Source organism: Ambystoma mexicanum, chromosome 1p, assembly GCF_040938575.1.
Source record: "Ambystoma mexicanum isolate Mex_15411 chromosome 1p, UKY_AmexF1_1, whole genome shotgun sequence".
Classification (NCBI taxonomy): domain Eukaryota; kingdom Metazoa; phylum Chordata; class Amphibia; order Caudata; family Ambystomatidae; genus Ambystoma; species Ambystoma mexicanum.
Genome location: NC_090921.1, coordinates 1320282592 through 1320354680, shown reverse-complemented (window position 1 = coordinate 1320354680; position 72089 = coordinate 1320282592).

Genomic DNA, 72089 nt, shown 5'->3' with positions numbered 1-72089 from the left:
CATGAACGGGGCATGAGCGGGGGGTGGGGGAGGACACGGGCACAACAAGGAGCCTGAGCGGGGGTGAGGGGGACACGAGCACAACACGGGACATGAGCGGGGCTGGGGGGACACAAGCATAAAATGGGGCATGAGCGGGGGGAGGACACGGGCACAACAAAGGGCATGAGCGGGGGTGGGGAGGACACGAGCACAACAAGCGGCATGAGCGGGGGGTGGGGGGGACATGAGCACAACACGGGGCATGAGCGGGGGGGTGGGTTAGGACACGGGCACAACAAGGGGCATGAGTGGGGAGTGGCGGGACACGAGCAGAAAACGGGGCATGAGGAGGAGTGGGGGGACATGAGCACAACACGGGGCATGAGCGGGGGTGGGAAGGACACGAGCAAAACATGGGGCATGAGCGGGGGGGTGGGGGAGGACACAGGCACAACACGGGGCATGAGCAGGGGGTGGGGAGGACACGGGCACAACACAGGGCATGAGCAGGGGGTGGGGGAGGACACGGGCACAACACAGGGCATAAGCAGTGGGTGGGGGACGACACGGGTACAACAGGGGCATGAGCAGGGGGGTGGGGGGGACACGGGCACAGCACAGGGCATGAGTGGGGGGTGGGGGGTTCCACAAGCACAACAAGGGGCAAGAGCAGGGAGTGGGGGAGGACATGGGCAAAACACGGGGCATGAGCGGGGGGTGGGAGGGACACAAGCACAACAAGGGGCATGAGCGGGGAGTGGGGGGACACGAGCAGAACACGGGGCATGAGGGGAGGTGGGGGGGACATTAGCACAACACGGGGCATGAGCGGGGGGTGGGAGGGACATGGGCACAACACGGGGCATGAGCGGGGGTGGGGGAGGACACGAGCACAACACGGGGCATGAGCGGGGGTGGGGGGCACGAGCACAACAAGGGGCATGAGTGGAGGGTGGGGGGGACACGAGCACAACAAGGGGCATGAGCGGGGGGTGGGGGGACATGAGCGTAAATGGGGCATGAGCAGGGGGTGAGGGGGACACGAGCACAACACGGGGCATGAGCGGGGGGTGGGGGAGGACATGGGCACAACACGGGGCATGAGCGGGGGTGGGGGAGGACACAGGCACAACACGGGGCATGAGCGGGGGGTGGGGGAGGACACAAGCACAACAAGGGGCATGAGCGGGGGGTGGGGGAGGACACGGACACAACACGGGGCATGAACAGAGGGTTGGGGGGACACGAGCACAACACGGGGCATGAGCGGGGGGTGGGGGAGGACACGGACACAACAAGGGGCATGAGCCGGGGGTCGGGGGGACACAAGCACAACAAGGGGCATGAGCGGGGGTGGGGGAGGACACAGGCACGCCACTGGGCATGAGCGGGGGTTGCGGGAGGACACGGCCACAACGCGGGGCATGAGCGGGGGGTGGGGGGGACACGAGCACAACACGGGGAATGAGCGGGGTGGTGGGGGAGGACACGGGCACAACAAGGGGCATGAGCGGGGAGTGGGGGGGACACAAGCAGAACACGGGGCATGAGGGGGAGTGGGGGGTCTCATGAGCACAACACTGCGCATGAGCGGGGGGTGGGAGGGACACGAGCACAACACGGGGCATGAGCGGGGGTGGGGGTGAACACGGGAACAACACGGGGCATGGGCGGGGGTGGCGAGGACATGGGCAGAACACGGGGCATGAGCGGGGGGTGGGGGAGGACACAGGCACAACATGGGGCATGAGCGGGGGTGGGGGGGACACAAGCACAACACAGGGCATGAGCGGGGGGTGGGGGAGGACACAAGCATAACAAGGGGCATGAGTGGGGGGTGTGGGGACACGAGCACAAACGGGGCATGAGCGGGGGGGTGGGAGGGACACGAGCACAACACGGGGCATGAGCGGGGGGGTGGGGGACGACACGGGCACAACAAGGGGCATGAGGAGGAGGGGGGACACGAGCAGAACACGGGGCATGAGCCGGGGTGGGAGGGACACGAGCACAACAAGGGGCATGAGCGGGGGGTGGGGAGGACACGGGCACAAAACGGGGCATGAGCGGGGGCTGGGGGAGGACACGGGCACAACACGGGGCATGAGCGGGGGGTGGGGGGGACACGAGCACAACAGGGGGCATGAGTGGGGGGTGGGGGGGACACGAGCACAACACGGCCCATGAGCGGGGGTGGTGGGGGCACGGGCACAACAAAGGGCATGAGCGGGGGTGGGGGACACGAGCACAACAAGGGGCATGAGCAGGGGGTGGAGGGGACACGAGCACAACACAGGCCATGAGCGGGGGGTCGGGGGGACACGAGCACAACAAGGGGCATGAGCGGGGGTGGGGGAGGACACAGGCACAACACGGGGCAAGAGGCAAGAGCAGGGGATGGGGAGGACACGGGCACAACACGGGGCATGAGCGGGGTGTGGGGGGACACGAGCACAATGCGCATGAGCGCGGGGTGGGGGGGTACAAGCATAAAACGGGGCATGAGCGGGGGTGGGGGAGGACGCAGGCACAACACGGGGCATGAGCGGGGGTGGGGGGGACACGAGCACAAACAGGGCATGAGCGGGGGGTGGGGGGACAGGAGGGAGACACGCAAGGCTGCTGGTGTCTTACTGTGCAGGCCGCAGATCCCGCTCTACGGCCCTCCGCAGGCCTGATGCAAAGATAAACTAAGATGGAGGGCGTCTCTGAAGATAGACTCACAGCACGCTTCACCGCAGCCAATGGAAGAGCACGTCAGATGTCCGCAGACATCACGCAAGCCGCTTGCCCAATCCCCGTCCTGTCCGCGGAGCAAACAGGGAAGTGTGTCCGCGAAGCGGACACAGATATCACTCATTTTTTTCACTTACATTTTTGTCATTTTAAAAAAAAACTACTGGACGGATTTACACCAAATAAAAAAGCACGCTTTCGGGACCAAGCCGCCGCTCCTGCTGCAAATTTGGTGTAAATCCGTCCAGCTGTTTGGGCTGTAGGCGTGAGCAAAGTTTTTTCCCATTATGTCTATGGGAAAAAGAAAAGTTTTGGGACCCCCCCTATAACTTTGCCCCCCCTGGACCAAACCCCACCAAACTTTGCAAACAAATTCAGAGTGGCCCATATACTTTCTTTGCAAAGTTTGGTGAGGATTCGTCCAGGGGAGCGAAGTTATAAGCCGCCCAAAAAGTACTCTTCTTATGGAAACAGCAACTTAACCATAACTAGATGGCCACTAAAGTGGCCATGTAATATATTTATATTTCAATTTATAATTAACACACATATAACGTTATGGTGAGGTTAAATAGGCTTGAAAAAAAACTTTCACCTGAAATTTGAAAGTAGGATAACCCATTTGAGCCAAGTCACACATTCCACAACTTCCACACATGCAAATTGTCTTGTCTTAGAGAGCAGTGCTACTTTATGCATTGCTTAATCAATCCAAGACAGAGGGCCTCATTACGAGAATGGCACTAAAAATCTCTCATTACCGGCATGCCGGTAATAACATGTCTGTATAGGCTTGATCCCGCAAACAGTGGTTGATCACAAGTGTTCGAGCACGCACACTCCTGCATGCCGGTAACTCCAAGCACACCATGGACAAAATGTCAAAGGCTACCCAGAAAGGCACTGCCCGCCTGCGGAAACCACGATTTAAGGAAGAGGAGCTGAACATGCAAGCCGATACCCTTGTAGAGAATGCAGATGTGGTTTTCTGCAGTGACCTCAGGCATCCAGCAGAGCTCAGAAAGAAGGCTATCTGGGAGGAAGTGTCAAGGAAAGTAAATGCAGTCGGCACTACAGCATGCACAGTGCGCGATTGCAAAAAGCGCTGGGATGACCTGAAGCTGAGAGTGAGGATTATCTTGTCGGCCAATCGGAGGCAGGGGCTGGCAACAGGTGGCAGACCTCACTCACCTTTCAAATTGGCTAGATAGGAGGAAAGTTGCAGCACATTGATAGATGTGTAGTCCATTGAAGGAGTCGGTGGAGCGGAGTTTGGAGTGCTGTCATCGGCAAATGAAGGTGAGTGTCCCTACAAACACCTGACAACCAATCATCACAGTTGACCACCAAATGTGACAGCGATGAAAGCCAAGACATGGCCCATCATACACACATACACATATCCCTGTCCACATGCTGGCCCCACCACTATCACATCCAAAAGCATGCTGCATGCCGCTCCCATACACAAATACACACCTGACACACAGATGACCTGCACGTGTCATCCAGCATGCAAGACACAACACACCTGTTGGCCCCACAGCAGACACCATGGTGAACAAGTGAACACCTGAGGGATTGTAATACTAACCCCCAACCTTGCACATACCCAGCCCGCCGCAAAACCAGGCATGCAACTGATCACATGGCGCCAACTGCGCAAAGACCAATGCATGCATGATGCAAGCACCACCATCACTGATGCCCTGCCACTCTCTGTCCCCCACAGGTACGGATGCAGACACCGAAGAACCTGATCGAAGTGCACAAGCCACAACACCAGCCAAAGGGCCCAGGGGCCAAGATGATGGCACCAGGCCATCTACGTCGAGGGGAGCAAAGATGGTCCAATCGGCACACAAGACAGCAACCAGTGCCCAACCAGCCACGCAGCCACCTACAAAGGACCAGCAGACACCTGCCCCTGCACCCCTGGAGACACAACCCACACAGGGTGTGGCCACATATGCTGATATCGAGAATGAGGGCACACAGTCCGCTGCCACAAGCTCAATAGGGGAGAGGCTGCATCGGCACAGCATAGTGGCGACGAGGATGGGGTCCCTGACGAAAACACCAATGCAGTAGTCCTCCACTCAGAGGTTGTAGGTCGAACCCCAAGCCCACAGGTCACCCCACAGGGCACCCCTCACCAGGATTCAGTAGGACAGGGCAGCCATGGAGAGTGGTCTTCAACATTGCACAGCCCCATATTGGCTGCAGACACACCACCAAACCCACAATCCACCACCACCAATGCAATACAGGACCTGGAAGAACTTCTGTCCAGGATGGAGGGCCAACAGGAGGAGATGCATGGCTATGTAAAACCGTACCTTGCAGAAGGCGAGGCAACACACTGTGTAATCCATGACAGCACTGCAGACGTTATCAAGGACATCAACTGTAACGCTAAGCAAGTCCATGATGGATTCACTGCTGTGGGCCAGATCCTCACCAGGATTGCAGACAGTGTGGAGCAGCGGCAAACAGCGGCTTCGGGGACACAACCATCTACCTCATCTGCATCTACCATGCCAGCAGGTTCCACACAGACCAGCCATGTGTGCAGGTCCCTGTGAAGCGAGCGGCGCTCAGAGAGGCAACCCCCACCTCTGAAGGGGGGTCCACAGTAGCAGGGTCACCCTGCACATTTTGATTTGCACTGCATTCGGACACATGTGCCATTGATGTCTTGGTGTGTTAGGGGGAGGGTGGAGGGTTGAGGGGGGGTGTAGTACTGGGGGTGTGTGGGGGTGTGTGGGGGATCTTAGGGGGAGGGTGGAGGGGTGTGTAGTACTGTGGGTGTGTGGGGGGTGGTGGTGGGTGTGTGGGGGTGTGTGGGGGGTGTTAGGGGGAGGGTGGAGGGTGGAGGGGTGTGTAGTACTGGGGGTGTGTGGGGGTGATGGTGGGTGTGTGGGGGTGTGTGGTGGGTGTTAGGAGGAGGGTGGAGGGTGGAGGGGGGTGTAGTACTGGGAGTGTGTGGGAGGTGGTGGTGGGTGTCTGGCAGGGGGAGGGGGGTGGGGTGTTTGGGGGCGTGGAGTGTTATATATCATATTGTACAATCCATCACTTGAATACACCCGTTTTGTAAAAAACCTCACATGAGTGGACATTGCTTCTTTGGTGTGTGTCAATTTATTGCTTTATAGTGCACTGTGCCCATATACCCCCACACCCAGTGCCCAGAGTCCCACATACATGGCAGCCTCTGCATCCTAGTACATCAGAATGATTGGTCTATGACCGATTGCTGCACTGCGCGTCCCTCAAGTGTATCACGTCCTGGCCGATGTCCAACATCTACTCCTTCCTCTCCTTCTACTTCACCGGGTGGTGGCAGCTCCATGTCAGGTGGCAGGGGTACATTCCGCCGGATGCATATGTTATGCAGCATAGCACATACCATTATGATCTTGCCCACCTTCTCAGGCATGTAAATGAGGGTGCTACCCGACCTGCTGAGGCAGCAAAACCGTGCCTTCAACAGGCCAAAGGTCTGCTCAATGACCACATGCGTGCGTGTATGTGCACGATTGAAATCGTCTTCGTGCCTGCTCTGCGGATTCCTGACAGGGGTGAGGAGCCACACCTTCAGGGTATAGCCAGCCTTACCTGCATGGGAGCAGAAGGAAGTATGTGTAAGGATAATGCTCAGTTATCATATGTGCTCAGCCTGTATATCGTTCATGTTCACATGCACTATCCCGTCAATGGCAGCCACATCTACACAACTATCTGCCCTATACAGTACTTGCCAATCCATGGTGCTAGCCTTGGGTGACGTACATGACTTAGGGGCCTTGACATTGGAACCATCAGCCACCCCGAAGCATTGACAAGGTCCATTATGTACGCACATGTGAGAGCTGTGTGGCAGGGGATTACTCCAAATGCATGTAGGCCCCCCCACAACCCTCTCCTCCCATGGCCCAGGGGGCATTCCCCTTGCGTATGCATGTAGGCCCCCCAACCTTCTCCTCCCATGGCCCAGAGGGCATTCTCCTTGCGTATGCATGTAGGCCCCTCCCTAACCCTCTCCTCCCATGGCCCAGAGGGCATTCCCCTTGCATATGCATGTAGGCCCCCCCAACCCTCTCCTCCCACGGCCCAGAGGGCATTCTCCTTGCGTATGCATGTAGGGCCCCCCAACCCTCTCCTCCCATGGGCCAGAGGGCAGACTCACCCAACAGCCAGCCACGTCGTACGACGTCTCCTTCTATGTAGCGGGGTAGTGAGGAGTTCCGCAGCACCATGGCATCATGCATGGATCCTGGGTATCTGGCACATCAATGTGTTATAATATGGCTGGCATCACACACCATCTGCACATTGTAGGGAGTGGTATAGCTTTCGATTGCGGTACACCACCTCCACGGCATGTGGGACTACCAACTCTACGTGGGTGCAGTCAAGGGCACCAATTACATTGGGCATGCCTGCCAGTGCATGAAATGCTATTTTGGTGGCATTCACCTCCTGTGGTGTCCGTGGTAGGGATATGCAGGCCCTTGCATGCTTTAGTAGTGCATCCAGCACTTGGTTTAGCACAACAGAGAAGCATGGTTGCGACATGCCATGCATTTGGCCCACTGCGTGCTGGTAGGTGCCTGTGGCCAGGAAGTGGAGCACAGATGCCACCTTCAGCAGAGGGGGGGTGGCTCTGCGGATGTTGATAAGGCTGACCAAGTCTTCCTGTATTAATTCCACTATGGTGATGATGGTGTCCCTGTCCAGGCGGTACAGGGTGTGGATCTGTGCTGGGGTTAAGTCGAATTGATTGGCCCTTGTACGTGGAATTGATGGCTGTCTGCGGGGAACAACTGCCTGCACTGGTGGGATTTGCTGGGCCGGTCTCACCCTCCTTCTCCTCCTGTGTCTCCTCTGTGTTGCCTGTTGTACTGCCTGTTCAAGGAGTAGCAGCACAGGCATGTCCTCCAGCTCCAGTATGGCAAGTGCAAGTGGTATCATTTTGGTCTTGGAAGGGGTGTGGTGTGTGGGTGTGCTCCTTTTTTGCAGGGCCTGGCTCCATTGCCTCCACCTTTGCTGATTGTGTGCACCTGTGGCAGTTGGGTGCACAGCAGTTTCCTATTAACGGGTGATCCGTGATGGTATTGGCGGCATCATGGTGGCCCTTCTTACCAGCATCTGGATGCCGGTATGTGCATGACCGTGCGACTCGTGATGTCCTTTTTCCTTGCGGTATTACGGTCATGCGTGCAAGCCGGTACGGTGGTGCATGGCCACAGCGGGTCCTTGTCGATGCTGGTAAGACCAGCATCTAGGGTCGGAATACTACGGCACGGTAATGGATGTCGGTATTGCCTTACCGGCTCCATTATTACCGGACCGCCAACCTTCTAATGAGGCCCAGACATTTTTCAAGGCTGAAAGACAATTACATACATGGGTTTGCCCTTATTACAGAACATCAGGGATATGGGCCTCATTACAAGTTTGTTGGTAGCCTTGCCAGTAAAACCGGCAGTCTGCTGCCAAATTTGCAATTTTTTACGGCACCCACGATTGGGCAATTACTGGGTCATTACAGCCCTGCCAGACCCGGTATTTGCCCATTCGCGGGTGCCGGAATAAAATGCTCCCCATTCCCATTTGAGCGGAATGGGGAGGCCGGATGCACTGCTACCGTAACGATGCCGGTGCATCTGACATGGTCTGCTTGCGCGTGCCGGTCCACCTGCCAGGTCAGACCTGGCGGGCGAAATGGCACCCGTCCGAAGAACTCATAGTTTGCCTGTTCGGAAACAACAGTACCGGCAAGCTTACCGGTACCATTGTTTCCGGACCGGCAACCTTGTAATGTGGCCCATAGTCTTTCCTGCACTGTGGGTGGACCATTGGGTATGTCTCCAAAACGCCAATGAAACTGCAGTGGGTTTAAAAAGGCTTGAAATAAAACCTTTCACCTTAAATGTGAAAGTATGATTATACATCGGAGCCAAGTCAGACATTCCACGACACCACCTAGTAGCCATCGACGGAAGTTCACCTGCAGTTCAGAGCCACAACAGGAAGGATTGTGGGTATGCAACGTAGCCCAAATGCAAGACTTTTGCTCCGGGAAATAGGGGTAGTATTGTGGAATGTGTGACTTGTCTTATATATGGAAAATAATGTTTAATAATACCAAAACCAGAGACTATTGCTCATTCTGATGAAGCTTTGGCATGTTGGATGGATCAGCCACCTGCCACTGCTGCGCTGAAATGACAGCCCTCCAGCCTCTAAGAGTGTGGGAGGTGGAGAGAGAGAGGTGGGGGGAGCGAGAGAGAGCGCAGCGGTAAGTGCATGTGAAATCCTATCTGTAGCACAGGGTGATAATTGCCAATTCCAACCTTCAATCGAGGGCAGGCAGGCAATGGCAATTCTACCCCACCCCCTTCCTACCACAAATATCTCTCCAACAAGCTGACAAAATCTGTCAGTCGTCATTGAAATACTAACTGCTGCCCCACATTTAAACCTGTGATATTCTGCCGCTGGAGGGGTGTCCAAGGATGCGCAAGAGTATTTTTACACAGGTATTTGTTAAGGTTGCTAATTAGTTATTTAAACAAAGAGGTGGGATATGTTGCCAGGAAGCAAAGGGGATAGAGGGTTCAATTAAAGACGCTGGCCATTTTCCACAGCTGGGATACTCATGCCAGTGAGCAATGTAGCTTGGCCTCTGCTTTTCCTAGCAGCTGCTGCCTTGGCTCCGCGCGCTCTCCTCGTGTCCCCGCCCAGGGAGAGCTCGTTTGAATCATGCCAAAGAAGCACAATGTATGCAGTGCTGCCAGTGGTCAAAGTGGGCGGGAGCGGTCGGGAGCGGTGCTCCGTTTTACCGTTCCTATACTTTTATTTTAAAAAGAAACCGTTCCGGAACGGCTTCGTTTTAAAATAAAAGTGTAGGAAGAAGTTGAAACTTGCACTTTTAGTGCACTGCACAGGACGTTTCCTTAAAGAGCAGGAACATGTTTTTGGGGTTTTTTATTGTGCATGAGAGGGGCCGCGGCGATGGGGTCTGTGGGGACCGGTGCAGGCCAGTAGGGAACATAGTTCCACTACTTCTTTTCGTACACTTCGACCACTGAGTGCTACAGATGATCAACTACCTAATGACAGAATATCAAAGATTTGCACTGGTGCAAAAAAAGTGGAACACATTAATTTAGCACCAATTTGCTGCTCTGATAATATAGAATGGAGCAAACAAGTTTCACCCCAATCGGTATTATCTCAAAAGGTTTTCACCAGGGCAAATTGGAGCAGGCTGTTTTATTTGCTGTGTTTGCTGTGTAATCCGAAAAGAAATGTAGTGGACACATTTTGCGGTTTGCTATGCAGCCAATATAGTGCAAAATGCAGCCTGATTAATTTGTGCCCTCGTGCAAACGTTTTTAGATAATATGGATAGTGAAAACATCTGTTTGCTCCGTTTTGCATTATTAAAGCATTTGGTCCCTTTTTAACACCAGTGCACATCTTTGATAATCTGGCCCCTGGACAACAAAGGGATGGGATGGTCTAGCATGGACAGGATAACCTAAGAATTCTGCTTTGAGTAATCATTTGTTTTTTATATGGCACTTTAATCCAAAGCGCATTCCATAGAACATATTTACATATATCACGATTATTTCCCAATCGAAATTGGTACTCTTTTATGACAATGGAAGGATGAGTTTGTCCTTGCCAGGATTTGAACCTGCGACTTGCAGATCAAACACAGATCATAGCAACCCCCTGAGCCATCTTACAGGGCACATTTGTTACCAACCCAGCCCTAAAGCATCAAAGAGCTGGAAATGGTACAGTGTGAAACATCTCTCTGAAAAATGTTTTTGGCAATAAGGTCGGATGAATAAGGGCGTTTTCTGCTCGTTTTTCTTCTCATTGAATTTGATGGCAGAAAAGGGACAATCCCGCAAGCCCTCTTCGCCTTCTAACTGTTCCCAATAGTGTTGAACCCTGTTTACCCTTCTTTTCAGCTTAATATGCTTTTTTAGGTGAACCTTACTCACACAGACATTTTTCAAACGTCTCGGGAGGATAGCTTAGAGGCAAAGTGCTCGCCTCTGAAGCAAGACGACACAGAGCAAAACAGGTTCGATCTCCGTGTCCGAGCTTAGAAACCTCTGGGTATTAAGAGCGTTATAAATAACCAATCATATCATATAATATATGTTGCACTGCATTTGTGGGGCGTGAGTCCTGAAAGCACATAATCATATCTCTCGGCTTCAACTGACACACAATAAAGTCCTTAGCCAGTTCAAATGGCAAACTATACTGTGGCCCTGATTGACAGGAATCGGAGCATGACCAGTAAACGATCTAGTGAGGACACCATCATAGAACAAAAACCATACACAAGTAAAAAACTTGGTAGGTCAGCATTCTCGTGCTTAGCTGTAAAACCTTGGAACTCTCTCCCGAGTGAAATACAAAAAATGCAGGACCATATAAAATTCAGAAAACATCTAAAAATGTGGCTCTTCAGTTCTGAAAGGGATGCAAACATCTGAACAACATCCACACAACATGAAATGAGCATGCAACTGAAAAGGAGTTGGGAATAGGCTGGTCCGGAATGGACGATAGAGGAGTATGGAGGCCTCTGCATGGGAAGGGGGTTTGAGACCTATAGGTACCCATCCTGACAGAGAGCTGAAGATGAAAACAGAGGAGGGAGAGGTCTTGACTTTACCTGACTGCTGATAGAGGGCCTGAGGTGGAAACAGAGGAGGGAGAACTGCCCCCCTCAATCAAGCCACAGAGGGAGTAAAACATGCCACTCATAAAGGAATAGAGCTAGACAATGAACCCAGGCAACCCATGGGCGGATCACAGGGCGAAGGGAGTACACTTGCGCTGGAGGAAAATGTGGGGGCGGTAATTGTCATACTCAAGAAATATTCAACAAGGGGTAGGAATCGCACTTAGTCAATATAGCAGGGATAGGTAATGTACTAACAAGTCACCCTTCTGGATTCACCTCTCAAACTCTGAACTAAACACAACCATACCTCTGCAGCACTACAAACCGCACATACTTCACACCACAACAATGAAACAAACCACACATAATCTCGCCTAACAAGGCATGGCGGCGACCAACCAAAAACCATACCTACGCTCAGTGAATGGTGTAAACCGAAATGAAGCTGCCAACAGCAGATCACAGCTCTCCTGCTCTTTTCCCATTCAATCCTACTAATCAACCTCACCCTACACATTTCCATTAAAGATGCGCCAGAGCGCCAACATACCACATCAGTGGCAATAGTGCACAGCACAATAACCTTTAACAAAATATAACATAAAGGTAAAGCATTACATACAGGCAGGGCTTCAAGTGGGACAAGACTAGTCGGGGCCAAGTCTCGCCAGTCTTCAGAAAGGGCCCTCAGGCTGCGGCCCTGCCGGGGTCCCACCCCCAACAAGCCCCAGCCATTCTAACACCTCGGGCAGCCTGTGTAGCTGAAGCATTGCAGTTACACTGGCTGCCTGCAGGTATCAACACTTCACCTTTTCTTTTTTTCTAAACCAAAGTAATGAAAACTGCAGATAGGCGGAGGGCTGCAGGGTCAAGCTCTCCTATTGTTTCTGAGTAAAGAGTCATCACACATCATGAAATCCCTTTGACTGCACGGTTATAGGGATTTCATGCTGCAGGATCAAACTTCACTCAGAAACAGGAGAACTGGACCCTCTGGCCCTCCTCCTGTTTCTAAGTAAAGAAAAGTCATGCAGCAAAATGACCTTTAGCTCAAGTAGCACATGGTTTTTAGCCATACAGCTCCTTCAATAAAAGGGCTGTCTGCTTGTTGAATCAGAAAATACAATATTAAGCCTTTTACACCATGCAAAGAGAAATACACCAACACGGGCTTGTAAAGATTCCCAGAATCTTTATTGCAATACTGTACAGTTTACAAAACAAAGTATACAAATAGCTATTTGGCCGTCAGTACATCACAGAGACCACCAGCAGGTTCAATGTGAGCAGTGAACAGGAATTGCTAGCTGGACATCAGCGTATTTATACAGTTTCTTCATAACGATGTCCAGCCTCCTACAAGTTAATCATGTACTGGGCTAGGGTCGCGCCAGGTTCATTCCTGATTTACATATCTCATGCATGCGGTTTACTTCTTAATACATTTACTAACAAGCACTATTATTCTCTGGGTTTAACTTTACACTCTTTACACATTTGTTTCAATGCAGGTCAAACAGATGTTTCACATGTCATGTTAAAATAGCGTTATTGTTCTTATAAACTTGTAGGTTAACATCGCTGATTCAAGTAATCCCCTGATCCCGAGGTCATCAAAGGACAAGGTCTACATGACCCTAACATGCAGCCTGCAGGCAGGTTAGACATTAAATCGCCTACAGAGGTTGAAGAGGTTAAGTAAGAACAAGAGAACGCAGGTCGGCGATTTTAGGCCACAGGGTGACTTTGCACGATAAACCAAAATGGCGGCTTTAACCTAAAATGGAGGCTCGATTAACTTAAGGTTACGACCTTGCGATGCGGATTTCCTCGCAGAGCGACTGGGCATAGGCCAACATATACAATGAGGACGAAACAATATTATATCAGTTTTAACAAACCCTCCTTTTGGCCTATGCCAAGCGCTAAACTACTTCCAATCACTTTACGACTAACTCCACATTTCAACGTCTATACACCCCGAATCATTATCAGACATATCTATTGCCATCAGATCAGACACTAGAGTTTCTTTCAACACATACTCCTTGGAAACCTTATCTGGGGCGTATATTTTATGCCCTAATACACTTGTTGCTTGCGCGCAACACCCCCCTAATACCGAACATATACCAGGGAGACACTGTATACAACAACAAAGGAATAGAAAACTACCCAAGATAATCCGCAGGGCCGAAAACAACTTCCATCCACATGACCGTAGGAGGTCCCAAAACCATGCACTAAGTTCCCAATTTCCCTCAGGAACATGTACTTCCGAACTAAGAACATGTAGATTTTGGATAGCCCTAAAGATCGTTGGAGAGGAGTCTGGTACGTAAACGCAGCAAGCGGACCCCACTAATTTACATACTCCTCCACGCTCTTCCAGAATGACATCTAATGCCATCCAGTTCTGAAGAGCTACTAATCTTATCGCTTTCTGTTCTAACGTCATATTTTAGAGTATGTCAGTGGTCCGGTTGATGGTTCTCTCCAGTACTCTCGCTAGTCCCCTGATATCTTCTGAATTCGTAATTTGCCCAAAAAATGGCAGAAAGGATTTCATGATGTCTCCTAGAGTTTGTGCTGGAGTATCCCCCTTCACATCTCGTCGTGGACGAGCCTTCGAAATTTCTGCAGTACTGGCAATAAATACCCCAGGTAATAGAATCCCTAGATAGCAGGTTCCTTGCCAATCCCTGGGCAACCATGGAAATGCCACATTACCGCAAACGAAATAGACAGGTTCACCTATGCACAGAGGTCTGTTCTCACTAGTCAAATTTGCAACGTTGGCGCATTTTCTAAAATTACCCATTGACCGTGCTCGATTCCTCTGTATGCAGAAGGAAACTGAATCGGGGCTATGGTTAACAGAATAAGATGGAGGCGTGGCATCCTTATTGCCTATAGGAGCCATTTTGAAAGTGATCAAAGACTGAAAAGGACGAGACAATCTATCAGAGGGCCTAACAGAAGCAACGTTTGGCTTACTCCTATTTGCAAAAAGCGAGCATCCCAGGGGCATCAAAACACGTTTTTCAAAACTATTCAAATTTGTACCATCAAAGTTCCCTGAAATGCTGCCATTCCATCGGCCAAAGAATAGTGCTCTAAGAGAAGCATAACAAGCAGTTGTCAAAGGTAAAGGATAAATGTACCAACTCGGCCCCTTATCCCCATGTTGCGGTGGATGCGAGCAGATCCAGCAGTTGGTCCTATTCAAAATTGCATGAGTGGCATTCATTATTAACAAAAGAGTATTATTCTGATAGTTCCGTCTATGCGAAGAATCTCTAGGTGACAAGGTATGCAATTGCACGGAAGGAGTGGGGAAAACAGATACATTTTCAACAGATAAAAAGTCCTCTAGCGGATATGCTTCCTCCAGGTACCATAACCCAAAACCAATAGTTACTACAAACCCAGTTATTATTACTAAAAGGCAACAATACATTTTCGGGGTCTGTTTACATGCTTGATCATTGTCTCTGCTAGTCACATATTTATCTAAAAGTTCAGTGCGAGCGGTAGCGGGTGCAGGCATCGTGGTCTTCAATCGAAAAACACCAATTGTTCGTTTGCTGGCGACTCGAGTCGCACGTCTTCTTAATGTCTTTCCCACAACCCTTAGCCAACCGAATCCTTTCGTACAGTCGGGCCAAAAGGCAAGCCCTCAAATGATTTCCTCAATCGCACAGTCAAACCGTGCCGTACGTCTATCTTCTTGGACGTAAATTATATTTCACTATTTCCGGTGCTGAAGGGTCATAGAAAAGTATGTCGTCACTTCCCACTGGAGGTGGCGAGTGAATGGAAATGGGATCAGAAAATGATTGATCCGGAAGTACCACTGTTGGAGAGTGCGGAGACAAGATTGCCATTTTGTCTGGCCTTACGAACTCTGGAATGGTCTCCGATACTCTCTTGTCAGCGGTTGCTGTTTCGGGCACGTTTGTTACAGCATTGGAAAGGGATTCTGGGTCTTCTGTATCGTATGGCACGTGCTGCGGGATCCGTTTGGTGTGTGTTGCATGTATCCAGTTCTTTCGCCCTGCTACCCGCACAGCAGTCTCGGTGACTAGCAGGCCCTGGTAGGGACCCCTCCACCGAGGTGCAAGGCAAGACGACCTCTCGAAAACTTTCGTGAGGATCCAGTCCCCCGGTCGTAGACTGTGACCAGGACCCTCGTACCGTACAGGTAATGCCTCTCGCACCTGGTGATGAATTGAAAATAGATTTTTAGTCAACTGGTTACAGTAATCTGAAAGAAGCACATTCTCCATATCCCGCAACGGGCAACTTTTTGGCATACCCCAAATATTAGCAGGCCTCCCCATTACCACCTCAAAGGGAGAGAGACCAGTCTTAGTTTGAGGGGTTGTTCTCATCGACAGCAACACGATCGGTAAGGCGTCCGGCCATTTCAACTTGGTGCCAGCACACATCTTAGCGAGCTTGTTCTTTATAATGCCGTTATGCCTTTCCACTAATCTGGCACTTTGGGCATGTCTGGCCGAAAGGAACCGTTTATCAATCTGTAATCCTTCACATATTTGTAGGATTACAGCAGCGATAAAATGTGGCCCATTATCCGACCAGATGACTCTCGGCAGCCCGAACCTAGGAAAGAACTCTTTCAACAGAGTTTTTGCCGTGGTTATGGCCATTGCATTTCTAACAGTGAAGGCCTCAACCCACTTGCTAAATTCACAAATGACAACCAACACATATTTAAGATTGTTGCAACATTCCATCTCAATAAAATCAAAGTGGATAACTTCAAACGGAACAGAAGGTGGAGCGAAACTTCCTCTAGGAGTCGAGGTACCTTTTCCTACATTGTGCTCCAAGCAGACCATGCACCCTTGGACAAAGCGCTCTGCAATTTTGAAAATGTTATCATTGGCCCATACACTGTGTAACATTTTAGTCAATTTACGCACGCAGACCTTGGTCGGACCATGAGCCATAATGACCATCATTGTAATTTAGGCGTCAGGGAGTAACCATTTTCCTTCAACATTGTCCAGCCAACACCCATCACCATCCAATCTCCCTGCACCCTCGACCCATTTCTTGGTCTCCTCCACAGTAGCATCTGCTTGAATGTCTTTTACAGAATCGATACTTTCACCAAAAGTGCAAACATTTACAATTTCTCTTACAGCATACATTTCTGAACTAAAATCAGTGGCAGTTTGTTTAGCTATCTGATCAGCGAAAGCATTCCCTTTTCCTATATCATCTGTAACCTTTTGATGTGCTGTACATTTTATGATAGCTAACTGAACAGGGAGCGCGAGCACTGAAAGTAATTGCACTATTTAAGTGCCGTGCTGTATTTTTGTGCCATGTGAGGTCAAGAAACCTTGTTCTTTCCAAAGTCTACCAAAGTTGTGAACTACCCCAAAGGCATACTGACTGTCGGTATATATATATTTACTGTAAGCCCTTCAGAAAGTTCACAAGCTCGAGTTAATGCTATTATTTCTGAGGCCTGCACGGAATTATGCATAATTCTTTTGGTTTCCACAATCGTGCTTAAAGTAGTGACGGCATAAGCAGCCGTGGATGTACCATTCGGAAGTTTGAAGCAAGAGCCATCACAAAATAGCTCTCCTTGTGGGCTATTCAAAGGCGTGTCTTTCAAATCGATTCTACCTTTAGTCTCTTGTTCTGTAGTGTAAAGGCAATCGTGTGACGTTTCGTCACCATCAACAGTATCTTGCGGGAAAGGTAAAAGTTCAGCCGGATTTAATACACAACACCTCTGAATTTGAATGTGGGGAGCAAACAAGATCAATTCGTATCTTGTCAATCGTGCGGAAGTGAGGTGTTGCGTTTGAGTTCTATTCAACAAAATATCTACAGAGTGAGGTACCATTAGGCTTAACGCATGACCCAGGACCATTCCTCGCTCTGTTTCACAGATGCAGCATCAGCAGCGACAGCTCTCAAACATCTCGGCAAAGCGCATGCAACAGGATCAAGGATGGATGAGAAATAGCCGCACAGCCTATTCTTCCCTCCATGTTCCTGCGTTAACACAGCCAAAGCACATCCATCACGTTCATGCACATACAACACAAAGGCCTTTTCATAATTTGGAGTTCCTAAAACCGGCACCGAACACAGCGCGGTTTTGAGCAAATCAAATGATGTCTGGTGTTCCAAAGTCCATGGCAATGGCAAAGAAATGCCCTTCTTTGTCAAAGCCAGCATTGGTTTAATCGTTAACGAAAAGTTAGGGATCCACAATCTATAGTAAGAAGCCATACCTATCAGGGCTCTAACTTCCTTCTGCGTATTTGGGACAGACATGCCAGAAATAGTTTTTATTCGTTCAGGTGTCAACCTTCTTCCCTCCTTTGACAGGAGATAGCCTAAATAGGCGACCTCCTGACAACAATATTGGAATTTTTTGAGTGAAGCTTCGTGGCCATGTTTTGCTAGATGACAAAGAAACAACATGGTGCCTTCTTTACAGGCACTCTCAGATTCAGCAGCCAAGAGGAGATAATCTATATACTGTAGTAACGTGCAAGTAGTAGGCAACTCGAGAGTATCGAGTTGCTCTTTCAATGCTCTACTATATATACTTGGACTCTCAGTGTACCCTTGTGGTGCACGAGTGAATGTGAACGAGCATCCACCTAGGGTAAACGCGAACAAATACCTACTATCCTTGTGTATAGCAATACTGAAAAACGTGTTTTTGAGGTCAACAACGCTAAAGTGAGTGGCAGAAGCCGGAATCATAGTTAGTATCGTTGTAACATCAGGTACAATGGGAAATTGAGGAGCCACAATTTTGTTAATAGCACGCAAATCAATTATAAACCAAAAAGGAATCACATTATCACCTTTTTTATATACTGGCAAAATCGGGCTGTTACACACACTACCTGTAATTTCCTCAATTACTCCACGATGTACAAGATCAGAAACTATACATTTCAAAGCCTGTTCGCCTTCAACTGAGATCTTATATTGTAGGATGCGAGGCAATTTTACTCCATGTTTCAGAATAATTTTAACAGGTTCAATTTGAAGAATGCCCACATCATAATCATCAATTGCCCATAAGCATTCCGGAATGTTACTGAATTCTGGCGGTAAAGGTTGAGTCAAAAACTGAGAGGCGAGTGATTGCTGAGGTGAAATTGTTAACCGAACTCCGTCCGGGGAGCAAGGTATTACTGCATTCAATTCCTTCAACAAATTCAACCCCAGCAAATTCTCCCCACAGTTTGTAGTAAGTAGAAATGGACACTGCTCTGTGAAGGGACCCAGTGTTATCGGTACCGGCAAAGAGACCGAACAAACTACAGGTGTGCCTGAAAACCCTACGGAAACGTTGGACTGCCCTGACAGGGGAATGTTTGGAACCCGTGAATGGTTAATGGAACACTTTTGTGCTCCCGTATCTACTAAAAATAGATGCTTCCTATTTCCTACCGCCATCTCAACGTAGGGGCCTTTCTGATGAACGGGAATAGGCATTGGTTCCAAATCCTGCTTCGGGCAATCCTAACGAAACAGAATGTTATCAAAAGGAAGCTCTTCAGAGAGGTACGCGGCAGAAGGGTGATCAAAAATGTTTCTATTATCCACATTCGAAACTTGTTTATCCTGTGAAGGAGGTTGCTGTGATTCTGGTGCAAACTGACCTCTGCCAGGGCCCCCTGCACCTGGGCGACCTCCGGATCGTCTAACCATGTTCCCAAATGACCTTTTCTGCAAGGTCGGACATTGTGCGCGCCAGTGACCTTCCTGTCGACAATAGGCACACTGGTTAATGGTTACCGGCGCCAGGGGCGTACTTCCTTGTGGAATGTATTGACCTCTAAATTGATTACCCCCTCTAGGGTTTCTAACGATCTGTTGCAATAGTACTTTTGTTTTTAGGTCACCCTTTCTTTTCTCAAGTTTTTCCTTTTCATTATTTACACGATTTTCATAGTACTGAGCCATGTGCAGTACTTCTGATTGAGACTTCGCTTGCCAAGCGCTTTCGGAGGACGTAATCTGTAACTGGATGTCAGGCAGCAATCCACGTACAAATTTGTCGACAAACAGCCTTTTCCCTGACTCTGTGCCTAAGTCTTGTCCACTGAAATATGAAAATACCTGTTCAAACCGATTGAAGAACTCGGTGGCACCCTCAGACTTTCCTTGGACACAGGCCGTAAGCTTGTCCCAAATGATTCTTTTTTCAGGAACTATAGTTTTTAATTTTACAATAATCCTATCAGGCAAAGTTAATATCACTTGAGGCGGTCGCTCGCCAGCTGGTATTTCTCTGTCGAGCCTAACCATGTTATCCCATGTATCTTCTAACCCAGGTACATCATCTACAGTCCAAATCTGTTTCCACAAGTCAACTGGTAGGAGTACGGGAAATAATAAATCAATATCACTTAAGGTGAATGCCGATGATTGTAAGACCGACTCTATTTCTTTATAGAACCCTGTCGGATTCTTTCTTATATCAGGAATAGATTGTTTTATGGTGTTCACTTCCTGTCTCGAGAATGGGACGTGAACAAACTGCGATACATAATGTGCAGGAATGTCCACAGCGACTATACCTCGTGCAGCATCGGCCGCAATCTCAACTTTTGGGACAAATGTCGGAAGGACCTCTCTCATAGGCAACTGAGAAGTAGGTAGCTCCGAACGCTTACTAAGCAACAGAGCCAAATCAAGCGTTAAGGCAGTCGAAGAGGTATCAATCGAAAAGGCTCTCTTATAAACACTCAACAATTCTGCGGGACAACACATTTTTCTTTTTACACACTCATTCTGCAGGTATTCTACCATAACCTGAATCACTTTCTTTTGCATTTCTAACGTATACTGACCATACGTGTCATATACTTTATCTGGAGTTATCGACATATCCGAAATCCATTTTATCGCATCCTTTGTACAAATTTGTGCTTCCTCACCTATCAATTCACGGCGAGGAGAAAACCGTTTCTGCAAGAACATAGTACCTAAACTATCACCATCTACTTCTTCATTCTGTAACTCTTCCAACACCTATACACAAAAATCCTCTTGACGTGCTCATATACTTTCTCCGCAGTATCTCTAGCCAACGCTAAGGCGTTCAAATCCCGTAACCCTTGTGGGAGATCTACATCGTTTAATCTATTCCACATTATACTCAAATGAATTCCTAACCCTTCAATAAAAACATTCTTTTCCGGAATACTTTTCATATTTTCGAGTGTGGAAAAAACATCTGCTTGTTCACCCTTCTCCATACAATGTTTAGCCCAAGCAATCAATTCATTCTTTTTATCTGGGGACACAGTATTACGAGTCACAACCCTTGATCCCGCTCCCTGGTAAACTACAAGCGATACGGAATCACTTGGAAGAGGAAGAGTAGGCACATTCTGAATGTCAACAGGTGTAGGCAAGGGGACAGGCAAAGGAGCGGCGGCTGGAGGGACAACAGGAAGAACAACAGGGAGGACAGGAGGAACTATAGGAGGAGAAACAACAACAGGAAGAGGCAAAGCACCAGGAGGAGGGACGAACGGGGGTGGCGCAGAGGCATCGGGCCTTCGTTCATGCAAAAGTTTGTTAATCAATTCATCGGACATATGAAAATCTTTTGAAGGGTACATTTTCTAAATGCCTAATTGAAACGCTCTGTCCGTGTTCCTAACTGATTCCAATTGTTTATTTTGATCATATAACCGTGCCTTTTCGGCACTCGTCATATGTCGACGCATATGTTTCTCTCTACTCTTTTGTTGCTGCAAAGCTTCCGTTTTCCAACTGTGCAATGCCTCAAATGCTGCAAGTCTAGCCTTTTTCTTTACCAATACAGACTCTAGATATTCTATACAAGGGATTTCAAAGCTACCATTGGTTGGCCACCGAAGATTAGAGTTATGTCTGTTCTGTCTGTGCCAAATGTCATTAAATGCTATACTACCAAAGCCTTTCTTACAGTACATAGTGCATGCCGGCGACCCCTCGTGTGGTGCGGGACGGCTATCTTCCAAAGATTGTCTATCACTGTGGAATAATGCCCTGAAGCAGGCAGACAATTGCCCAGGCATATCAGAGTTCTGGTGTTACCTGGTCAAATAATTGTGCTTGCGAGTACAATGCGCCAAATTCAAATTGTCAGGGTTAAATTAAGAATCGGGTCACGATTCACCTGACCAAAGGACTGGGAGGCCTGATCGGGTTACTAAGGACAATTCTAAGGACCCACGTGTCTGGTGATTTCGGCAAATTTACCCACCTCGGTATATGGACCCTCGTCAAGACGTCGTCTCAGGCTGCAGCTCACCATTCAGGGATCGGATCGTGCTGTTCCATCGAGGAATTCACTTCTCGTCCAGAGGGGCCGTTTTGTTCGCACCGTCCGATCCCGGTCCGATAGCCGAGCCAACCTTCAACGAGATGAAGTCAATCTTGAGGGTCCCTATTCGGGCGCCATCTGTTGAATCAGAAAATACAATATTAAGGCTTTTACACCATGCAAAGAGAAATACACCAACACGGGCTTGTAAAGACTCCCAGAATCTTTATTGCAATACTGTACAGTTTACAAAACAAAGTATACAAATAGCTATTTGGCCGTCAGTACATCACAGAGACCACCAGCAGGTTCAATGTGAGCAGTGAACAGGAATTGCTAGCTGGATATCAGCGTATTTATACAGTTTCTTCATAACGATGTCCAGCCTCCTACAAGTTAATCATGTACTGGGCTAGGGTCGCGCCAGGTTCATTCCTAATTTACATATCTCGTGCATGCGGTTTACTTCTTAATACATTTACTAACAAGCACTATTATTCTCTGGGTTTAACTTTACACTCTTTACACATTTGTTTCAATGCAGGTCAAACAGATGTTTTGCATGTCATGTTAAAATAGCGTTATTGTTCTTATATACTTGTAGGTTAACATCACTGATTCAAGTAATCCCCTGATCCCGAGGTCAACAAAGGACAAGGTCTACATGACCCTAACATGTAGCCTGCAGGCAGGTTGGACATTAACTCGCCTACAGAGGTTGAAGAGGTTAAGTAAGAACAGGAGAACGCAGGTCGGCCATTTTAGGCCACAGGGTGACTTTGCACGATAAACCAAAATGGTGGCTTTAACCTAAAATGGAGGCTCGATTAACTTAAGGTTACGACCTTGCGATGCGGATTTCCTCGCAGTGCGACTGGGCATAGGCCAACATATACAATGAGGATGAAACAATATTATATCAGTTTTAACATTCTGGATCTGTGAGCTGGGGCGCACTGGTGTCACACCTTTGGTGTGCCCATCCCCTCCTTTTGTTTAAATGAGGGGCTGGGCGCATCGAAGGTAATAATTCCAGTGCTCCCCATCTTAGGCAAAGGGGGCTCTTGTTAGGGGCATGCCCCATTCAATAAAGTATCCCTCTTAAAGCACTGCATATAGGTCAAAAGCTGTATGCATCACACAGAATTCACCACAGAGGCCATTTAATATCATTGACATCTATGTATTTTAAAGTGCAACACAGACACATGTCTCATGAGTAGGTTCCAAAATATTGGTGCACTTCCTAGCACTTTACCTACAGTTAGGAAAGATCTATCATTACACGTTGACGGACAGACACCCCCACACGGGTCCCTTACCAAGGGCATCCAAACTAGGAGCTTCATTGGACTGAAAGGGCCGAGGGCCAGAACCCTTGCTTCCACTGTGTTCCAGAGCCACCCAAAAAGGTATGTGCCACCCTCCTTTGCCTCCCTTAGGTCCTCACACCATCGAGATCGGGCTGGATCCCACCCTGGTGGTGAGGTTGCTGTCATATTTAGATCTCATTTTATGGGCACTACAATATCTGTTAAACACAATATTCTTATTTATTTATTTATTTTATTGTGCATTTGTTAGGCGCTCATACAGCAAGTAAATTGTGTTTCAAAGCGACCACAGGGCAACAGGGAGGGGACACAGGATTGAAAAACAATGAAAAGAAGGAAGGATACGACAATCCTACTAGGCCTTGTGAGCATTCAGAATGTGCAAATGCAGAGAGAGGAGAGGGGGAGAGGAAGTGAGGGTAAGTGCTAGGAGTAACCGAGCTTGTGAGTGAGTAGCAGGTGTACGTGCCCAGTAGAGGAACTGCTTGGGAGAGGTCAGCTGCAATAAATAGGTATGTGCAAGCCTACAGTGGTATAGGTTAGTGGATGCCAAGGCAAGTGCTGGGAGTGGGCAGAGGCTGAAGGTGACTGGGTGTGGGAAGCCAGGGCCCAGAACGACACATAAGGGCCCTGGTCACCATTCTCAACAACTGCGGGATTAGCAGAGGAGGTGAAAAAGAAAGTCTTGAGGAAATGCTGGAATTTGAGGAGATCCGGCTCAAGATGAAGAGGGGAGGCTTTTCCATAAGAGGGAGCAAGCTGAGGAAAGAGACAGGCCACCATTCCTTTAGTGAAGCACTTGACACACTGAGAGTTAGTACTAGAGGAACGTAAAGATCTAGAGGGAGAGTATTTAGTTAGAGCAAGTTGTAGATTGCATGGTCGTCGGCCCCCAGACAGCCTTATGGATGATGCAAAGGGATTTGAATATTATCCTTGCAGCAACCGGGCTGGAGAGCTGCAGTCCCTGAACTTGAGGCCAAGAATAAGTCTTGCTGTCCTATTCTGGATTAGCTGGAAGGGTCATAGAGAGGAAATGGGTAGATTCAGAAAAAGGCTATTGCAGTAGTCTAGCCTAAAGAGAACCAGAGCTCTGGAGATATTGGGCTTGAGAATGTGAGAAAAGGGAACATCCCTTTGAGAGGCAAGAGTTGAAAGTGGTACTTCTTGGCAAGGTCCTGAATGTGAGGGAGGAAGGAAAGAGAGGAGTTGAAGATAACTCCAAGTATTATGGCTTCGGATGAAGGAGATGCGGGAGAGCCCATAGAGGATGGCCAGAGTAAGGGGAAGAAAGAGGGAGCAGGGGTCCCAATAGGATGGATCTCAGTCTTGCTGGCATTGAGGCAGAGATCGTTGGAAGTGCACCAGGACTGGATGGCAGATAAGCAGTCAGGAATGATAGAAGAGGTAAGGAGAGTATCAGAGGGAAGTTTGAAGAAGAGTTGTGTGTCATATGCGTAACACTGGAAGTTAGGGGAGACAGTGAAAATGAGGTGTGCCAGTGGAGCAATGTACGTGTTAAAGAGCCAGGGAGAGAGGTTGGAGCCCTGGGGGACACCACATGTGGAGAAAGAGGTAGGGGAGGAGAATGTGCACACAATAACCTGGGATGGATGGACACTGAGGAAGGAGGCCAGCCAGTCCATTGCTCGCTCTGAAATACCCAGGGTATCACGGAGCTGTTTTATGAGGATGGAGTGGTTGACCGTGTCAAAAGCAGAGGAGAGATCAAGTAGAATGAGGACAGCTGAATTGGTTAGAATCCAAAGATGCCAGCAGTTCTGCATTGGTTTTCAGTAGAGCAGTTCCGTGCCTCTGGATGCTCAGAATGCACATTGATGGTTATGGAGGCAACCAGCACGTTTAGAGTGTGAGGTAAGTTGGGGGAGGGCCAGCTTTTCCAGGAGTTTCTTGAGGAAGGGCATGATAGAAAAAGGGCAGTAGTTGGCTGGACAAGTTGGGTCTGCTGAAGGATTTTTCAGGAGGGGCGCACAAGGGAGAGCTTGAGGGGGGAGGGGAAAGATCTAGTGGCAAGCGAGTGATTGGAAATCTGCAAGTGCAGGAGCAAGAGAGCCATTATTGTCCTTAATGGTTCGGAAGGATCAGGGGGAAACCTGTTTGGAGGAGACCTTCATGGAGCGGACAACTCTGGTAAACTCATCAGGTGTGATGGAGAGGAGGAGAGAAAGGAAGAAGGAGGGTGGGAGGTCGTAGAAGGCAAGGGGGTGAATGAGGGGGGGGTTTAGTAGTAAAGTATGTGACCAGTACTTTGCTTAGGGCTTTGGAGGGGAGTGGTGAGGAAGAGTCTGCAGAAGGGTTGGCTAGTTCCCTGCAGATTTGAAAAAGTTCAAACATGTTTTTAGATGCACCAGAGATGTGCTCATGGATGGGGACCCTTCTCTTGGTGTGAATGGAAAGTCTGTATTGTCCTTGGAGCAGGCGACAGGCCAGTTTGTCAGAGGGTGAGCCTGAAGTCTGCCACTTACTTTCTGCAGCTCTGCACTTGCCTTTCAGGGCTGCAAGTTCAGAGTTGTACCAGGTGTTACGCTTAGAGGCAGGTTTCAGGCAGATCCTCATGACTGGGACAAGAATGTCCAAAGTGTTAGCAATGGCCAGGTGGAGGTTGCTGAGAGCAGAGACAGAGGTAGAGTTAGCAGTAGGGGTCGAAGGGGGAAGAAGGTGGATGCGAAGGCAGCAGCTAAAACTTGGTTCATTGGACGGATGTTCATGAATGGGTTGGCAGGGCAGGGGGAAGTGCGGTCAGAGGGCTGAGAGGACCCAGATGAGAGGAGAGCAGAGAGTGGTCTGACCAGGAGAGAGGGGTGATCAGTGGGTAGGAGAGTGAGGAATCAGAGTGGATGAGGGTGTCAAGAGTGTGTCCAGCTGAGTGGGTCGGACAAGAAGGGAGAATGGAGTGGGAAGGCGAGGTGCACAGGTCACAGAAGAGAGTGGATGCTTTGATAGAGGAGTCCATATGGATATTGAAATCACCCAGGAGAAGGAGGTTAGAGCTGGTAGTGAGGAGAGAGGATCAGAAATCGTCCCATTTGGAGATGAAAAGGGTTGTAGAGTGAGGTGACCTGTAGATAGTGGCAATGGTAAGAGAGGCGGAGGGACAGATGACCAGCTTGCAAACCAGGCTTTCAAAGGAAGAGTAAGGCTAGGTGGGTATGAGGGAGGAAGGGACCCACTCAGGGAAAATCAAGGCCACCCCACCGCCAGCACAGTTAGGGCGTGGCTTGAAGATGATCTTGTAGCGATCAGGGAGAAGGGAGTCAAAAGCAGTGATTGAGCTTGCATTGAACCACATATCGGTAAGAGCAAGGATGTTGAGATCAAGGGGCCTCATTGTGACGGCTGCCACCGGAATAATTTTTTTTCTGGTGCCTGGGAATGGGGAACTACCGGAGCATTACAGCCTGAAAAAAAGAAAATCCCCATTCCCATCGAGTCCCATTGGACTCGATGGGAATAGGGATGATGGATGCACCAGCACTGTGTGCAACAGTGCCGGTGCATCTGTCAAGGTCTGTGATTGGTGCCGTTCAGCCCCCCAGGTTAGACCTGGCGGGCTGAACGGCACCCGTTGCAGAACTCGTAGTTTGCCGGTCTAGAAACAACAGTACCGGCAAGCTTACCGGTAACATTGTTTCCGGTCAGGCAAACTCGTAATGAGGCCCACTGTCTTTAAGAAGGAGGCAGATGTCGGCAGAGTGTTTGATGACTGCGTGAGCATTGAGTGTGGCTAGATGAAGGAGGTCTCCACCTTTCAAGGTTTTCTGAGGAGGGGTACCAGGGGATGGTACACCAGTCAGGGGGGGAAATGGGAGAGTGGAAGAGGGAGTAGCAGGTGTGGGAAGAAAGTTGATGAGGGATGGCAGGCACCGGTCAAAGAGAAGGAGGTTGGGAGGAGGACCATGAACCAAGATAGTGGCAGAATGATAGACATTAATGATACAAATGGATGATGTGAAGCCCCCTAAGAGGACTTCCCACTTGGTGTCACCATTAATGGGAGAGGAGATGACAGGGGAGAGAGTAGAGATGAGATGAGGAGTCCATAGATCTAGGGAGGGGACAGAGAAGAGGATATCGGTGAAGACAAGTCTGGAAGTTGCACTGACATAGGTGTCTGCGATGGATAGGCCAGGGCTAGTGGTCAGGATGTCTTTTTTGTGCTTTTTTCTTCCAGAATTCCTTAGAGGGGGAGGGTAGGTGATAGTGTAGCAGTTGTAGAAGATTGGGGAGATGGGGAGTGCATATGGGTGGCAGAGGAAATTTGTAGGAAAGAGGAGTGGCTGCACAGCACAGTCTGAGCCCAAACTCGCCAGGTGGCCTAGTAGTTGCAAAAGGGCAGAAAGGACACAAAATGCAATGTAAAAAGGGGTTCAAGGATGTTACAAAAAGACACGCCTAGGTTTGAACTTCCAAACCAGGCCACAAAATGCAATGCAAAGAGGGGTTCAAGGATGTTATAAAAAGACACACCTAGATTCGAATTTCAAAAATTAAAAAATAAATAACATGGAGGCATTCTTCACCTGTTTTGTATTATCCCCGACAATGTCTATTCATCTGATGGTTTTGTATTAGCCACCGGGTTCTGATCCAGGTGTTTGTGATTCCTTTTTGGAACCAACTACATATTTACAGCTTCATTATTCTGATCTATGCATAGTCAGTGATTTCAACCTTTCGATCGATATGCATCTACATTTATTTTAGCAAGGAATTATTTTTTTATTTTTCAATTGGTCGTGGGTCCTACTAATTGTCTTGGCAATACATTGGATCTTATCTCTGCACCTAGGCATTATGTCATGGTTTATCCTGTGGTCCCTGTTATTTGGTCGGACCATTTTATTATCCATTTGTCTTGTCATATCAATCAGCTCTTGATTTAAATATTATTTGACAGGACTTCTTGGCCAATGCTGACTGCCTTAAGTGTTTAAAACACCCCAAACCTAGGGCTCGTGTGTCTAAGCACTAGTTTAATCACCATCTTCAAGTGCTCCGTTTGCAACGGAGACTGGCTGATCGCCACTGTCGTAGTGACTACTGTTCTCTAGCTAAGCCAGTATTGCGGCAAGGCTTTGCTGTTTATCATAAGGCCTTAATTGAAGCCAAGCATTCATCATAAGGCCTTAGTTGAAGTCAAGCATACTTACTTCTCTTATGAGGTTGAAAGGTCTTTAACTCAACCTAAGGCGATTTTTTGAGTGGTGTGCTCTTTGTCTTTAGTCCCCACTGAGGTTTGTTTCTCCATCTCAGTTATTTTGTGACTCCCTTTCCAATTTGTTCATTGAAAGATTGTTAAGATCTGTGTGTGGATTCCATCAGCTGCTTATGGCCCTCTTGAATCTTCTTCTGGGGTAAGTGGAGCTGAGTCCTTGCAGTCTTGGTCCTCTTTCCCAGTAGTTACTCATGATGACATTGTATGGGTAACAGACCGATTAAAATCAGCTTCTCCTACTGATCCTATTGCTCTGTCTGTACTAAAGGAAGTTATGCCTTCCATCGCCTCTTTGATTACGCCGAGAGTTAACTCTTCTTTTTCTACAGGAAAGATTCCAGTGGCACTTAAACATGCTTTGGTGATCCCCCTTCTGAAGAAGCCTTCACTAGAACCTTCTGTCCCGGAAAACTTTCGACTGATTTCACTCCTTCCATTTTTTATGAAACTCTTGGAATCTTTAGTTTTTCCTCTCCTGAGTTCCTTTTTGGAGAACTCTTCTTTTTTTCATAGCTCACGATCTTCTTTTTGCCCTGGTCGTTTTGCTGAGAGTGTTCTGGTCATCATGGTAGGTTATCTGATGTGGCTGCAGGATCAGGGCGGCTCTCAGCTGCCTTTGAAATGATCGATCATGGTGTCCTACTCGATCTCCTCACAGGGGATGGCCCCTCAAGTACTGTTTTCTCTGGATTTGGTTAATTTCTTTCTGATCTTTCCCGATCACTTTCTCTTCCACCTTTTCATTCTATTCCTACTGACCTCACTTGTGGTGTCCTGCAAGTGTCCTCAATTTCGCCAATCCTGTTTAACATCTGTATTCAGCCACTGACCAAGCTTATCTCCTCATGTGGGTTCCTTTGCTATTCCTATGCAGATGATACCCAAATTATAATTCGCCTTGATCGTTCACTTCATGAGACTGCGTGTAGATTTAGGACTTACCTTGAAGCCATGGGGGAATGGATGTGCCACAACTGGCTTAAACTCAATGGTGAGTAAATGAGGCGTCAGTGGTGGGTGCTCCCTTGGCTACTGTACTCTGGGCTTCCCTCTTCTGGCCCACTCATTTGGTTTATTTCCTGTCCCTCTATCACTGGTGAAGGATCTGGGGGTTCAAATATAGTTGTTCCTATCCATAGAGTCTCAGGTAAGTGCCATATACCAGAAGTGTCATTTTCAGTTGAACATTATATTTAAGACTCTCCCTTTTGTCCCTCCTCAGCTCTGGGCACCTGTGGTCTCTTCTTTGGTATTGTCTTCTTTGGATTACTGTAATTCACAGTTTTTAGCACAATCTCCCTATTTCATTAAGCGGTTGCAGGTACTTAATTATTCTGCAGCTAGAGCTTTTGTCTCTACATCCAGGGGTTCTCATATCTCCCCTGTGCTTCGTCATTTGCATTGGCTACCTGTGGCTAAATGTATTCAGTCTAAGGCTCTCTGCTTGATGCAGCATCCTGCCTATCATGGTGTGGCGGCCGAATATTTACAAGCAAAGTTTCATCCATATATCACATCTCGGATCCGGTGTTCGGCCGATGCTTGCCTGTTTGTGATTGCTCATTTTCGATATGCCTGCGTTGGCTGTCGGTCATTCTCGGTGGCTGACGCCCAACTCTGGAATTCTCTTCCTCGTGCATTGCATGCTCATGAGAACCATTGGCAGGGGCGTTGCTAGGGGGGGGGGCTAAGGGGGCTATAGCCCCTGATCTTTTGGTTGTAGCCCCGGATAAAATCTCAGGAGCTACAGCCAAAAGACTAGCTAGCCCCGAGTCCCAACAGTTATGACATCAGCATAGCCCCGGGTCTTTTCCAGATGTAGCAACACCCCTGACCATTGGTATTTAGATGTTCCTTGAAGACCTACCTGTTCTAATTCCTCTCTGTTGTTCTCTGCTGGGATAAGCACCCAGATGCCTTAGGGTGTATGTGTGCTCTAGAAATATTTTAACATAACAGCAAAGTGTATTTATTTACAATAGTCTCCCTCCCCTTACTGGCCAACTGCTGCCACTTCTCCACCCCCACCTTTGCCTACTCTCATGATCTGCCCCATTTCGTCCCTCGCGCACTCACCTCTCTCGTAGTCCTATTCTCCACAAACCTCCTGCATGGTTGCCCGTTCACATCTCTCTCTCTCTCTCTCTCTCTCTCTCTCTCTCTCTCTCTCTCTCTCTCTCTCTCTCTCTCTCTCTCTCTCTCTCTCTCTCTCTCTCTCTCTCTCTCTCTCTCTCTCTCTCTCTCTCTCTCTCTCTCTCTCTCTCCTCTCTCTCTCTCTCTCTTTCTCTCTCTCTCTCAACCCACCTGCACCAACCTCATCTACCCAAACTGTCACTCTTACCCCAACCTCAATCTACCTATCCACCTTCTTGCTCTCTGACTGAACTCATGCTGGGCCTCTGGAACAAACAATACCAGTGTAAAAATATGTATTTGTTTTTATGTTTTACATCTGTATAGCGTGCACAAGCCCTCGGACATCAGCGCGCTTGAGAAGAAACCAGTAACATGAGGCCCGTAGGCAAACCAATACTGAAATGCATCGCTTGACATAAGTATAAATACAGGTATATACGATATGCATGTAAATAAAAACAACTTTTCTTTCATAGGTTACAAAGAAAGGTGCAGTTTGGTGCATCCTGACAGAAATGTATGGAAATAACCAGGTTATGAGGGCTCTGCAGAAGGTCCAGTAGGATTTCTCTTCACTTAGTGTTGCTGGGAGGGCGTTCCATTGTTTTGCAGCAAGGGCAGGGAAGCACAAGCCTCCTGCTCTCATGTGCTTGAATTTTGGACGTACCAATCTGCGAGTGTAGTGGGTTCTAGTTGGCCTGTCTGCATGGTGCATGATACTTTTTTGAGCCAGATACTGCGGGGCTGATTTTGATGTACACCTGTGTGTGATAGTAAGTGTCTTAAATAGGATTCTTTGCTGAATAGGAAGCCAATGTACTGCTTTCTGGGCATATGATATGTGATCAGATCTGGGTAGGTTTAGGGCAGCTCGCAGGCCATTATTTTGAATAGTCTGAAGTTTTTTTATATAGTGTGAGGATGAACCAGAAAAGAGGGCGTTGCAGAAGTCCGACCTAGCTCCTACCACCAACCGGGCAATAGTTAGGCAGCTCTCAACAGAGAGGTAAATTCTAGCTGTGGTAAGGAGTTTGGTGGAGTATTCTGCTGAGGAGGATATGGCATTTACTTGGCACCTAAGGTTTTCACAGCAGTTGAGACAGTGATCCTCGTACCATCGATGTTGAAGGCTGTATACTCCGGGTCAAGTTTTTCAGTACAGAATGCGGCCAACTAAGACTAGTTAGGTCTTCTCGTCATTAAGGCTGAGGCCATGGGTTGTCATCCATGCTTGGAGGGTGGAATATGTGGAGTTTAGTAGGGCAGAGTCCTGGGTGTAGTTGCCTGATAGGGGGAAGAGGATTTGGGTGTCGTCACCGTAGTCAATGTAGACTATGCCCTGTGCGTCTAGGAGGTTGAAAAGAGGTTCGGTAAAAATATTGTACAATATGGGCAAGACACAAGATCCTTGGGGTACTCCACAGTTAATGGGAGCAGGCACAGCACATTCTTGGTCAGAGAATACTTTCTTGACTCTACCTTCTGGGAAGGAGGTACTCCAGGCTGCTGCTTCTGGAGAAAATGCAGCTGCAGGCGTGAGATGGTGGCATAGTATACTGTGGTCTACTAAGTCAAAATCTGCAGATAGGCCCAGCAGGAGCAGCAGGACGAGCTTGCCTTGAACTCATCCATCTGGCATTTTAGATAGAGTAGTGCCGACTCAGTACCATGGCTAGAGCAAAACGCTGACTGGCAGGCACATAGAATATGGTTTGATTCTAGATGGCATTGGATCTGGACATAGGCGGCTATGGCCAGTATTTTCAGAAGGAATGGTACAGTAGTGATGGGTCTGTAGTTGATGGGTAAGGCAGGATCAAGTGAGGGTTTTTTCAGTAATGGTAAGGCCCAAGCTTCTTTAAGCAGGGATGGGACTTTGCTTGCCGTAAATGTGATGATTGGGGCTAGTATGTCTGCAAAATCTTTTATAAGTGGGGCTGGGCAGACATCACCTTTACATCACAATGGTTTAAGGCTTGTCAAGATATGTAGTGAGTCCAGGGTGAAGATTTTATTGAATCTGAATCAAGGGATGTCAGAGATATCGCACTTGATGGTGTGGCTGGCAGGGGAGTCCTTGTGGGTATGTTTAAAGTTGGATTGTTTGCCAGATATTTTCTTTTAAGCATGTACTTTTTTTGTAGCATAGAGTTTTGTATGCTAGTGCACCATGCAATATCTTTGTTCACGTTGGAGATTTGGGGAATAGGACATTCTAACTCTCTGAGGAAAGTGAATCACTTGCGAGTCAGAGTTGGCGTTGGCTTTAATTTCTCTCTGACCACTCTGATGACAGTGAAACGTGAATTCACGCGCTTTGGACGGGCACTTTGGTTGCCCTCCACACTGTCTTAGATACCTTCTCGACACTCCCATTATTTAACCAAATGGCCACTGATGATGGTCTGTTAATCAACAAGGGCACACCATCGATTCCCTCACTTCCCCCTCTGACATTGCTCTCCTCATTTGAATACATCTCCATGCAACTTCTTGTTCTCACTTCTCTCACTATCTTCCTCATTTACCACCCATCAAACACCCTTAATCTCTTTTCCCTGATCTTGACCTATTACTTCAAAGTCTACTGTCTGATCACCCAGACAAGATGGATGATCTAAACATCTCCACCATAACCAAGGCCTATCAACTACAGCTGGAGTCCAATCTCTCTGAGTAGTGCCTGGTAAAGCTACATAACCTTCCTGCGGAGACACAAGCCAACTCGCAAGATCTCATTTTCCTAACCTCTGCTCTTAACTCCTCTGTTCTCTCTCTATTAAACACTCTCTCAGACGTCTCAGGCATCCACTTCACTAATGCTGCTCCCCCCCCTCTTTTTACCCCATCCCTAATCTATCAACAAGAAAAAAGTAAATCTTGACATCATGCCCCCCTTCCTCAATAAATCAAACATTTCCTCCAAGCTCTGTCTCCCCTACTTGAAGACATTATCGACCTTGCTTTAGCTGAGTTCAACATTGAACAAAATAACCACCTAGAGACTATTGCTGTCCTGCTCGCTCGTTCACCCCTCCTACCACTGCCCTCAACCATGGACCTCCCCAGCTATTCAGCATTTGGGAACCACCATGTGCCTTCACCTATGCCGCTGTTGCAAAGATCACAACCCTACTCAGATTTTGAATTTTGTAACTTTATTGAGTTAAAAATCTTCAAAATGTCACATTTTGTGAAAAAATACATTTTATAATGCAATTCTTTATGCATAAGCAAATGCAAAAAGATAATTAAAAAAAACATGTCTAAAACAATAGAGCAATATTTAGGCCATATATGATCTATACTTTTTGCAGTCATTAGATTTGATTGTATGGCCAAAGCAATTGGAATATCAGTAATCAACATTTATAAATCTAATGGCAGGTCTGCATTGGCTAAATCTATGAGATTTTAAATTTGGGACTAGGGTGGCGAGCAAATCACTTTGTATCTAGTGCATACAAATAAAAAGTGTAACAGTGTTTCCTCTAACACAAGACAATAAGATCAAAGGCACACTATATTAGTGTCTCGGGATCACCTTGCCAGTGTCTCCCCGATAGTCAAGAGCCATCCTAAATGGAGTCAACCACTTCCTTGATGGGGAATCAGTTACCCAGAGAAGATATCTAGCAATACAGCTATGGGTAATTACGATCTATTCATTGGTTTCTGTAACTCAATGGCTTCTTTAAGGTCCTTGCCTCTATTCTTCCAAACACTTTTGAAAAATGCAGCAGTCTTTGATAGAATGGACGAAGGCAGAGTATCCCACTGTTCCCAGTTAACATTAGGCAATACCTTCTTGATGTCCACCAGTGTTAGGGAGATTTTTCCACAGCCATCTGGTGAGGTGTGTGAATCCATCTTTTCTTAGGGCAACGCAGGATTTGCCCACCTAAAAGCTAGATGAAAATCACTCTATGGGGTAGCAGTGGCAGAGCAGTCTTGGTTTTACTTGCAGGAAGAGAGAAAGCTGGTGTGTAGGGACAGTAACTCCTAAGAGATAACCCAAGAACTGACACTGCAGAGGTATACTGAAAAACATACACTCTTTATTATCGAATTACACAAAATGCATCTAGCTGTTCAAAACAGTACGTTGAGTTAGATGCAACGCAAAGCATGTATAAAACTAGTAAAAGGTACTTATGACAGATCCTTACCACTCCTAAGCTAATTTAAGACCTCTCACAAGTGATAATCTCTACAAGTTATAATGGTAAGGAGTTGGGATATAAAGGAGTTCTTACGCAGACAGGTAAATACATTCACATATCCTGGAGTCACCGTGTGAGCACACGGGGTGAACATAAATGAGATACAATGTACTGGGCCTGTCTAGGTTCCACTTCCCATCTAGACACAGTCAGAAAGACAGTAACAGAAATTGTAGCAAAATGTTCAATATATATTACTGGAAAACGTGGGCTGCAATCATTTACTAATTACATTCTCCAATAAATCACTGTTACCTTCTAAAGTCACCCTTTTGGCAGAGAATTCCAGGGAGCAAAGGGAGAGCCCGGAAAAATACCAAGGTTCAAGTAAATACTTGTTGTCAGTAGTTTGTAGGCATTCAAAAGATTGTAAACGTTTTATCCCATAGGCAAGCCACGGTTTTGGGTTAAAGCTAGGAAAGTACTAGTTCTACCCCACAGGAGTAGCCAAAGAGGCAACCATGGAACATCAGAAAAGACCCCCTTGGCACGTTCTAGTTCAAGGTTCATGGCACAGCCACCAGAAGAGGGGTGGATTCAAAGCAGTATTTGAGCCAATAGCATTCAAAGACAAACTGCAGTAGAGAGGGATTTAAACCTGGGCAACCCCTGAAGATCAGTCCAAAGACTACATCAGGGTGAGGAACTTTAGAACTTCGTTTATGGGGTGAGGCCAGCATCCGGTCCGTAGGTCCGTAAGGTCTTGAACCGTGGACATGTGACTCATTTACTCAGGGACTGGCCTAAGCCAACCTTTCAATCACATATCATGCTGACAAACAAAGGTTTGCCAGCCAAATAATCAGGTTCTATCTAAAAACTGCCAACCACTCAGGTCCTCCCATTAAGAATATTTATTGGGCATGTTGGGGGCAGAAAATATGGCTAAGCCAGTTTAAACCAGTCTAAAGGGTACAGAGTAGCCTCAGAATGAGCCCTGATCAACAGCCATTTAAGGCCTGCCTCATGATCCACACAGACAAAGGGATGGCCCAAAACAAAATGGCCAAGGATAGGACTTAAAAGAATACGTTGGTACCCCAATGGCTAGCATACAGGTGCATTCAGCTGCTAATGTGGTAACAATGACTGCACCCCTGATGTAAGCAAAACGAAATGACAGATGCCTTCAGTCTATTTCCCAACACATTTGTGGGGTGTTAGAAGCACCCTGTGACCAAATTGGGGTGCCTAAGAAGCACTCCTGCCCTGGTTGTCACATGGCATGCTAGGGCAGCACAACAGTAGAAGTCCCCCTGGTCACAAAGAAAAGTCAATAAACCAAGTAAGACAACAAAAGGAAAGCCAAATATTTGAGGGTACAGAAAATACAATTGTGCCCTAACAATTAGTTAAGGTAAGTTTTAACTCCTCTCAGGCCCACGCCAAGCTTCAGGCCCAATACATTGGTTTGGATATTGAGAAGCACCATATGAAAGTAGCTAGCAAAGTAAAAACTTTGGGGCTCACTCTTGAACCATCTCTGAGTATGTCGACTCACATTAACATTGTTATAGACAAGACCCAATATCATCTAAGACTGTTGAGATTGGTGAAGCGCAGAATCGATTATTGTAGTGCTTTATTGATCAGAACAAATAAGGGCTGTTTAAAAAAACTTCAAATACTGCAGAATGATGCAGTCTGGATAGTGAAGAATGTACCCCGGCACAAACCTATCACGGCACACAGGAGGGAACTACATTGGCTCCCTGTGAAAGCCAGAATTCGCTTCAAAGCCCTTACAATCGTCCACAAATGTCTCTATGGTCAAGCCCCCCAGTATATTAAAGAATGTATTACTGTACAAAAGACCGTCAGAATTACTCGGCCTATCGATACCATGAGGCTGATTTGCCCCAAGAGCAAGCGGTTCAAAGGGAATGGCTGTTCTTTCCCGGTGCAAGCTCCCAGGAATGGAATACACTTCTGTTGCTTTGCGTACCATAAATAACCCTTTGAAATTTCAGAAACAGCTGAAAACTGCCTTCTTTGAATGATAATACTCTGATTCCGGCTATGGCCTATTCTCTTGATTGCGCCTTGATGGCTGCAGGTTTTGGCGCTATATAAATATATAAATACATAAATAAATAAATAAATATGTTCTAAGAAAAATAAAATCAGGCTTTCAATTCTCCACTAATAGTTTAGTAATAGAGTGGCTACGCTATAGAGGGGTTACTCCAAAGGAGTAATTGGCATGATTTTAAGATCATCCTCAACGATCTCCAGATTTGGTTCATTATGAGTTGAAAAAATAGGTGCGGCCAAAGGGAGCTTTATATGCCTCTTAAGAAAAAAGATTTTTATCTCTTTTTGAAAAGGTAGCCCTTTCAATCCCCAAAGTTCCCCTTGTATCTGGCGACAGTACAGGATTTAGCCCCTTACATTTGCACAGCAGGTATATTTTAGAAAGGTTCAAAAGGAACTTATAAATTGCGATATTCTGCCATTGGCTTGAGGCATGGCTATTGCTGATTTTTAAAACAAAATGTTCTAAGCCTAACATATTTGCGAATTTGACACCAGGATATACAAACGTATAGGCTCTTTCAAGTTTATGACCTTCCAGTTCAAAATGATGGGTCAATTTTTGCTGACCCCCCACAATTAGAACCTTATTTTTAACAGCATTATTAAGTACATAATGAATTTGGAATTCTTGTTAAGATGGTTTGAAGGGTGGGGGTTGCAACTCTGCACAGGAATTGGCACCCCACCGGCAGAGGGCACATCCAGCTTCGCAGACAGCAGGCATTTCATCTTCAAGGAGGTTGGTGTATAAATATAACAGGAGTAGTACAAAGACATAATCCTGATTTAATCCACTGGAAAGACAAGCTATACACTCCCCCATGCCATAGTTAAAAGTGGACACAAAATTGTGGTGTAATTAAATATTAGTCCATAGGATTGGCAAAGGTGCCCCTGTGATTTTCAGGGATCTGCATAACTTCGACCTGGTCACCACATCAAAGGGGAAGGGAAGATCCATGAAGGCCATGAAGACTGGTGACTATTTGGGTAGATATGCAGCAGCATCTGAGTCCCCTTCATATCCATGTTCAATGTTTCCTTCCACAAATAAGATACGTAACCATGTCTATGCAACAGTAATTTTAACTGTAACAGTTTCCATGTAACCTAATTGAACTGTAACAGCGCCTTGATGCTTCTGGTCTTAGGGCTGAAGAGAGGGTCCCTGGAATGCTCCTCCTCACCCCCATGAATATGACGGCCCGAAGAGTCAGAAACGCACAAAGTCACTGACTATTCGGCCAGGCTCCAGGAGGACCAGTAACTGACACATATGCAGAAAGATATTCTCTCAGACAGCCATTCAAACCTTATCCAGTGAATGTTTTTATGGTTACAGGTGCTTCGACATTAGTTATAGACCCAAATGCCTCGATGGATGACGTTGACTAATGCTGAGACACCACTGTGCTGATGTCATTAGTGACACCACAACATAGCCACATTAGCCATGAAGCACACCCGCAACCATACACAATGTTACACAAACACACACTTGTATACACGAAGAACATGCTTACACAGTTTGTAGATAGACGACAGATAAATATACATACTGTCAAAAGCTTTTATTATTTTTATCGTTAGGCAAGTGCAGAAACACTGAACGTACGGCAACAAAGAGATGCAGTGCAAGCTTGCAGATGCTTATGGCAACTAACTCTATGGAACTGCAGGATCACATAAGGAGCCTGACAAGACCAAATATGACTAATCTATAGGAACCATAGCACAATATAGATGTGTAGAAATCATAGTATAAGTATAGCGAGGATCACACAAGGCCACAAGCCGCAGAACGAGATACGAGGCTGCAGAGAGCAGGAAGGCCAGGGCTCACAGCCAAGGTCAGAAACAAGCAGCACATTCCAAACCTAAAACATCAAGGGACCATCTGCAGAAAAACAGAATAAATCCTCATAAATTGCAGACCAGATGAGCTTGATTTCCTGGCCCTAAACCATGTGATGCGGCCGAGATAGACAATCGGTATTCCCCCACGCAGGGAAGGCGAACAGTTCTCAGCAACACAGACATGAAGTGAAACATGGAAAAAGTTTACAACTTTGCAACATGCAGAGCACTCTCACAGGCACAAGTGGTATTGCTAACAGATACATTGGGAACATATAGTCATTCCAATCACTGTGAAGAGGTGCACAGATCCCTGAGAACAGAGTTGTGGACCAGGCCTGAGGAGACCAGTAAAAAAAAAACAACAGGGAGACTAAGGGTGGGTAGCTGACCTGTAGCTGTACCCTCAGTTAATCACACATAGAACACACAGATCTCAAACTCCATTGACATTTTACTGTCAGCAATGTGTACAACCTATCTTTCCCTCCAACATGCTAACTCTGCCCTCCTGAGGTTTAAGACCCTAGTATGCACTGGTGTGCCGCTTATTTACGGTTAGGGGACAGGTAGAAGAGGCAATAAGTACGTTTCTCAGTACCAAACACAAAATTCCTAATCTAAAAAACACACTCCTGAGGTCACTGTGGGTGTACTGGAGGCCATACAGGATAGTGTTATCTTATTTGATTCTCCTGTTTAGTGACCCACAACAGGATAAAAAAGCACAATGAAAACACTGAGTTATGCTTTAAGGTACAGCTCCAGGAATTGCGAGCTATCTCGTTTGTTGATTTTCCTTTTGTACTAATGTTCCTGTATCTGGTATTCAATAGCCACAGGAACCAAGAACGGGACTACCGGTTTCAGTGGCTTGTCAGGCTTTGCCACTTTCTTCAGGGCCTCGGTACCATTTTGGCACCGAAAAAATGTGGACTTTGGACGATAAAAATCACTGCATCTTTGAATGGAGAGAGTGGGGTAGGGGTGGTATGGTGGGGAGAGAGCAGGGAAAGGATTGGGAGAGCAAGAGAGGGACAGCAAGTTCATTAATATCCCTTAGTCTACATTCTCCAACTCTATGTGTTTGTTATTTAGTATAAGCTCTCCAGTAAATTCTAAAGTCTCTCCTTACCCCAGTCTGCAGTGTCTTGCCACACCACAGCTGCATGGTGCATTATTATGCCTCTTCACGGTGTGGGTCTTGCAAATAGACCCAGCAGCCTCCAATACAAACATCATTGTCAATGTAGGTGCGCATGCTAGGGGGGATTTTGTCATAAGTACTTGTTGGTATTAGCAGTGCAAGGCACAAAACTGATATGCAGGTTTTTCAAAAAGACGGTATGAGTGAGGGAGGAGTCTCTCATCATATGGCCGGACAATCTAGGTCTTACCTTTGCTTTCAAATTTGAAATCACAAAAAGCATGTAGTGTGATGTAGCTGGAACCTCACTGCGCTGTGATTTTACCCGTTTATGTTTTACGATCAGGTCTGTTTCCATTGCGCATGCACTGAATTGCTGCGCTGCGTTCAAGATACTGGTACATCCATCTTGAGTGTATCCAGTCTGCCGGATGTCAAATGTGGAATTTCAAATACCCCATTTGGTGGGGTGCCACAAATGCCTTTGGGTGCTGATCCTAGTCGCATTTTGCCCACGTCTAGTTTAGAGATGACTATTAGGTGTGGAAAGTTAGATTCTGTTAGAGAGGAATGTGATTGACATTTTACTTCACCATACCGAAAATAGCAGTGGTATCCAAGTGCTGCTCCTACTCGGCTGTCATTTGATTGTGCACTCCAGTTTTAAGTGGTGGCTCTTTGATTTACGATGTGTAATACAAATGCCTGTCCCCTAACCCTAGATAAGCGGCACACCACCCCATACTAGGGTCTTACACCTGGGGAGACCAGTTCCAGCCAATCATGCAACAGCAATTCAGGGGTGGATGGCAGAGGGCAAGGGCCAATGGTAATCCTGCGACCCTGCAACAATACAATAAATAGTTTCTTGGGGAATGGGCAGGCCAGCCACCTGACATACGAGGGCCTATTAACTAAGATCTATAGGGGTAGTCTATAGTGTATATCACTCCATTCACCCAAACAAAAAGTGGAATAGGCTTTTCAGGTAGGGGCTCATGTTGTGACGACACTCTGCAAGAAAAAGTGTTGACATGGGTTTGGGAGTGGTGACTCTGGAAATGTTTTAATGTCCTGTATGATCCCTGTCAGTTTTTGTAATAAACACCAGTTTAACTTGCCCCTGGCTGAGGCCTCTGTTTGTTCTGGGGGGCAGGCTTGTTGGGCCATGGGAGATTAATGGGTAGGCTCATAGTAACCCCAGACCTCTGGCATACCACACCTCACCAATAAGTTGGTAGTAGAGGGATGGTTTACTACGCCTGTTCGGCATAAGCGGCCTCTTCCACCGCAGCGCCTGGAGAGCTGCAGGGAGACTCGCAGATACCAAGTCCGATGGGGTATGCTCCCCGTACAAAGGTCGTCAGGAGCCAGCTTGGAAATATCCTGCCTGCGGTCCGTGAGGACCAGAAGGGTTTCATGGCATCTTTGAGGGAGCCGGTAGCCGAAAAGCATCAGTGGATCACAGATTGTAAGTATTGACTCAGCCACACAGCAACTAAGAGGAGTGGGAAAGCAACAGAGGATGTGGGGTGGTGATGAGTATTGTTCAGTATTTTTTAACTATTGCTGAGTATTGTCTAGTAGTGTTGAGTATGGCTGAAGCATAGCAGGCAAAGGAGCGGCGGTAGATGTCATTTATGTGGTTAGGGCACATTCGGTCTTGAGGGAAAAGGTTCTAGTGAATAACCCATACTATTGACTTAAGGGCGAGGATGACAGAATTTATGTGAATTTTGGATTCCCTGTGGATTGGGCGTTTTAGCTCGGGTCATGGATGATGGTATCCCTGTGTAAAGGCTTAGCAAAGGGAGCTAGCTTAGATTGTGGAAGGTGTTTGTCTGGTTAAGTCTCGAGTAGGCGTTTTATCTGCAAGGCGATGCTGTAGGTATAGATTGAACACAAATATATTGGTATCCCCTGTTAGGACTCGCAGAGCACAAGGAGTTAGAGAAGTTGGCATTGAGAAACTTAAAATTGACAGAGGAGGCTGTTTGATGGTGATGCGTGGAAGGTGCATGCATGAGATTGGTGGGTGTGCCTGAGGAGGCGGAAAGTGGCAGAAGGGCGGTGCACGAGCACGCCTGATAGGTTTTTTTGGGGCCAGAGAGGCTCGAGAAGAATTGTTAAGAACTGATATTTGTGATTTTCATGAATCTGAACTGAAAATATTCATTGTGCTTGTGTAATAACAGAGTGTCAAAAGCCTCAACTTGAGGTCAAGTAAGTGGAAAAGAAATGTATCAAGGGAAGTGTGAGGGGGATACATCATACAGCACCTGTGTAAGGCTCTTCCGCGATATAAGGACACGATCTACAAATATAGCGTGAAATGGACGAAAAGCACAGATGGTAAATTGAATAAGCCATGGCCACAATGCAAAAGTTTCTCCATAAATGTGCAGCAACATTACTAACCCAGATAAGCACCAAGGAGGGGATAGAGTGCATAGCATCAAACAAATGGGCCGGAGGGCAGATACTCCTGAAATTGGATGGGAAGACAACAGGAGAATCAGCAGGGGCGACTTAAGAAATGGATGGTCATAGTGCCGCAGCAAGGCACACGAATGGGCAGACATAACGGAAGAAGTAGAAAGACAGGAGAAGGAAGAAGAGGAGGGACATAAGAGAGCACGTAGAGACAAGCAGAGGGAAGAGGAGAAAGAACAGAAGCAGCGAGCACTGAGGTGAGGGAGAAAGCTCGAAGAGATACAGAGGTGAAGGGAAGAAAACAATTAGTAAAAGCAAGTTCTAGTGAGAAGGGAACGGAGAAAGTGGGAAATAGAGTGAATCGTAAGAAAGTGGAAATTTAAGGAGGAGGAGGAGCGTGCAGTAAGAGACATAAGAATAAAGTGGAGAATGGGCACAGGAGACGACAAAGTGGGAGGAGCTAGGCGAAAAGAGCCAGACAGCAGTACCTCACAGAAAAAGGACTGCCACTCCATTGGACAGGACAGGTGCAGGGACGTCATTTCACCAAAACGGCATGGGTAGCGGATGTGACATCACATGACCCTTGACCCCTGATGACATCACAGTAAGTGATGTCATTTGACCCCACCCGAAGTGATATCGTGGGAAGCGATGGAACACGACCTCTCACCCATTGACAAAACAGGAAGTGGCATCACATTGCATTGTACACTACGAAAAATATGGTTACAATATCAATATAATGTGATGTACATTTCATACAAGAATGGATCGCCATATGTATCGTTAAGATCAGTGTATATAGGCCCAAATTATCAAATTACTGTGAATGCAAGCAGACGTCCATGACCAAATGATAATGATGTGTTATTAACTAGCACTTACGCTTAATCGCTTTATATAGAAAAAATATACACCCAATATCACCCAACCTGTGTTGGTACTCATTTATCGACCTCAGAAGGATGAAAGGCTGAGTTGAGGCATTTAAGAACAGACTAAATCAGTGACTCACCCCCTGAAGTGTACCTGAAATAAACCCTTAATGCATCTAGCAATTATTGTATAGAATTCCAGAAAGAAACATTATTTGGTATTCCTATTCTTTCTTATTTAGGGTCACTGCTGAAAGTGTTAGACTTGCGGGATTCCTGTTCTTATTTTTCTTATTTTTTTAAGGGGCCTGAACAAGAAAGCCAGCTACTCCAGAAGTAAAGAGCCACACGGTGCTGGTAGCAAGGGAGACCAAAGAGGTTGCAAGGGAGACCTCAGAGGTCGCATCTGTGACCTCTGGCAACCCCTAAATGACGTCCCTGGACATGTGTGGGGCGGCTGGCACCTGATGGACTTCGAAGGGAAGCTCAGTGAAGGCACGACCTCTGGGAGGCTGAGCTTTGTGGATGATTTTGACAGTGATTTGGTCACCGACTCAGACGAGGACACAGAGGGAAGTGAGGACGAGGGAAAAGGGCAACCCAAGCATCGGTCGATGGGGAAAAGCACAGATAGAAGCATGACATGGGAAGTAGGGAAAGACAGAGGGGGATTTAGGGATGACAAGGACGATCAATTGCAACAGTCCAGAGACGCATCACGCAGCATGGGCGACTTGACCCCATACGTGCAGAGGCTTAGAGGTCTTCCAGGGGAAAAGGAAGGGGGAGCCGGCAAAGGCATGTACTGACATTAAAGTCTCTGACAGAACTGACAGGCTGATCAGGCTGGCACGAGGTACGAATGGGGAGATTTGGTTCATCACACAGTTGCCCTTGCTGGAAAAGGGAGGGGTCGACCTCAAAACATACCATGGAAACAAATAGAGAAGGAAAACTTGAGGTGTAGGATACCCTCATTAACCACAGGTGCATAGAAATGGATGCTTGAAATGTAAAGGAAGACAGCGGGACAGAAATTAGCAGTGGGGGACGTAAAGGGGCTACTTGTGGCAATCCTTGGGGAAGCCGATGATGACATATGGAAAAGGGCGGGGTACCCAGGAGTGACCAACCAGGACACGGCGCACAGTGGCACGCCATTTGCTAACTGCCGAGCGTCCATATGACAAGCTCTATGGACACGGCACTCAGACACACGAAACATTAGTTTGATTATGGGACGCAAATGCGGGAAGACGGAGACCCCTTACACTACATTCAGATGATTCAAGAGCTTTGGAACCTTGAAACGCGAGACCCGTGGGAAAAAAAAGTGTTGCCAGAGCAGGTGCAAAGGCAACTGAAGAAATTGGTGGGGATAGAGGCAAAGCCTTGTTCAGAAATACAGCTCACCATAGTACACTGCTGTAGGTTAATGCAAGAGAACGCAAGAAAAAGCATGAGGAAAGGAAGCAGGAGTTAGTACAGAAGAAACTATCTAAATATGCCATGGAAGGGACAGTATTGACGAGCATGTGAGGACAAGGGGCACCACAGACGCAGTATGCACGACCGCCAGCGTGAGGCGGATTCATGGGGTGGGATGATGCGCAGCATGAGTTTTGAGGAAGAGGGTGGCCACCTAGAGGACATGGGTATGGCCATCAGATGCAGCAGAAACATGGGGATTTCGGGGGGGGGGTCTAGGATTTGAGCAACAAATGCAATAGGGCACAGGGTGGTTCCAGGGGCAGATGAGAGAGCCACCACAATGATGGGTGTGTTGACAGATAGGGCATATCTCGAGGGTGTGCACAAGCAGTGGAGGGGCGCAACAGAATGGGGGAATGCAGTACCTGCCAGCATACCAGGGGGAACAGAACAAGTATTACCCTGGACCACACACCACAACAAGGACACACACTGAATGCAGACCCACAGACACACCAGCCCATGGAATAGGCACCACAAATGCAAGCACCTATGCCGCAGTATTCGCAGGCACCACAAATGGCACAAATGCAGGGTAACACACATCATGCATACACGTCACAGCAAACACCGCAGATGCAGAACAGCACACAACCAAATGACAGGACAGTGGCAGGCACAGACTCCATGGCAACGTCTCCCATTAGGAATCTTAGGGGTCACTGCAGTGGGAGGCAACCCATTCCTGGGGAATGGGATGTTCTTATACCCTCAATAGGACAGCCCACAGATAGACTTGATGTGTTTCATCCTATCGATTACACCCAACTCTGGGGAAGAACCGCGTATAGGGATGACAATAGGTGACAAGACTTTTTCCTTTCTTGTAGACACAGGGGTGACCAAATCCAGCATTGGGGAATGGAAATATATTATGTCAGGCAATGCAATTAATTTTCAAGGGTTCTCTGGGGTGAAGGAAGTGGGTCCTTTTACAGACGATAGTGTACTTTCTATAGGGGAGCAATGATCAATCCTTGCCCCTACTCTATTCTTGACAGACACCTGTAAATACACTGGGGAGAGACATCATGAGCAGACTTAACATGACTGTTTCATTCACCGACAGGGAAATAGTGTGCTCCACAACGGGGATACACTGTCTAAATGAGAGGGACATCTTTCAAGCTTATTGTGGGCAAAGGGTACAGAGAGGGGGTGCCGTTGGACGAGGAGCTGAAATATTATAATAGCATGGCTTCCAGGAATACAAGCGTAAAATGTGGGGCCTTCCAAACGAGTACTTATTCATGCCAGAGATACCATTAGATGAGAAAGAAGAGATGATAGTGCCACTAGAATTAGAGCCAGTAATCGTGGGGGACGACTGGATAGCAGTGCATGGGACAGACGACACAGGGCGATCATGGCGAGCAGTAATCGCCATAGCTGAAGGGTACCAGTTGACTACAGATCAGACCACGAGATGGTGTTTGAGATGAGAATCACATATTGGGTGACATAAGGCACCAATGACTTTTCCTTCTTTCTGTTTTCCCTATTTTCATTATTTCTTACACTGTCTGTACTTCTTATGCTTTCTCTCTCTTTCAGTTCTGTGCCGCTTTGCAAACTGTGGCTTTCTCCTGCTCTGCTCCAGTCAAACACACGCTCCTGAGTTTCTCTCTCTGACTTTCACAAAACTCACTGGGCAGCGACGCATTGACAGGCAATCTCCCTCTGGATATGCAGAGTTGAGTTCAGGGTCCCACCACCTGCCCCTCAGACGCCCTTGGGGCTGGCACAGGTCCCAAGGGAACAAGCACTTTTCCGAACATCACCAGCAGGATGCAGGCTGCCTCACACCACTCTCCTCCAGGCTTCATCTCCTGTTGCTCTCTGCTCCTTGGCTACTCTGGTCTGCACAGCATCCCCAACTCGCTCGCTGCTTCTGGCTGAACCCCTCCGTTTATAGTGTAGGGAAGAGTCAAGTGGAGTCAGGTGTGCACAGTTGATATAAAGTGCCTGACCTTGCTTGACTATTAGTGGGACAGCTTAGTAGTCGGTTGTAGTAGTAGTAGGCCCTGTCTCATTTCCCAATGCTTTCCGTGTGGGTAATTCTCATTGATCTTAGTTTCATCTTCACCGTCTCAGTGTTTGTTGGAAATGGGGAGTAGGAGGATGGGTGTGATTGAAAATACCCAAATGAAGGGTGAGGGAGAGTAAGTTGGGGTATTATTGGGAATGGGGGAATACCATGTCTCACCCTTGGGTATTCTCTTCCTAATCCCTTGTGACCCTCCACTCAGGTAATCCTCCCTCGCTTGTCCACCCCCAGGGTCGAGATCCAAAAGCGGTGGCCCTTCCCAGGCCACGTGAATGGAAGATCCTGAGGGAGTCGGTGGGTGAATACCATCAGGTTTCTCACACCAAACTAAAGGAACCCACCACAGATCCTAACATTCTCTCATTTTAATGACCTATCTCTCTTCTGATCCACCACTCCAAAATCCTTGAGAGAATGATCTTCAATCATATTGTCAACTACGTTGTGCTACAGGTACTATGCATCACCTTCCAATCAATATTGCAGAGCAAATACTCCACTGAAATTGCTCTCACTCACGCTTCCAACTTTTTAAGCACAGATGACCACCCTCACAGCTATTCCATCCTTGTTCTTTTTTTATCTGTTTTCAGCTTTTAAACTGGTGGATCATCACTCCCTTCCCCAACACTTTTCTCCCTTGGCTTTGAGGACACCATAGTTTACCGCATGGCCTCTTAGCTCTCCAACTGCTTCTTTTTATCTTGTGGAACTCCCCCACAAATCATCTTTGTGTGGGTGTCAGTCAAGCATCAATGATGGACCCACCCTTCTTAAACCTCTACAGCTCCTCTCTGGGCAAACTCATCTCATCTTTCAGCTTTCACAACCACCCCTGAGATAATACTCAGATATTCTTATGCATTCCTTTCCTAACCCCTGATATCTCAGAATGCATTACTGGCTGCTTATCAATCTTCCATCCCTGAACGCCCCTACACTGCTTGACGATAAACTCCTATATGACACAATGGGCCTCATTACGACCTCTGCGGTAGCCATGCCGCTATTGGCGGCATGTCTGCCGCCAAAATCGGGTCTGGGTTCCCAGAATGGGGTATTACTGGGCCATTCCGAGTTCGGAGGGCCCGGTAATTCCTCCCTCCTGGAACCCGGGCCCGGAACTTTCCCATTCCCATTTCAGCCCCCATAGGGCTGAATGGGAATGGGAGAGGGAGCAAACAACGGGCCGATTACGAGTGGCCCGTTGTTTGCTCCCTCTTCCACTCGTGGGACCCGGTAAGGACGCCTGGTTTTACCAGGCATCCTTACCGGGTCCCGCGAGGGGACCTCGTAATGTGGCAGAATGGGTTTAATAGGTCCGCCTCCTTTAGCGGGTCCCGTTAACCCGTTCCACCAGGGTCGTAATGAGGCCCAATGTATTGTTCTCTGAACCTCACCCTCCCATTGCTTATCTTATTCCCTCTTGACATCCTCACTTATTCACCCTCGAGTCATGACATTGGGGTCTCCTCCAATAGAGCCCTTATACTCTTTCAATGTATCACAGTCACTGCTACGGCAGCCAGGATCAACCATCTGAACCTCACTCACTCTGGTGCTTAGCAAATCAAACTATTGCTCGAGCCTTTTTCTTGTCCTCTCTTTCTAATCCTTCTTTCCCTTTAACAACGTTCTCTACTTTGCCATACACACTCTCTACAACCTTTCCAATTCATGCTGAATGTCTCTCACTGCAAAATTGCTCCCCTTTTAGGTTTCAAGGGCCTCATTCCGAGTAGGGCGGTAAGGGTTAATGGTCACCGGTAAGGAGACCGGTGCTGTTAAACCCTTACCGCCCTACTACGAGTTGCCTTTGCGGGTCCTTCCTTAACGTCTGCTTTTAGCAGGCGTTAAGGACGGGACACGCAAAGGGACTCCGGGGTCAATAACGGTACTGTAATTTACGGTACCGTTATTGCCGCCTTCCCACTGAGCCCTATGGGGGCTCAAATGGGAATGGGGAATGGCCCTGGTGAATGGAGAATTACCGATCCCTCCAACCTCGGAATGGACTGGCAATTACTCCATTCAACAGGCTGGAGTTTAGACGAGTTCGGAGGCAGACATGCCGCAAATAGCGGCGTGGTTACCTCCGGACTCGGAATGAGGCCCTTTGTCTTTAAATTAATTCACTGCTCTGGGCCCCCACTACCTTGCTGACTGCATCTTGCTTGGCTCTCCCTCTCAGACTGTACAAATGTCATCTCTAAGCAAGCAATCAGTCTCTTGCTACTTGCCCACCACCTCCTTAGCACCTCTTGAACTGAGGATTATCCCTCAGGCCATCAAAGTCTTAAAACGTATATTACATTTCTATTTTAGCTTGTTTTATGCATCTACAAAGTTATCTAGCAATTGCAAAAACAATATTGATTGTGTGCTGGGTTTTGATCTTGTGCTGAGAAATGTACCTTTGTCTTTCCTCATGAATTGAATAGATTTATCAAATGATAGAGTTCTCAGCTCCAGACTCCACCAGATGATGTATTCAGAAATAAATCTGGTAGAGGGGCTGCATTTCCGTTGATAACAGAAAGGGATTCCCCCCAATGATAGATGAGAGGTGGTGGGGGAAAACCATGTGCTGTTCATTGGAACCATATCATGAGCATCCTGTACACAAATTCAAAGATCAACTAATTCACGGTGGAGCCTGAGGAATTCGGGAGGCATCAGGAAAAGGAGCAGGAGAGGTGGAATTGCTATTAGAAGAGGTCACAACTACTGACACTTAGACAAAATAGGCAGGGCATCTGGTGGATATCCACACAGAGGCAGGGGATGCAGGGCCCCTGGTGGATGCCAACACAGAGGCAGGTACATGCCAGTGCAAAAGGGCATGCTTCTTACATGGGAGAAGAGATAGTAGGACTCAGCAAGCACCCCTAAAGCAGCCTGTGTGGGTGGGGACATTAAGAGGAAGTGGTCTCCACCGAGCAGGAGAGGGTGATCAGAGAGAGGACAAGCCTGTGAAGTGCCAAAGCAGGTAGTCAACCAACCTCAGGGGTAGGGGGAAATATATGAGAGAAACAAGGAGATGGGGAAGCTGGGACCTATTCCTATTCCTGTTGGACCAGCCAGGTACAGGAGGAGCACCAATACTCAGCAACCTCTATCCCCCTACACAACTCACATGGCCCTTAGTGTGGGATTATTTTGCTCTGACAACAGAGAAGCTCATAAGGGGGCTTAGGTCCTTTGCATGCTGGAGGACTGTGAGACGAGCATGGGCTTTGGAAATAAAGTAGGGAACAAGGGTAATGTAAATTGGACGTTAGTCATGGAGAACCACGATCACCAGTGGCACAAGAACATTTACCATTTGAATTAGCCTCTGCCCCCAGACTGGCTGATAATTACCTTGATGCTATGGTAATCCCCTCTAAGATTGGTAAGGAGGGAAAAGGTCCTAGTTTTTCGATGGATCAAGGTGCAGCACAACATATTTACCCATCCAGCCTGCCCAATCAGAGCCAGTGGCAATGGCAACTGTAGCTAGTGGCAAACCCCTGCTGTTCACACCACCCTAACAAGCAAGGTACAACTTTGGGCAGGACTACATGGACTTCATTGCAACCTTACAAGGGGACTGCATCTTCTAAGAAAACAAAGAACTTTAGTGGGTGGCACTGTGGCTGCACTCTGTGAGAGACTCAGAGAACCTAAGTGGGCTGCTGCACCATGTGAGAAAACTGCTGAACGTTAGTTGGTGGCTATACAATGTAAGCAAACCCTAAAACATTAAGGGGTGTTTACACCATGTGGGAGATACTAAGAGCATTTGACAAGCAGTGCTTGTGATTATTAAAGATGTGTGGCACTATAGGCAACAGCATGTGAAATCTGCAACTTGACATGATCCCTCAGTCACTATTACATACATCAGTATTTTGTTTCTCCAAAAAGTACACAGATATAGAAAGAGAAGTGAGAGGCAGAAAAAAAAACTGCACACGCCTCATCTTAACCTTTGATAGCCAGGCAACGACGATCAAATACATTCTGAAAAAACATTGGGATATTTTGTTGGCAAATCCTGATCTAGCCAATAGCCTCAAAAGCAACCCAGAGATTAGTTCCAGAAGAAACAGATCCCTGAAAGACACATTGTTTCTAAGTTTTATGGCCAAAGATGAAGACAAGAAGCAAATGAATTGGCTGACTACTAAAAAGAGGGTTTTTACAAATGCACACGTTGTAACATTTGCAAATACGCAACAAATTGTGAGACATTCAAACACCCTGTGACTGGACAAACAGTTTCAATACAAGAAAAGATCACCTGTGAGACAGACTATGTGGTCTATGTCCTCACTTGTGCGTGCCAAAAATGGTACATCAGCAGCACAAAGTGTAAATTGAATATTCATATACAACAACATGTGAGAGCCATTCAACATAACAATGTAAATTACCCCATGGCCAAACACTTCAATGACTGTCACAATAACAATATAGACAGTTTCAGATTCTTCTGAATCCATAAAATAGAAATTGGCCCCAGGGGAGGCGGCAAAGAGTTCTGGTTTTTACAACAAAAAGAAACTTGTTGCATCCTTGACTTTGAGAGTAAACAACCAAATGGGCACAATATTGACAAAGAACTGTACACATTTTTGGGATGTTAAACTACTAATGCTAAAAGAGATAATGGAACCAAGACAAATAATGATAAGGACGAACTACTTGTGTTCTCTGTAGTTTGTTACCTGTGAATAGTTTGAGATTGTTGTATTTGATAGCTGACATGTACCACTTCCTTTCTTTTCTTTTCCTTTCTTCTTTTTTCATTTTCCTTTGATCACTCTAAGTCTCCAGTGATCCCTTATACCCATGACATAGTATGCAAAAAATGATCATGTTTATTTTTAATGATTGTTTTTTCTACTGGTTTTCTACTGGTTTACTACTGCTCCAATTTGGATTTTAATTGTTTTTAATGCACTTTGTTCAATGAGTTAATTGAACAAAATTCTGAATATAGAGAAATGTAAGGTCTGTGGATGGAAGGTAGATTTTTGAAAAGCATTCCTGTAATATGTAAGCATTTGAATTTGATGTTACTTAAAGCTGGCGTATATAGCATTAGAGAAGTTCATATAGTAACATGAACCTCAAAGTTAGCAACGGTATCTGTTGGGCATGAGATAAGTATACAATCATGGTGGTTCCAACACAGGCATTTTCTGTACAACAAGAGAGTATGAACTTTGTCCAGTTGTGATATTGCACTATGTGCTTTTACACATTGTTGATATTGGTCTTATTCCTAATCTGAACACATACCATGAGTTCGAGATATACTGTTTATCGGTATGGGCACTATGCACTTTATACATCTTTATATATACTCTGATATGCTGCTATTGCACCTTGCTCTTTTATGTATGCATTTGGTAAAACACAAATGTCATCTCGCGGGTTTATGGACAGACGTAATCAAGAGGTAGGCTAACATAGAGACCATCTGTAGATCAAATAACATGGACTCTGTTTTGAACGTGGGTCACAACATGCACCTTACCTAGATCATGATATGCTGCTAGTTCCACTATGCAATTTATTTCTTGCATCCCTAGAAACAGTAAGGGCAGTCTGCGGGTATAATGCATTGATGTGTTCATTTGCACTATGCACTCTATAGCACGTCATAGTTAAGCTGCTATTGCATTAGATATTTAGCACACATAAGCAAAACATCTGTGATGCTGAAGTGTATTATTGTGACTAAAGTGGTTTGGCAAAATATGTACTCTTATTTAATACCAGAGATGATTGACATATGATATGTCCTGGTCCACTAGGATCACTAAGGGCACTGGCAATCTTTAATCCACATAAATAAATGAGGTAGAGTATCAACCATAATGTGATTGGTATTAACAAGATGACTTACTTAAAACAAGACAAACCACGCTCCACCACATATTCACCAGGGAACAATACTAGATTAAAATGGCTGACATGTGGAATGGGTTTATTGTTGAATATGCTCACATACTCCTCTTTCTACTTCCAACCTTCCTTCCTTTCTTTCTTTTTCTAAAATGTGTTGTCAAAAAGAGGCTAGTTGTTGTGAGCAAGTGGCGAGTTGGCCGTGAAACACGTGAACGGCTCAGAAATATTGACTGCTTTACTTGGAAGGACCTCTATTTGCTGGTCTTATCGTTTATGGTCTTTTTGTTTGGAGATTTTGTGATTTTTATCTCTTTTGGATTGAATAAAGGAAGGATAATTTTTGCACGTAGTGCTGCGGATCTGGATCTTTTATTAATTGATTGCTGTGGAGAGTGCTGCTCGACATTTTTCTGAATGCAACAAATCAGTTAAGCTTAAACATATAAATATATATATAGATTATATATATATATATATATATATTCAATGAAAAAACTTTGTTAAAGGGACGTTATGGTTAAGTTGCGCTACTAAAAACCTATGAAATTCAGTGAAAAAACTTTGTTAAAGGGATGTTATGGTTCCAAGTAAAACTGAAAAAACCCTGAAATTCGCCAGTTATGGTAAACTAAGCGACCATAACTCGCGCCACCGCCGTGCACTGCTAAGACTAACACCCAGGACATCAAAGATGACATCACAAATGTTTCAGTTTTACTTGGAACTGTAACGTCCCTTTAACAAAGTTTTTTCACTGAATTTCATAGGTTTTTATCAGTGCAACTTAACCATAATGTCCCCTTAACAAAGTTTTTTCATTAAATTTCATAGGTTTTTATTAGTGCAACTTAACCATAACGTCCCTTTAACAAAGTTTTTTCAGTGAATTTCATTGGTTTTTATTAGTGCAACTTAACCATAATGTCCCCTTAACAAAGGTGTTTCATTGAATTTCATAGCTTTTTATTAGTGCAACTTAACTATAATGTCTACAACCATCTGACTTCATTACAAACCTTCCGTAGAGTGCCACATGACCATATGCTGGCATGCGGCATGATGACGTGTCCGAGAACCCGTACGCATTTCACGATAAGATCTGTGCTTCATGGACAGTTCGGCGCTGCATTTTCTACTGATCTAGGAACTTTCAACTTCAAATTTCCCTTGCACAGCTCCAACACCTATTACTACTCATCCATTAACAATCTAGTATTTGTATTTGTATTTATTATGTTTATATAGCGCTTTCATCCAAAGCACTTTACATTATAACAACAGAATACATAGAACATTATAACAGAAGAAGCAATTTACAATGAATCGAACCAATAAAAAACAGTAAGTAGAGCAATTAATCTGTGAAGGGGAAGGGTAGGGGTTAGGAAGGGAAGGAGGAGGGGAGAAACAGAAAGGATGTAAGGGTGAAGTGAGGGAGGATAAGGGGAGGGAGGAGGGAGGAGAGGATCATAGTGAAGATTCACAGTACATACTTTTAGCAAAACTGCTATTTATCTTAAAATAGAATAAGCTAATGCCATCCCTCCTCCCCAAGAGATACCACCACTGCTGTAAACAAGGAGCATGAGAAATAACACACGCGCAACTGTAGTGAAAAAGGAGAACCCGCACCCCCCTGGGACCAGCCCTTAGTGCAAATAAATCACTCCTAATCACCTTCCCACACAAGTAAGTTTTTGCAAAAAGCACGATGAACTCAGTCTGGAAGAAAGCCAATCATACAGAATATATGATGCTTGCATTTGTTATCTACAGTGTCTGATGAAAACTAAGCAGCATTTTACAATTGTCAGTCACAGATGAATATGCAATTATTTTGTCTTACGCTTCTATACAATGTAGATGAAGGTACAATCAGATCACACCCAGGACCCTCGCCGCTACAGGTACCCGGCACTCCTCGAGAGAGGAGGGGAGGACTGGCCAAGCCCTCACAGTCCTACAACAGAGCCGGGGTGTGATGGTAGGAGTCTCGGCCCAGATAGTGCACAGCTGGTCATCCAGGCACTGTTCCTCTTCATGCTCGCGTCTCACGAACAGCCCAGTCCCTTCCTCACTGGCCCAGGTATAGTTCTCTTATTAGGGGCTGCACGTCAATCACTATGACATACCAGCTCTTCGAGAAGCTTCTAGGCTCATCCTCCAGGCAGTAAACATGTTTTCGCCTGGAAAGTTACAAGGCTGGAAACAGCCAGTCTCGGCTCCCAGGCTTCGTGCACGTTGTTTTGGGGAAGGCCGGACATTCCTGTGTTATCAGTGCACCTGACTCACAGAGCGAAGACGAGCAGAGCTGTGCAATGCTCTGCCTGGCTCCCAAGGGCTGCGTAGAGCCTCTTGCAAAGGCTAGATGTTTATGTCTTCATGAAGGGCCTTGCAGTTAACCCCTTACAAGCATGTGGGCTCACCCAGTTCGAGAGGCCTGGATGATTTCAGCATTTTCCTCTACGCTTCGAATAAGCTCTAATATACACAAGATAGCTCAGTAGTTTAGTGCAAGTGCAGGTTACTGCAAGCGCCTAGAAGCTTATCACAACATTAACATTTTCCCCTGTCCACCTGCCCCTCCATATTAGTGTTTGGTGTCTCTTCCCTCATTTCCCTCCCCACCTTTCGTTCTAAGCTCTCCTGCCAAAATAAAAATGCATCCAAAAACAAACTAAATGTTCCTTTAGGAAACACCTTTCACAGTTAAAAAATAGTACTAAAAAAACGTATGGACCCCATCTACTTTATATTTCTCAGTAAAATGCATAGATTCAATAAGATTTTCCAACATTTCCATTTGCATTTTGTGTTATGCTAATGGGAATATTGTGGCGTTCATCCTCCATTCCAGGGACTGGAACAGTGGATACCGGGCCAGCAGCCCAAGTTATCAGCCCAAGCGGACCCCCCTCTAATGTTGCCCCCTCTTGACAAAATCCCACAAAATTTTGCAAAAACATTTATATCTATATGTATTATCAGTTTGCCAATTTAAGTGTATATTAGTCAAATGGCACCTCATTTATAAGCCTTTACATTATTTTGGGACCCCCCTCTAATTTTGCCCCCTCTTGACAGAATCCCACCAAACTTTACAAACGCATTGCAGATCAGGTCAGGAATATAATTGCAAAATTACATGCAGTTCCATTAAGTGGCGCCAAAGTTATAAGCCATCCAAGAACTGCTTTTCTCCAAACCAGTAATGCAGAGGTGCCCGCAAACTTTTCAGTACTGTTCGCGGACCTTTGCGGCAAAAACACCCGTTTTTTTGCTTCTTGAAGCCATATCCCATCCCATCCTCATCACCCCTCACCTCCCCAGAGATTATTTGATAAGTTTGACAAGTGCAATGTTGTGTTTTTTTAATATGTTTTTACCGCAATGTTCGCGGACACCAGCAGATGTCCGTGAATCCAAGATGGCGGGCGTTTCCAAAAATCTGACACACTTCACGCTCTTCAACATCCAATCACCGGGCACGTCGCATGTCCGCGGACATGACACAAGCCGATTAACCAATCGGTGTCCTGTCTGCAGAGCGAACAGGGAAGTGTGTCTGCGGAGATATCACTCATTTTGAATTCTTTTGCAAAGTTTGGTGAGGTTTGGGCCAGGGGGGGCAAAGTTATAGGGGGGTCCCAAAATATCTTTTTTTCCCATAGGCTGAATGGGGGAAAAACTTTGCGCATGGCTACAGATCAAACTGCTGGATGGATTTTCACCAAATTTGCGGCAGGAGCAGCGATTTGGTCCCGAAAGCGTGCTTTTGTAAATTTGGTGAAAATCCGTCCAGTCGTTTTTTTTATAAACGATCAAAAAGTAGGTCTCAAAAAATTAGTGATATCTATGTCCGCTCAGCGGACACACTTCCATGTTCGCTCCGAGGACAAGATAAGGATTGGCTAATCGGGCGCGTAATGTCCGCGGACATGTGACGCATTCGCTCATTGGATGGTGAAGAGCGTGAAGTGCATCAAATTGTTTCGATGCGCCCGCCATCTTTCATCCATGTTTTGGTGTCCGCGGACATCGCCACAAAAACATATAAAAAACACAACATTGCACTTGTTAAAGTCATCAAATACTGTCTCGGAAGGTGAGGGTTGATGAGGCTGGGATGGGATGTGGCAGCAAGAAGCAAAAAAGTGGTGTTTTTTTGTCACGAAAGTCATACCGTACATTTGGAGGTGTTCCTCAATATATTGTGCGTAAAGTACAGGTGAAGTACTAATGTGTCTGTGTTACAATGTATTAAAAATAAAATTGGAGTCAGACTGGCACCTCCTAGAGTTTGGCATCTGAGGAAGCCACCTGCAGTGTTTGATGAAAACAGTGGCTCTGCACGTGCATGCAAGTACGAGTTCTCATGATTGTCTTGAGGCATGTTGTTGCAAAGTGAGAATGTATTTAGATTCTGAGTGAAGGTCACTAGCTTTGATTTTTTGGTTGCGAGCTAAGGAAGCCCACACATGCGAGAGAAACTATAAGGGTCAATTGTTTTTTGACCTTGAGGGAAAGGGAATATTCACTAAGAATGCACTGAGAGGAGGTTTGGAATAAGGAACATTTGATAAGGTTATGCATTCCAAAAGTTTGTAAGGAACATGTAAAATCAGTTCATGCCGATTCTTTGGTGCGAGCGCATTGAGCATTGTGGTCTGAGTAACGCGAAGAAAATGGAGACGGTGAATATCATGTAAGTTTGCTTTTGACGACTGTACACCAGAACAAGCTTTAATTTATTATTATCTGAACATTAATTTTGGCAATGTAACTGAAGTACTATCTTTCTGTGTGGTTGTCCTTTTATGTGATTATGGGGATTGCAGAATCTAGGTGTATGTAGACTCTCACTAGATTCACCCAGGTTCAACGCTAATATTTCTTTAAAATCTCATGTATGACCATATCGAAATGTGTATCAGTTTCCACGTTCTTTTTGTATTTTTTTAGATTGATTGCTGTGTGTGTTAATCGTTAGGTTAAACTGTATGCCGAACAAAGAAATCAATAGATGTATTGTAATAAAGGTTGGGTATTGATACATATTTTCTGTTATGTTTTCCAAATAGCTACATGCTGCCTTACTGCGATTGCCATAGATTCCAGATGCCAACTGATGGCTTCTTCATTCTCCAGGTGCACATAGTCGTCAACGGCTGGATCACCGTGACTGTTTTGTGGGACGATCGCCCAGGCTCCATGTGCCCATACGCTGCATTAGAGATTAGGAGTAACATAACATATTTTATGGTGGTCTAGGCCCAAGTTGATGCAGATGCCCTGGAATTCACTGTGCTACCCAAGCGGTTCCTTTATTGAAAACAAACACTTTGTGTATGGGAAAAGAACAACGTGTGCTTCACGATTAACATTTTCGATCACGAGCGAAGAAATAAATTTGCAATTTGATTGAATATGGGAATAGTCGGATATTCTCGGAGAGTTTATTCTGAAATAAAAGTACTTCAGAAATTGTATAGTGTTATTGTTTTCTTTTAAAGACTGGTTTAATATTTTGATTTGTGCCGTGCTATGTTGTTAGTCGATGTGTGTGCATTTTTCGGGTTCTGCGTCACGGCAAGTAGGTGATTATGCGCGCATTTGGCTACGCTGAAGAGGAACAGCACAGAGAAAGATGTTGAATATCACTAGGGTTGGTTATGTGAGGGTCAGGGGTGGGGCATATGCTTTAGTGACGTCAGGGCTGTTTACCTTAGGCAGATGCAGCAATGGATACGAATAAAACAAGATGGACACCAGATTTCGTATGTTTCTAAAAGAGGAAAAATGAGGTAAGGTGAATTGGAAATGTTTGCGATAGATCAACGTATGTACAAAAATACATGGTTGAACCCTCGGGACAATAATATTTTCTGAGCGTTGCACTTGTGAAACTTATGAAATAATGTTTGGGGAAGCCAGGGGTAATGCTGATGGGTGGAATATTTCTGAAGTAATTTCAAATGAGTTCACAAAGTTTGTTGGGATTTTGTGCATACCTTATATGACAAATCATTTGTGTATTCTTTTGACAGTTTTGAAAAAATAAAACGTGGGTGGATTTCCAGCAAATTTGCGTAAGGCCCATTGGAAACGATCGAAAAGCATGGTTTCGCAAATGTGGCTGTGTTTTCTAAAAATAAATAGCGGTATACCATTAGTGCCTGAGGGGTAGGCTGTAGCCATGGGCAGTGGTCAGAATGTCGGGGTCATGGTATAAGGTCATGATCCGGACAATGTGGCTACTGGCCATGACCAGAAGGAACAAAACATAGGATTAAAGTGGTCATGTCCACCTGGGACTGACTTTGTGGTAAAGTTATTTGCAATTAGGATAGATTTGCAAAGGGAAGAAAAATGTGCTCATTTTCATATGGTGATAGGGTGTTCTTCTTGCCTTCTGCAGGCTGCCATGGAAAGTGAAGAGGGGGCTCTGTATGGAACCCCCGCCTTCCTTTTTCATGGTGGCCATCTTGGAAAAAGATTTTACGCGTCCCGGTGTAGGATGAAAAATCGTCTTACTAAGTACCACTGGTTCCCGCTTTGGGAACTTAGGCTGCTAATGGCCTTCATGACCCATTTCAGGGGCTGGAATCGGGGGATAATGGTCCAGAGACCTCGTTATCCACCCTCGCTTCACTTGGGCTGATAACTTGGACTACTGGGCCGGTATCAACCATTCCAGTCCCTGGATCGGAGGATGAAAGCCACAATATTGCCATTAGCATGACACAAAATGCAAATGAATATGTTGGAAAATCTTATTGAGTCTATGTAGTTTACATAGAAATATAAAGTAGATGGAGTCTATAGGTTTGTTTTTGTTCTATTTTTTTAAATGTGAAAGCTGGTTCCTAAAGGAACATTTCTTTTGTTGTTTTTGAATGCATTTTTTTTTTGTTGGCAGGAGAGCTTAGAACAAAAGGTGGGGAGGGAAATGAGGGAAGAGGCACCAAACACTAATATGGAGGGGCAGGTGGGCAGGGGAAAATGATGTGCGTGTGTTATTTCTAAGGTAGGGGGCAGTGTTTCTCATGCTCCTTGATTACAGCAGTGGTGGTTTCTCTTGGGGAGGATGAATGGCCTTAGCTGATGTCATTTCAAGATAAATAGCAGTTTTGGTAAAAGTTTGTACTGTGTACTAGGTTGTTAATGGATAAGTAGGAATAGGTGTTGGAGCTGTGCAAGGGAAATTTTGAAGTTGAAAGTTCATAGATCAGTAGAAAATGCAGTTCCAAACTGTCCGCGAAGCACAGATTTTATTGTGAAGTGCGTACGGATTATCGGACACATCATCATGCTCCGCGCCAGCATATGGTCATGTGGCACTCTCTGGAAGGTCTGCAATGAAGTCAGATGTTCGTAGACATTATGGTTAAGTTGCACTAATAAAAACCTATGAAATGCAATGAAAAAACTTTGTTAAGGGGACGGTATGGTTAAGTTGCACTACTAAAAACCTACAAAATTCAGTAAAAAAACTTTGTTAAAGGGACGTTACGGTTAAGTTGCGCTACTAAAAACTATGAAATTCAGTAAAAAAACTTTGTTAAAGGGACGTTATGGTTAAGTTGCACTGATAAAAACCTATGAAATTCAGTGAAAAAACTTTGTTAAAGGGACGTTGTAGTTCCAAGTAAAACTGAAACATTTGTGATGTCATCTTTGATGTCCTGGGTGTTAGTCTTAGCAGTGCACGGTGGTGGCGCGAGTTATGGTTGCTTAGCTTACCATAACTGGCGAATTTCAGGGTTTTTTCAGTTTTACTTGGAACCATAACGTCCCTTTAACAAAGTTTTTTCACTGAATTTCATAGGTTTTTAGTAGCGCAACTTAACCATAACGTCCCTTTAACAAAGTTTTTTCATTGAATATATATATATTTAATCTATATATATATTTATATGTTTAAGCTTAGCTGATTTGTTGCATTCAGAAAAATGTCGAGCAGCACTCTCCACAGCAATCAATTAATAAAAGATCCAGATCCGCAGCACTACGTGCAAAAATTATTCTTCCTTTATTCAATCCAAAAGAGATAAAAATCACAAAATCTCCAAACAAAAAGACCATAAAGAATAAGACCAGCAAATAGAGGTCCTTCCAAGTAAAGCAGTCAATATTGCTGAGCTGTTCACGAAACCAAAAAAAACTGAAATACACCCCTTTTGGTAAGCTAAGCAACCTTAACTCACGCCACCACCGTGCACTGCTAAGACTAACACCCAGGACATCAAGGATGACATCACAAATGTCATTGATGACATCACTGATGACATCACATGTGCATTTACTTTTCATGAAAAGTGTGTTCAAGGAATTGTTATTATAATGTTGACAAAAAAGTTTCAAGGGTCATTGGAATAAATTTCATAAGCTAATTAGTGCATTAAGCAATGCATTGATATAAATTGCATTCTATTATGAAGTTCTATGCAGTATACTAAGCTACTCATGTAAACACATAGGCATTATGTGCAGCATACATGATGGAGGTGCAATATTCATAATCTTCCCATGTTGAACAGTGAAATGATAACTGCTTTCTTATTAGAGTTTTGCGTACTGTGAAACATGTAATGAGTAGCTAATGAAACCCACTTACTACATAATTGCATTATTACAGACAAAACACAAAGAAATATCAACACATACAAATATGAGTATATACAGGGAAAGTGAAGTAAGCAAAAAAGCAGCAGTAGTAGCAGAAAGTGTTCATAACCTAACTGATTATCTTAATGCAGAGAAAAGATTGCTCTGTTTCAAAGCTGCTACTTCCCCTACATATATGTATTATATGATGTGATACGACCCTAAGTAAAGTAGTATGAGTACAATGTATGCAAATATGAGCATATACAGGTAAAGTACCGTAAAAAAAAAACAACAGAACTATCAGAAAGTGCTGATAACCCTACTGATTATCTTCATACACAGAAAGCATTGCTGTTTTTCAAGCTTGTGTCTTCCCCTATGTATATGTTTCATATGATGTGACTGGACCCTAAGGGAATTACCGTAAGAACATACTTGAAGGATAAGTCTACAAATATAGTACCTTTTAAATTTTTAGTTCCTGACTGTTACTGAAGAAAACCATGTGGCCTAGATATGTCAGTAAAGGAAAAAAGGGGGAGCCAGACCTGTGATGTCATCAGTGATGTCATCAATGACATTGGTGATGTCATCTTTGATGTCCTGCGTGTTAGTCTTAGCAGTGCACGGTGGTGGCGCGAGTTATGGTTACTTAGTTTACCATAACTGGCGAATTTCAGGGGGTTTTTGGTTTTACTTGGAACCATAACGTGCCTTTAACAACGTTTTTTTACTGAATTTCTTAGGTTTTTAGTAGCACAACTTAACCATAACGTCCCTTTAACAAAGTTTTTTTACTGAATTGCGTAGGTTTTTAGTAGCGCAACTTAACCATAACATCCCCTTAACAAAGTTTTTTCATTGAATACATATGTATATATATTACTTATCTTTCTCCCCTGTACACTAAATAAAAACACATTGTACATTTGAAAGGCAATGATTTGCACGCACACATAGACACACACATACACACACACACACACACACAAAGCTAGATTATGAAATGGCTCTTTATGGCCATTTACTATATAACTATATAAAGGAATCAGAAAACGCTACACTAAAAGGTTAATTATACATCACCGTTAAAGCGCCAGCCATGGAACTCCTCATCTCTGCCAAATATGCACTGGGAAACTCCAAACCAGGCGAAAAGAGAGATTTGTGCTTAACCGGCAATAGAAAGCGATAGCTCTGTCCTTTCCCAGAAGCTTCTTCTGATCTCCTAATCTGGTGCTCTCCAATTTAAACCTCCCACAAATGCAGGATAGTATTTTGCCAGAAATGTTACCTCTTGCAAGCCTCCATGGGCATTCGGCCGAAAGGTCACATGGAAAATTCCAAGAGGTAAACACTTCCCTTTCTCATGGGAGAGCAAAAGACAACATAGCTTGCATTGGTCCGCTGCAACATTATCAGGCAAAACAGTCCTTGAAACACTGCAGACTAACATAGGTGAGAAAAGCATGTTTTTCTAGTGATTCAAAGATTGCAAACAGTATTAAGAGCTCACATTAAAATGCAGCTTTCACTGAGGCTTGAGGAAAATGTACATTGCTGTTCTGAGTGGACCCAGAATGCATTTCATGTAGACTCCATGTTTTTAGTCGAATAAAAAGCATTACAAATGGTTTCTTGGCCACAAAAGCCATTAAATAACTGAGCTCCACTGTTTAGTCTCTGACCTTTATAGGGTAACAAATCATGTTCATCTGAACTGGTGTGTTGACTATAGGTACATGTTCATCCACAGTCTTCCAAAAATAAGTGTCTGTTAATTTTGATTAATGTAACTTGGCAAATTGCAGCACTGCAAGTGTTAAAATCTCTATTGTGCAACACACTTGTGGATGGACATCCTATTGTTTCAACAACAACTCACTCAAGTGATGCAGGCCAAGAACACCACTTGTTGTAACAATATTTTTATGGATCATCATTCCTTCCCACAGTTGAAGAGTCCTGTAAAAAGGCGCCAAGCATCTGTGTAGTTGATAGTCTGCTTTTGTCTCTGTCGAGGGCCCATCTGTATTCAACACCACCTGTCCCTGAACTACTCAGTAAGCTTTTTAGAGGTGTCAGTGATGTACTTGCCTTTGATGCCATCATTCGAGCTTCACATTCCAGGTGTACTTGGGAAAATGTGTTTGGGTTAATGTTCTTTCGGCTGAACGCATACTTTCTCCAATTGATGCTGCCAGCCCTGTAGCTAAGCATACTGGCCAATTTATACAGTGTTTTCTCCTTCTGATGTTTGCTGTGGGTACTCCTCATCTGAGATATGTGAATGAAAGTGGACACTTTTACCATAAAAAGGTTGAAAGCAGGTCCCTGGCTAGGTGTGTCACATCAGCATCACTTACCAAGCTACATGCCCTCAATATGTTGGTCAGGCTTAGCTCAAGCAGGTGCACCAGAGGGAGGAAGTAAATCAGGGACCATTCTAATGGCATAATCACTTGGTGGTTTCAAAAAATTGTCCCAGTGCAGAGAGGAGATTAAACAGTAGCTTCCACTGACCGTGTCAAATTTATTATATTATTTTATTTACATGTTTGGTGAGCGCTTCCCTACCTAGAGTGTGTTTAAATGCCTTACAAGTTTCAAAGGTTCGAAAGGAGGGAGGTGAAATAGAAGTTACAAAATGTTTTCAGGATAGGAAAGGAATTTTCGGATGTATAAGCGGTGGGAGGGGTCTTAAGCGGGCTGAGTTTACCCCATCAAGACCTCTACTGTGAGGGTTGCAATAGTCTGTGATGGCATTGCCCTGTGTATGTAGCCCATCCAAAATGTGCAAAGCATAGTTTCAATTGCGGTCACTGTAGTCTTCTGGTTGTGCATTGCCAACTTGTGGCACAGAAGCGGTTGGCACAATGCATTTTTGGCATGGTAAAACCAGCTGAAATGGCAGATATTCTTCTGGACCACTGCAACCATTTCTTTCACAGGTTCACAATTGTAGATAAAGTGTGCGACCACAAGGTGAAAGAGGTGTGGCACGCACTTCCAGTTCTGTGCACCTGCATGATCTGAATGTACCACGCCTAGTAAGATCGTTTGTCTTGTCTTCCTTATATCTTCCCCTCCCATGCACGGTTGCGCTTTGAAACACTTGTGTATAAGCGAATAATAATCAATCAATCAATCAATCAATCAATCAATCAGGGGATGTTCATTGTCTTTCCAATTCAAAAGGCAGCAAGAGTGTTTGATTCATTGTCTTCTGCAACAAAGCCCAAAAGTAAATTATGAGGCCTTGGCCACTATGCCTCCCCCTCCTCCATCCCCACCTCTTCCATATTGTCCTCGGTATCAACTCCCCCTTGTGTTGAACTGCATACATGTGCAGCCCCCTTGAATTACCCGAGGGTAGGGACACCTCATGGCTAGAAGACAAAGTAAAGGTCATCCAGTGTGCTGCGATAGTGGTGTAGTCAATCCCCTGGCCACTGGTCCATGTGTCCAGGTTGAAGCCAAGGATAAAACAAACATGCAAACATTGTTTGCTTTAAATTTAATGGCCAGTAAAAAATGCCATCCCAGAGCCATAAAGCACAACCAGACTGGCAGCAGCAGTGCAGTCCTGTCTAGCGACGTAACAACACTAATCATGCAGACCTTGCTGCAGCCAGTCTACTTAGCCTTTAGGCCTCTGGCAAGGCATTTGTTTAACTGGGAATCCTGGTGAAGCATTGAGCCCCAGTAAGAAAATGAATCCCCAAATCAGAGGCCCTCCCACTACCTCTGATTTGCAGGGGGAGGAGATGCACTGAAATCAGAGTCCTGCCGCTCACCATGCTGGTGAGTGGGCCTCTGATTCTTCCCCAAATCAAAAGCTGGCTTACTAGAATGCTGTTTGGGCCTTTGATTTGGGGATGAATCTGCTCAGATTCATCACCAAACCAAAGGCCCCCTTACCAGGAAGGTAAGCAGGCCTTTGTTTGGGGGCACCCAATCCTCCTCAACACCACACCAGGGGCCCGCTCACCTTGCTGGCCAGTGGGCCTCTCATTTTGAGCGTGGGGAAGGGGATGCATTTTTCATACATTGATACACATTCACTTGTACAATCATAACATATCTTTCATTCACATGCGCACCGAAACATACACTAATTCCTACACACAGCCACAAACACATACACATTTTTATCTTACCTGTAGCCTGATCCAGAATTCGCTCCACCGATATCCTGTGACGTCTCTCCTGCACCCACACAATATGAACAGTAATCAGGAAGCAGTAAGCACTTCCTGTTTGCTGCACATGCACGCAGGAGCCCAAGCATCCCCTGGAGTACACCCCAGCAGCTCTGAATGTGGGGAAGGTGCAATAGTTGTCCCTATGCATATTCAGAGCTGCAGTACTCCAGCCTGCATCCCCAAGGGGTCATGCATTGCTGGGGAAGCAAAACACCCCTCGCCTTGCATGGTCTATTGGGCATGCATGCTGGGGTATGAACTGTCAAGGTGAGACTGAGTTCCCCTTTAACAGTTCAAGCTAGTGCAGGAGCGCTCCCTCAGCTACTTCTTGCAGCTAAGGGAGCACTTAGTGTTTTGACTGAGCTGGCTTGGTAGCTTGTCCAACATAGGTGGTCGATGGCCCTTTGCCCATCATGGATAAGCTGCCACTGCACCAGAACAAGAAATCTCATATCCTTGATTTCATTCCTAATTAAGCAACCTTTCACTTGTACTGTGTTTCATCAGATCTTGTTTTATCATACCCATTGGTCCTAAAAACCACATACAATAACTACGATCTACTGCCTGCAAGTGTTGCCAGTGCTCATGACCTAGCCCAGGCCAACTTTGGTACATCATATGTTAATCTCGCTCTCGTTTGGTCAAGGGATTGTTCCCAAGAGCCTTAAAGTTTCTATGGGTACTCATTTGCTTAAAAAGACATCACTTGATTCCAGCGTCCTTCAGAATTATCGACCAATCACTGGTTTTCCCTGGCCTGGCAAGGTCTTGGAGAGATTGTTAAAAATGGGCAACTGCTGTTTTGACTCCATAACAGTTACTTGTGGGGTTTCCCAGGGCTCTTCTCTGCCCCGCATGCTCTTTAATAAATAAATACAGCACTGATGTCAGTTTTTTCAAAATTCAACCTTGTCTACGGTTCTTACACCAATGACACCCAAATGCGCATGCACGTCATCGGTCTGACTGAGGCACTTCAGAGAATTACGGAATGTGCTACTGAAGTCAATTAATGACTATCAATAAATTACAATTGAATCCATCTAAAACAGAACTCATCCTTTTCAGCCCTAAACATCTGTTAAAAAATCCCTTGTGCATGCCATCTCCCTCTCTGTAGTCCCGTCTTCCATGCTCCTTTGCATCCAAGGTAAAACAAATTAGGATGCTTTTTACAAGCTAATACTCAGATGAGTGTTATTGTTAAAACCCTCCACATTTGCCTACACCTCATTCACTCCTTCATCCCAATGCTGATAGACCTATAGTGGAGGGAGCAATGGTAAACTCTAAATTAGACTACTCCAACACGATTCTAGTAGGTATTACTGAAGAACAGATTTTGCATCTGCAAGATGCCCAAAATGCATCAGTTAGATTATGATGCAAGGTACCAAGATCCTCCCTGATCTCCCAATGGTGCAGCTCTTTGCACTGGTTACTGGTCAGTCAGAGAATTGTTTTCAAGCTTCTCTTCCATGGTCTTCAAATTTATCCGTAGGTTGTCACCTTCCTACTTGGCTAACAGGATTCAACACCACTACCCTATTTGGTGTCTTGAACCGTTTTACCAACATCATTTGATTGTGCCTCCTTCCTGCTGCAACTCTCTAGGGAACAGGTGCTTCTCTGTTGCTGGTACCTAATTTGAGGACGTTTATTCTGCCCGGGTCAGCGCTATACACATATATCAAATCACATCAATTCATGTCAGCTTCTTTGATTACATCTGTTTATCTTCTTCTATTATCCTATTAAGTGATGCCCTTCACTGGCATCCTGTATCTTTCCATTAATTTCAAACAGGCTTTTGTTATCCCAATCTTAGAAAAGGCATTGTTAGATGCGTGCATCCTGGTAACTTTGAACCTATTTATTTATTTCCCTATCTCTCTCAAATTATTGAAAGATTGGCACTCCCATTTCAATTTCATCAGGTTTTTCAATGTATTTTCATATTTTCAGATTCTGGGTTCACCTTTTCATTAAGGCCACCGGTCGTAGTATTTTCGTATTTTCAGATTCTGGGTTCACCTTTTCATTAAGGCACCGGTCGTAGTATTTTCGTATTTTCAGATTCTGGGTTCACCTTTTCATTAAGGCCACCGGTCGTAGTATTTTCGTATTTTCAGATTCTGGGTTCACCTTTTCATTAAGGCACCGGTCGTAGTATTTTCGTATTTTCAGATTCTGGGTTCACCTTTTCATTAAAGCCACCAGTCGTAGTTTTCGACCAAAATTGAACTGTTCCGTGTCTCTGATTTCATTCTGCATGCTCATCATCACAAGCATTGCTCCTTATCGATAGTACCTGTCTTTCTGCAGAATTTGATACTGCTGATCATACAATGCCTCGATCCTCTCTTTCTCTCAATGTGTTAAAGCTTTTGCACTATGCTGGTTTTCCTCCTACTTCCATGATCATCACTTTAAGGTTCCTGGAAAGACTTGTTTTCTGCCAAAATGTCTCTTCAGGAGGGTATCCCACAACGTTTTTTTACTATTCATATTCTTTTTTATTTATATACTATTCCTCTTTCCTCCTTAATTTGATCTTGTGGCTTGTGAGTTCAATTATATGTCAATGACATTAAACTATTTTTTTTCTTCGTTTGATAGGATTTTGAATTTTGGGGATTTCTTTATCTTTCCTCGGTACAGATGGATCCTCATGGCAGAGGCAAGTACATCAGGAGTGTTAGAGATAGAGAGATGCAGGTTAGAAAGGGCTGTGTTAGAATGTGAGTCAGCCGCAGGCATAGGTGGAGGAGAGAAAGTAGCGGCGAAAGCCTCCACTGACACACGCTTTTGGGCCGTATAACAGAGAAGGTAGGTGGCAGTGCTGGGGTCGGCTTCCCCTTGGGGACAGAGAGTGTCAGGTGGGAGGAGATCAGAGAGCAGAAAGTGGTTAGTCCAAGAAAGAGAGGAGTGGTGAGAGGTTTAGAGAGGAGGATGTCTGTGGAGATGAGAACATCCAGGGTGTGCCCGACAGAGTGTGTCTGGCCCAAAGGTATAATAGAAAGAGAGAGTTAGCAGGGATTGCAAAAGAGCCCTGTGGAAGGGTTAGGAGCATCCAGATGGATGTTGAGGTCTCTGAGGAGGAGAAGTTGAGAGGTAGAGGCAAGCAGCGAAATGAGAGATCAGCCCACTCAGAGAGGCAGAGGGTGACCTGAGCGGGTGGCCAGTAGATGGTGGCCACAGTCATAGAGAGAACAGGAGAGATAGAGAACCTGCAGACCAGGCATTCAAAAGTGAAGTCCTGCATAGGAATGACAGAAGCAGGGATCCACTCCGGAAAGATCAGGGCTACTCCACCTCTGGGACAGTTGGTTCTGGGTTTGGAGAGGATCTTGTAGCCGTCATTGAGGAGACTGTCAAAACCTGTGACTGAGCTGGGTGTGAACGATGTCTCGGTGAGACCGAGGACATCCAGATCAAGTTCTTAGAGGAGTCGGCAGATGTCAGAGGAGTGTTTGACAGCAGAGCTATAGTTGAGAGTAGAGATGTGGAGCAGATTGCCACATTTGAAAGACTTATGTGTAGGGGTACAGGCTTGAGGTATGCCCTGTGGAGGTGGTAGGGGGGCCTGAGATTGGGAATAGGAGGAAGAAGGAGATGGCAGAGTAGCCAGAGAAGATGAGAGGGATGGGATAGGAAATAGAGTAGCAGTTAGAGAAGATAGGGGAGAATGAAAGCACCATAGAGTGGTACGTGGAGGAGGTAGGAGTAGGAAGCAGTCCAGGCAGGAGGGTGAGGGGGGGCACACACCCAGAACACACAAAAGGAGGAGAACAGAGCAGGAGAACAGGTACACTCAACACAGAATACAGTAGCACTGTTAACACAGGGGGGACCAGAATTGGGCGACAGTACAATAATACAAACTGTAGTAACCACTAGGGACCCACAGAAGAAGAAGAGAGAAAATACGCAAGGCAATTCAGTAGTGTACGCAACAGTAGTAACTGCTGGGGGGACGTAGGGAAGAAAAAGAGAAATGCACGCAGTACAGCAGCAGACAAAACAATAGTAACCACTTGGGGGGGATCTCAAGACTAAGGAGTATGAACACAGGTGAAGTTATCAGTTGGAAGGGCAGAGCCTAAAAATGCAAGGGGAACAGCACATGTGGAGCTGGGAGATTGGGTGTAAGGACGCGAAAGGCCAGAAAGAGCGCAGAGCCTAAGGTTGTGAGGGAACAGCACATGTGGACTCGGGCGGCAGGTGGATAGACGCACAAGGTAGGGATGTGTGTGCAGCCTAAAGTTGCGAGGGAACATTGTACGTGGAGTTCGGCTGTTGGGTGGGACGATACGCAAGGCCGGGAAGTGCATGGAGCCTAAGGTTGCGAGGGATGCTACCATCAGGTCTCTCCGGGGCTATCAAATCAGTTCCCTTTGCATGGGTTCCAAAATGGTGCTTTGATTGAGGGTATATACATTCTTCAAGTAGCCTTTGATAAGGGTTTGTAACCGTTGGCTCTCCCGATGTTTTCGACTACAACTCCTATCAACCCATGCCATTAAAGCCCACTCTGAGGGATTATAGGAGCTGTAGTTCAAAGAACCTATGAAGAGCAATACGTTGCAGACACCTGCATAGATCCTGGGTCTGGTCTTTAGCCATGATGGTTATCCCACGCATGCCCGAACTCTAAAAAGCCATGTTCACTAAACTGACAAATGCAAAATCTACACTAATACTTACACCAACAAGTGTGTGCTGCATAACACGCAGACACAGATCAACAAACGTGCATCTTCATCTATAGATACATTCTAGGCCCTCATTGTATGGAGGGCCACATTATATGCATGCTCTTGCCTTAGTTTGATGAATATTTGTAAAGTGAATCTACTGTTATGTGGCAGCAAGAAGCACTCGAAAATATGATAACATCAACACAGGGATTTAAATAAAGGCTGGTTGATCTGGCACCCCTTATATATTTCATGTATTTGACCCCATTGTTTTCAGTATGCCAGTTAGGATCCAGTGCCTCAATTTTCAATGATACCAACAACCCGATACTACTAGAAGGTGTAACTGCAGTACAGATATACAGATAGTTTTCAAATGTCTTGGCCCAGATTTTATTGCATTATCACATTCTGTCCTGTGCCAGGTCCAACAAAACACAGAAGTACATTTTAAATACTACATTAGCATTGTCAGATGAGGTCGGAGTAAACGCCTATAGGAACTAAAGGTTTTCCCCACAACTAAAGCGGATAGTGTGGCAACATGAATTAGTACGGTTGTTAATAGGGGCTAAACTGAATACTCAGCCTCCACACTTCTACAAACCACCAGTGATCCCAGTCATAAAGGTAAAACAGGCACAGCCAAAAGATATATACAGGCCTTGCCTTTGGTGGTAATGTGGGCCGATGGATGGCTGTACTCTTAGAAGGGGTGTGAATGTGAAACAGTAGCAACACAAACAGCAAGAGTACACAAGTTCCAAAATAAAATAACATCCAATCAAGGTTCTATACAAATATATTGTTTAATAAAATAAATCAATGATACAACTAACTATTAAAATCACTATAAACATCCGTGCCTGTGAAAAAAAAGAAGTTGCAGAACATCAACGTATAATCACTTTGGGCCTCATTACAACTCAGGCGTTAAGGGTTAACGCCGTCGTTAACCCTTAACGCCTGATTCCGATTTTAACGGCTGCTTTTAGCAGCCGTTAAAATCCATGGCGCTAAACCGCCTTGGTGCTAATTACGCCACCGTAATTTACGGTGGCGTAATTAGCGCCTTCCCCACTCCCATTATGCCCTATGGGGCAAAAATGGGAATGGGGAAGGGTAAAATGGGAAATGGGGATTTACCGCCCCACTCACCTTGGAATGGGGCGGTAAATCCGCCATCCACCATGGTGTAAACGTAGTTTACACCATGGTGGTAAAGTTGGCGTACTTACCGCCTGGGTCGTAATGACCCCCTTTGTCAGGGAGGAAACAGGCAAGCAATGAAACAATGTTGATCAAAAGGATATGTCTTCATGGAAAAAGGTGCAAAACGGTTGGACTAGTGGGGCAGGGTCACTTGAAAGTATCTGACTCCAATGCGAGGCAGTTCAACAGGTTCGAGCCAGGCTTCGAGGTGCTGAAGATGTATTTATTGCAGTATTTTGCATAGCGCTTTTATCCAAAGCGTTTGACAAGCAGATAACAGCGGTACAAAAAATGAGGAGGTAATAGCAAAACACAGAATGAGTCAGCGGTTAGGATTCAAGGATATTATTCAGGAAACGAAATCAGAAGAAAATAACTTTTAAGAATTATTTTTAAATTGTGTAAGAGTAGAGCATGAACGAATGTCAAGAGGTAAGGAATTCCATAATTTGGGTGCAACAAGTTTGAAATGAAAGGAAACGAGTGGCAGCACAAGGGGGATGGGATACAGGAAGTACAAATTGTGAAGCGGGCCTAAAATGGGGTAATATGAATAGATGGGGTAAGGAGAAGAGAATCCTGACAGAAGAGTGTAAAAGCAAGCGTAGAGGGAGAAAAGCAAAGAAATTAGGAAGACTAATATAAAGCAAAGAACAATAATATAATGATAAAAGGAACAAGGCTTGAAGTATTGTTTTAGCAGAGGAGAAAGTTAACAAAGAACATATTTTCCTCATATCAAATAAATGAAAACGAAAGTACAAACTACTGATGCAATTTGAACCTGAAGTGAAAAAGAAGGATCACACAGAATTCCTAAATTAGAAGCTTGCAATGACATAGGCAAGTGAAGAGGTGGG